This window comes from Emys orbicularis, chromosome 19, assembly GCF_028017835.1.
Source record: "Emys orbicularis isolate rEmyOrb1 chromosome 19, rEmyOrb1.hap1, whole genome shotgun sequence".
Lineage (NCBI taxonomy): Eukaryota > Metazoa > Chordata > Testudines > Emydidae > Emys > Emys orbicularis.
Window position 1 is genome coordinate 5,653,343 of NC_088701.1, and position 68,673 is coordinate 5,722,015.

The 68,673-nt window shown below is 56.8% G+C and overlaps 4 protein-coding genes and 1 pseudogene across 4 annotated transcripts in view; 2 read left to right on the forward strand and 3 right to left on the reverse strand.

Moving 5' to 3' along the window:
- LOC135891949 (hepatic lectin-like) overlaps positions 1 to 4,333 on the reverse strand; it is a 19,879-nt gene extending 15,546 nt beyond the window's left edge. Inside the window, exons 1-3 of the mRNA XM_065419634.1 lie at positions 4,258 to 4,333; positions 2,999 to 3,127; positions 2,668 to 2,721 (exon numbers count right to left, since the gene is read on the reverse strand). Of these exons, the coding sequence (XP_065275706.1) occupies positions 2,668 to 2,721; positions 2,999 to 3,127; positions 4,258 to 4,333 (259 nt within the window). The remainder of the gene's footprint in view (positions 1 to 2,667; positions 2,722 to 2,998; positions 3,128 to 4,257) is intronic.
- Positions 4,334 to 27,573: 23,240 nt separating this feature from the next.
- On the reverse strand, positions 27,574 to 37,246 carry LOC135891624 (C-type lectin domain family 17, member A-like). Its single transcript, XM_065419234.1, has 9 exons — positions 37,156 to 37,246; positions 33,939 to 34,064; positions 32,580 to 32,642; positions 31,515 to 31,577; positions 31,239 to 31,301; positions 30,178 to 30,267; positions 29,270 to 29,415; positions 29,048 to 29,154; positions 27,574 to 27,721 (listed from the first exon to the last, which is right to left on the reverse strand). Exons 1-9 carry the CDS (start codon positions 37,244 to 37,246, stop codon positions 27,574 to 27,576), a joined length of 897 nt encoding a protein of 298 aa, XP_065275306.1.
- A 4,546-nt stretch (positions 37,247 to 41,792) lies between these two features.
- LOC135891950 (patatin-like phospholipase domain-containing protein 6) lies at positions 41,793 to 49,385 on the forward strand. The gene is made up of 8 exons (XM_065419635.1): positions 41,793 to 41,801; positions 45,275 to 45,387; positions 45,657 to 45,794; positions 47,673 to 47,832; positions 48,216 to 48,296; positions 48,881 to 49,009; positions 49,101 to 49,198; positions 49,376 to 49,385. The coding sequence occupies exons 1-8, from the start codon at positions 41,793 to 41,795 to the stop codon at positions 49,383 to 49,385; spliced, it is 738 nt and encodes a 245-aa protein (XP_065275707.1).
- A 48-nt stretch (positions 49,386 to 49,433) lies between these two features.
- On the forward strand, positions 49,434 to 54,854 carry LOC135891951 (patatin-like phospholipase domain-containing protein 6; annotated as a pseudogene).
- Positions 54,855 to 58,533: 3,679 nt separating this feature from the next.
- Positions 58,534 to 60,637, reverse strand: LOC135891952 (zinc finger protein 501-like). Its single transcript, XM_065419637.1, has 3 exons — positions 60,559 to 60,637; positions 59,541 to 59,918; positions 58,534 to 59,510 (listed from the first exon to the last, which is right to left on the reverse strand). Exons 1-3 carry the CDS (start codon positions 60,635 to 60,637, stop codon positions 58,534 to 58,536), a joined length of 1,434 nt encoding a protein of 477 aa, XP_065275709.1.
- Between the last annotated feature and the right edge of the window lie 8,036 nt (positions 60,638 to 68,673).

Here is a 68,673-nt window from a genome sequence, read left to right on the forward strand (position 1 = left end):
GGCAATGAGCCTTTTCAGAACATTTTGCCAGTAAAGAGACTCTGATGCAATCTTCTCTTGATGCTGATCATCTATGTTGGCCTTTAACCTTAGTCTCCTCTCAAGCTCTTTCCACCTGTGGAATGCTCTCTGGTGATTTGCTGCCTTCTCATGGCATGCCAGATTTCTAGCCAAATTTTTCCAGTCCTTTGTTCCCGTAGAACCCAATGTGGCTGGAACATTAGACTGGAAGAGTTTGCAACAAAAACAGTATGCAGCACTCTGGGTTTTTCAGTACATAAGCCATGGCCTCTCCACTTTGTCACCATTGGGGATTTCACGCCAGTAATGTGTTGGATGGAAACTTCTATTTTCATTGTCTTTGGGGAACATGAAGTTTTTCACTTGCTGTGGCCCATGCAGTACAAGGAAGTCTCTCAGGCTACTGCTCAAGTGGGTCCACAGTCCTGGATCATCTAGACCAGGGGTCGGCAACCTTTCAGAAGTGGTGTGCCAAGTCTTCATTTATTCATTCTAATTTAAGGTTTCGCGTGCCAGTAATACATTTTAACTTTTTTAGAAGGTCTCTTTCTATAAGTCTATAATATATAACTAAACTATTGTTGTATGTAAAGTAAATAAGGTTTTTAAAATATTTAAGAAGCTTCATTTAAAATTAAATTAAAATGCAGAGCCCCCCGGACCGGTGGCCAGGACCCGGGCAGTGTGAGTGCCACTGAAAATCAGCTCACGTCCAGGGATAGGCAACCTACGTGTGCCATAGGTTGCCTACCCCTGGACTAGACTTAAGGAACTAAACTCAGCAGCAGCTGTTTCTTGCGCCTCCACCACACTCTTCTCTGAGCTACACTTTTCTTCAGGAATGTGCATGGTTACATCCATTTGAGATGGAGATATGGATGCTGCAGTAGCTGCCAGGGCACCTGCACTCTGACTAACTGGAAGATGAGGCATCTCCTCACCACTCACATCCTCCCTGGGGCCGGAAGGCTCACCGTGAACATTTGTGTCTATGTATCTCAGGAGAGCTCCTTCCTGCTTAGATAGAAAAGCTTCCTTTGCTTTCTTTCTTTCTGAATGCTGCCCCAGCGGGGCGTTTTCTTCTTTCACTCATGACTGCTGTTCTGTGCCTGCTATAGTGGCTCTCAACATTCAGTTGAAGGGGACAAATAAGCAGGCTGGTAGCAGGACCTGAGGGAGGGAAGATGTCAGCGTCTTAAGGGCCTAACTGGCTCCTACTAATTCAGCTGACAGCCTGTTCTCCTCAAAAAGAACAGGAGTAGTTGTGGCACCTTAGAGACTAACAAATTTATTAGAGCATAAGCTTTCGTGGGCTACAGCCCACTTCTTCGGATGCTGCTACTCTGAAACCTGTTCTCCTCAAGTGGGTTCAGGGAAGCAGCAGGAAACAGGAAGCTCCCTGAGAAGCTGGTGTTAATCAGTCCAGGCTCCTGGGGGTGCTGGAGAGGTACATAAGAGGCTTCTCCTCTCTCTCTCCCTGCAGCTCCTGCTGCTTTCTGTTCTTCCCTCTCATCTTTTCTCCGGCCTGCCTGTTATATCTCTTGTGCTCTCCTTCCTCCAGCACAGCCCTCCACCATCTCTGCATCTAGAGCAGAGAGAATACAGATGCACCAGCAGCAGACACAATTTTCTACACTCTGGGTCCTAATGCCCCCCTCCCCCCACTCAGTCTGGCACCTGAGACAGCCACCTCAGTTCGCCTCATGGTAAGGCCAGCCCTGGTTATAGCAAAGGACTCTCCCTCCAGTGGGTGCCTGGGAAATGTCGGCAGGAGCTACCTGCTGGTACAAATGGGGTTATGGAAAGGAGAGGTTTATGGGGCATCCCACCAGATAGCCGGGTAACTCCACAGAGAGCACCTCCATTTGGCAAGAGCAAGAAGCCGAATCCCCAGGTCCCTCTGCCCAGCTGTGTCCATACAGGGATCGCTTCTCCCAGCACTTCAATGCAGCCCCCTCTGGGGTGGAGTGCTGCGGCCATTGGAGAGTTGAGTAGCATACGGCCCAGCTGGAAGGAGAGTTCCCTGGGCAGTTGACAGGGCAGGGGGAATCCAGGGAAAGGAAATGGAATTCCCCCGCAATGGGCAGGACACTGGGGTGAGCACCCCGACTCTCCCCAAAACTGCCCCAGAAGCTTTGCTAATTGGCTGTGTTCAGGCGTAATCGTCTGATTGTATGGGGCCTTGCCTAAAAGAGAGCACAGCGCCCCCTATGGAACTGGAGCCAGCACTGACTGTGGGGAGAGAGCCCTCTAGCGCTGCACTGTGGCATTGGGGGTCAGCATTGACAGTGAGGGGAGAGCGCCCCCTACTGAGCCCCCTGTCCCACTCCCTGCAGCATAGCGCCCCCTAGTGCCGCACTGGAGTCAGCACTGACTGTGAGGGAAGAGAGCCCGCAACAGAGCCCCCACCCTGCTCCCTGCAGCACAGCGCCCCCTAGTGCCGCATTGGGGTCAGCGCTGACTGGGAGGGAAGAGAGCCCCTTACTGAGCCCCCAACCCAGGAGCAACCTGAATTTTCCTTCACTCTCCCCTGCAAGTCCAGACCCGGGCTGGCTCTCTGCAGCTTCAGGCTCCTGTCACACGCACCCTGTGCCCCGAGCCAGGGTAGCATGAGGGCGGCCCCCGGCCCTGGCAGACTCTACTCACCTCCTCTCGGGGGCTGGAAGGCAGCTGCCACGGCTGCGGACGACAGGTCCAGCCCTGGGCGTAGGGGACAAAGGAAGCAACCGGGCCCCAAGGGATCAACTAGCTGGGATTGATAGCCCCGGGGAACAGACTGGAGGGACGGGTACTGCTCTGGGCTGGGGTGGGGGGAGCAGGGGGCGTTCTGCCACACGCCGAGCAGAGCTCCGAGTCCTCACCGAGCTTGGAAGGCCTAAGGACCGGGTCCCCCGAGATCACTGAAATGGCCAGGTCTGAAAGGAAACTGGAGGGATTATACAGAGATTATAGCAGGGCAGCTGGGGCTCCCTGGTACCTGCTCCTCCTTCGTCCTTCCGGTTCGGTGCGGCCGCCTTCATATTGTTGCTGCATGGCAGGGGCATGGGACAGTTCTCCATGGACACGTTCTCGTAGTCGACCTCATTGTCGGACTCAGAAGCCATGCCTGTAGATTACAGAGCCACTCAGGGACACATCCCCCTCGGTCTCACCAGGACAGGCTGGGCCAGCATGGCGGGAACGGGAGAGCTCCATGGGAGGGAGCTAGCCATGGGAAGAGAGGCTGGCTGGTCACAAACCTTCCCTTGGGTGGGAAGGAAGAGGGAGGGTGGGGGCTCTTTTTGGGCAGCAGATGAGCTGGCTCAGCCGGAGGAGGGGGCTGCTTCACCCAGGGAGGGAGCATGCCCACACACACACTGATACAGTCTCTTGACTCTCCCTTTCATCCCAAGGCACTTCATGGGCTCTGGGTGTATTTCTATTGATCTATCACCTCACCCATGCCTGAGATGCAGCCACCTCTGGGGTGGGACACAGGGCTGTTTATACAAGGCTCTCTCACCCAGAGCTGAGATGATGCTGCCTCTGGGGCATGGCATAAAGACTGTTAATACAGGGATCCTTCAACCTGAGATGCAGTCGTCTCTGGGGCGGGGTATAGGGCTGTTTACACACGGAGATCCTTCACCCAGCACTGAGATGCAGCCACATCTGGGGTGGGACTCAGGGGCTGTTAATACAGGGATTCTTCACCCAGCACTGAGCTGCAGCCATCTTTAGGGTGGGGGCACTGGGGGCTATTTAACAGCTATGCAGGGTGGGAAGGATGAATCCAGTTCTCCGTTGAAACCACAATGGGGATTTGGGGGGGACTGTCGGAATTGCCTGGGCTGGAATTTGGCCAGGACACAACGGGTAACACCCTGACTCTTATGGAAGGGGGCAGAGGATCTTTAACAACCACACGTGGTCAAGACTTTGGGGGTACAACTTGTGGGAAAGGCAGCCCTGCACCCTCTAGCACCACGCTGGGGCATTGGGGCCAGCCCTGACGGGGTGGGCGAGCACCCACCCTGCAACACAGCATCACCTAGCACTATGCCGGGACATCGGAGTAGCACAGACTAGCAGGGGAGAGAGCCCCTACTAATTTCCCCACCATCCTCCCGGCAGCAGCCTGGGTTTTCCTCTGAGGCCTCCCATCCGATCTAAGTAGCTAGCATGTGAGATCTGTCAAGCCGACAGCCCCCGGAAGGCCTGGTAGCCAGGCCCCCACTCAGATCACTGGCCATTTACCTCTGCGCTCCGCTGGCTTCTTACCCTTTGACTGCAAATGACCCATCCCGTTCCCATAGTCGCTCAGGTGAGCCATGCCAATCTCCCGTGGATGGACTTGAAGGATGTCTGTGGGGACCAGTGACAGCCTGGATCTGTCAGGAGCTCTGTGGTTTTCGCATGCATGTAACTTCCTTCCTCCTCCAGCCCCGCCTCCGGTCACTGCCCACATTACCATACGTACCCACAGCCTTGCCCTTTAGGTGCCAGAAAACAGAGTGACTGAAAGTGAGTCCCACTCTGTGATGCTTGAGCTGCAGGGATTTCAGCATCATGAGCCTTCCGAAGACATCTGACATGACAAACTTTGCATTGGATACCACACAATTATTTTACAAGGATGAACATGGGAGTTCTGGGGGTTTCTCCAAGGTACAGAGCGTCACACCCCTGCCACAGAATCTGTCCCTAGGTTAGTTTTTAGTTGTAGAGTCATGGCTCCATAATCCATTGAGTTTGTCCCGTGTACCTGAAGAGACTACAAGGCTCCAGCTTCCCATGGAGGCTCAGGGCCTATCAGAAGAGGATGAGTTTTGGAATTCTGAGCCTTGCAGCAACCTTGTTAGTGAAAAATTAAAAAGGAAACCAAGCAGATAAGGGGCCCTGTTGTGTCATAAGCTCCCATCAGCTGGAACTGAAAACAGGAAAAGGCTTTCTTCTCAGAATACCATGCGTCTTCTGCTTTATCTTGACACCAACTTCTTCCTTTCTCACGGGACCTCACAGCCTCCTCTGTCCTGAGAAACGGAACCTGAAATCCTCTGTCAAAATTGCACATCTAGGCACAGCCATGATCAAGAGATAATGTGTTGGCTGCATAGCAACAGGAGTAGCCGTGAGGGGTATCTTGCTTCAGTGACGCATCTCCGTCCTGAACTGTTAGGAACTTGACATTTTGTTCCTTGCTCCTGGACATCTGGGACAACTTCATCATGTGGGGCTGTGACGCTCTGTACCTCGGGGAAACACCCTACACCCCCATGTTCATCTTTATTAAATGATTGTGTGGTATCCAATACAAAGTTTGTCTTGTTGGGTGTTTTCAGAAGGCTGCTAATGCACTGAGCACTGTTGTTATAGAGATGTTATCGTAATTGTTACAGTGATGTTATAGTAAGGTTATAGGTTATAATTTCATGTTTATAGTTATGAGGCTGGAAATGTATCCTCATGGCTTAAAGCAAGCCCATACAAAAACTCTCCAAGACCAGAGAGGCAGTTCACACCTCATCAGGGCAGGTATGGGACAAACCCAGCCCAGACTCACAGGAACAATGGACACTGGCTTAGGCAGCAACAAAATAATCTGTTAGACCCTGGAGGGGTCACCCCCCTCCTTTGGGCAGTTTGGGACTGCGATGAGGTAATGCTCACCTGACTCTGAAGGGGGGCGCAAAGCCAAGAGGAAAGAAAGGACATGATTAAAGGGAGAGACGTTTTGCTAGGCTCTCTCTCTTCCACCTACATCTACAGACACCACCACCACCAAGCAACTGAACCACTGATCAAAGGGGAGAGCCTGGCTGAAGGGCAACCAGCCAGCCTGTGGTGAGAAGCATCTAAGTTTGTAAGGACATTGAAAGCGTTAAGATCAGCTTAGAATGTGTTTTGCTTTTATACGCAGGGCCGCCGAGAGCGGGTTCGGGCCCCGGTGAAATTTTTTTTTCGGGTCCCCCCTCATATGGAAGCTGTTCCATACCCCTAATCATTTTTGTAACCCTTTTCTATACCTTTTCCAATTCCAATATATCTTTTTTGAGATGGGACGACCACATCTGCATGCAATATTCAAGATGTGGGCATACTATCGATTTATATAAAGGCAATATGATATTTTCTATCTTATTATTATCTATCTCTTTCTTAAGGATTCCCAACATTCTATTAGTTTTTGATTGCCGCTGCACATTGAGTGGATGTTTTCAGAGAACTATCCATGATGACGCCAAGATCGCTTTCTTGAGTGCTAACAGCTAATTTAGATCCCATCATTGTACATGTATAGTTGGATTCTGTTTTGTGCATTACTTTGCATTTATCAACATTGAATTTCATCTGCTATTTTGTTGCCCGGTCAACAGTTTTGTGAGATCCCTTTGTAACTCTTCGCAGTCTGCTTTGGACTTAATTATCTTGAGTTGTTTTGTATCATCTTCAAATTTTGCCACCTCACTGTTTACCCCTTTTTCCAGATCATTTATGAATATGTTGAATAGGACTGGGCCCAGTACAGATCCCGGGGAGAGACCACTATTTACCTCTCTCCATTCTGAGAACTGACCATTTATTCCTACCCTTTGCTTTCTGTCTTTTAACCAGTTACTGATCCAGGAGAGGATCTTCCCTCCTATTCCTCTGATACAGCCTGGCCAGAGGGCAGCAGGAGAGAGATCCTATTGGGATCCAGGAAGTGGGCGGGCAGAGCCTAAGGGGAGGATCCATGGGACCTGGAAGCCAAGTGATTCCGGGGGACAACTGATGAGATAGCAGGGTCAGGAGTGCAGTCAAAGGGTCAAATGAAAGGAACCTGACGGGGACACCGAGCAGAGAACCCCGGACAGCGCTCACTGCTCCTCGAAGGCATCAAGGGACGCCGTCCAGAGGAACTCTGCCAGGAGGCGTGAACGGACGGAGGATCGGAAATAGGCCCCACAGTCACAGGAGACCCCGTCGGCCAACCTCCTCTCCCTGGTTTTATAGATGTCCATTTTAGCCAGGGCCAGGAGGAGGTTGACCAGGAGATCCCGTGACTTTGTGGGGTCACGGATAGGGAGGGCATAGATGAGAAGGTGAGGGGAAAAGTGCAACCAAAAACGTAACAGGATGTCCAAGAGGAGCCGGAATAGGGGCTGCAACCTGGCACACTCTAGGTAAACCTGCGCCAGGGTCTCCCTCACGCCGCAGAAGGGGCACGTGTCCAGGACAGGGGTGAACTGTGTCAAGTACACGCCCATGCTCATGGCCCCGTGAAGGAGCTGCCAACTGATATCCCCAGTGGGCCTCGGGACCAGGGTGGAATATAGCCTGGCCCACTGGGGTTCCTCAGCCTCCAGAGATGGCAGGAGGTCCCGCCACTTTGTGTCGGGGCGGGACGTGAGGGTGAGGAAGTGAAGGGTGTGGAGCATGAGTGTGTATAGATGTTTCCTTGGTGCGGTCTGGAAACGAACCAGCTGCAAATCGTGCAGCCGGCTCACGGTGAAGGGGCCGGTGGGGTCCACGGGGCAGGACGTGCCCTCTCGCAGGACTGGTCAAGGTAGCCCCGAGCAGCGGGCAGTAAAGCAGCCCTCACCCCCTGAAGTATGGTGCCGGGATCAGGGTTTGAGCCAGTAACAGAGCATAGACAGGACTAGTTGATTGAGTACCGGTGCCCTCCCTCAAAGGGAGAGGCACCGGAGTAGTCCTGTCCATTTCCAGAGCTGATCTGTCACCCTGCTCTCTAAACCGTGCCAGTTCTCCAGCGGAGATGTACGCATGGTAGAAAGGTGGCCTGAAGCGCAGGTGGGAGGGAGCTCGCCTGCCACCCGTCCCCGACCACCAGGCCAGAGCTCTTGACCCAATTGGCCCGGGCGGAGGAGGCTGCCAAGTAGATGGCCTGACAAGCCTCCACCTGCACCAGGTCGCCTGGGTCCTGGACCACGAGGAGCACGTTGTCGGCGTACGCCGACAGGACCAGCCGCAGCTCCAGCTCTCACAGCACCAACCCCGTCAACTTCCTGCAGAGGAGACAGAGGAAGGGCTCGATCGCCAGAGCGTACAGCTGGCCCAAGAGGGGGAACCGCACCGTACTCCTCACCCGAAGCTGACCGGTTCGGTCAGGGTCCAGTTGAGCCTGACCAGACATTCTATGAAGGCGTACACCACATGGAGAAAACCCACAAATTGGGGTCCGAAGCCGAACGCCCGCAGAATGCTCAGGAGATACCCATGGTCCACCCTGTCGAACGCCTTCTCCTGGTCCAGGGACAGGAGGGCGGCCGGCACTGCTCTCGCAGCGTATGGGGGGGCAGGGTCACTGTCTCTGGCTTGCCTCCGGTGGGGCCCCTGTCAAAGCCCCATGGCCCACCGAGACGGGCAGGCAGGGGGCGGACCCCTGATGTGGCACCCGATGGGCCGGTGCCAAGTAGCCCGCCTCAAACCCCTGATCAATGGGGGGCGGCAGAGGAAAGATAGCAGCCCCTAGTGGATCGGGACAGGGAACACGAAGGCCGCTCTCTAGGTGTCATCCTCCGGGAAGGGGAAGGACATGGCCCCAAGGGCAGCAATAGCTGCACGGGAGGTGGAGAGGATAGGGGCAGGGGCGGGGTCGGCATCGGGGCAGAGCTGGGGTCAGGGGTAGGGGCAGGGCAGGGGTCAGGAGTAAGGGCAGGGAGAGGGGCAATAGTGGGATCGGAGACCCCAGCAGCCGAGCCACTGGGGGGTGGCACCTTTCGGCTGGGTTCAGAGGTCTGTGGGATGGGAGAGGGGCCCTCAGCGATGCCGGGCTCATGCTCTAAGGCAGGTGCTGTGGCCACAGCATCCTTAGGTGGTGAATCAGCGATGGGGCCTCCACCCTGGAAGGAGGTTGGCTGCCCCGCAGCCACGAGGGATTCCCCTGGAGACCCAGATCCCGGCCGCATGGCACTGGCCGTCGCCTCAAGAGGCTCGGCGGCCGTTTGCGGGGTGCCACCTGCAGCCGGGCTGGTGGAAGAGTCCAGGGGCTCCTCGGAGGCAGGAGTGGAAGCAGCAGTTAGGGGGACGGAGCACGGGGAAAGAGGGGCTGGGGTGAGCTCGCCCAAATCGAGGCCCAGTGGCAGAGGGTCGTCCTCCCCCTGGGTGACTGGAGTCAGACCCAGGGCCTCGATCTCCTCGTAGATGGAATGGAGATCGTCTTCCCCCACACCAGGGTTCTCCCCGCCAGTGCCCGAAGCGACGCTCGCCTCAGGGCTCGCAGGGGTTTCAGATGGTAAGGGGGCAGGAGGGGCTCCATCGGGGGCCTCCATGGGAAGGGACTCCAATGGAGAGGCGGCGCTTCTCTCCGGTGCTGCCACGTCTTCCCCAGCTGGCACTATTGGATGGGATACACCAGGGGGCAAGGCGGAAGGCTCGGTGTCGGTGCTCCCCTTTCTGGTCTTCCGGGGGGCCTCTGCATCCGACGGCAGGAGCGGAGCTCGAGCCTTCCGCTTGCTCCACTTCCCCTGGACTAAGGCCCAGCCCTCCATGGCATCCCCTGTGGGCTGGCTAGCAGGGGTTGGGTCGGGAAGCAAGGGCAATGGCTCAGGGAGGTAACGGTGGGGCGACACGAGGGAGGGAAGATTCCCCCTGCGGGCCCTCTCCCATGTCCAGCGGTGCCCTCACCACACCCTCCTCCATGGGCCCCGCCAGACTGCACGCAGCCAAGGCGGGGCTCTTCCTCTCTTCTGGCCGCGCTGGGGGAGGTGCCCCCAGCGTGGAACGCAGCCGGAGCCGTGGGGCTCTCTCCCCACCTCCGCCATGAGGAGCCCTCCGGCCCCCCCGAAGGCTGTGCCTGCTGCTCCGCTGGGGGGAGCCGCCAGCCCCAGCTAGCCCTCGCCGCCAGCCCGCTCTGCCTGAGCCCCTGCTGGGGAGGAGGGACGGTGAGCCCGGCACTTGCTCCCAGCCCAGGAGGAGACGAGCTGGAAGCTCCCTGCCCGAGCCACGGGGACAGACTCCGTTCCCCGTGGGGAGCCGGCTCCTAGGTCGCGCCGGACTCAGCGGGAACCAGCAGGAGCTGGGCGCCCTGGCGCTGTGGGGAGGAGGAGGTCGCTCATCAGAGGCACCTGGGTAGCCAGGTATGCGCATACCTAATGAGCCAATGAGCGGGGTTTCTGGGGGGGGGGGGTCAGGGACCGACTGTCCGCTCCCCGCGCACATCACGTCCGAGACTCCAACCCGCCTGGAGCTTCCCACGCGCCTCTCCCCTCCCCCTCCCACGGCGGTCGCCCGGTGCGGTGTCATGGCTTCCTCCAAGGTCGCTCGGCAGCTAGTGAGTCCTGCCTGGGGGCGCGTGAAACTTTCTCGCCTCTTCTCCCCGCCTCCGACCGCACCCTATAAAGTTCCTCGCCCGGGCTGGGCTGGGCTGGGCCGGGCCATGCCCGGACCCCTCCCTCCGGACCGAGCCCCTCCAAGGGGTGGGGGACGCAGCGCAGCCGGAGAAGCCAGCGGGGGGGGGGGGGGCGCGGAGCAGCCGGAGGAGGAGCCAAGGGGGGCATCTTTTTTTATGTTTGCTACCCCTGCACTTAGAACCTGGCTACGCCACTGCTGAGGGCAGGGCAGTAGAGTTCAAAGTGATGACCAGAGTGGCTAGAACAGGCATTGTGGGACACTTCTGGAGGCCGATCAGAGCGCATGAACAGGACATGTCCACACTGGCGCTGCGGTGCTCCAGCGGGGATGCAGCAAACATTATTCCACTCGCCGAGGTGGAGTACGAGCAGCGCTGTAACTGTGGACTCAGAGCGCTCTACGTGCCTGGCCAGTGTGGACGGGGAGTGAGCTAGTGTGCCCGGAGCTCCTTTATTGCGCACTAACTCGCAAGTGTAGCCAAGCCCATATTCATCAATGATCTGCAAAAGGCAGTAAACAGTAGGGTGGCAAAGTTTGCAGGTGATACAAAATTACTCAAGCTAGTAAAATCCAAAACAGACTGCAAAGAGTTACAAAGGGATCTCACAAAACTGGGTGACGTGGCAACAAAATGACAAATAAAATTCCATGTTAAATGCAAAGTAATGCACATGGCAAAATATAATCCCAACTATACATACAAAATGATGCTGCCTAAATTAGCTGTTACCCATCAAGAAATAGATCTTGGAGTCACTGGCAGTACTCTGGAAGCGCTATGTTTCCAGAGTACTGCAAATTGAATCCTTCTCACTGGGCCTGTATCATCCTGAACTCATCTCCAGCTACAGAAGACTTAAAAATTATCTCCAGTCATCAATGGGACAGACGTAACTGAGTAATGTAGCTGTCTTTAACATGCATCAAGCCAATACCAGGGAACTAGATGTAAATAAGATTGCTGACAGTTTCATCCAGAAAGCTACAGTGAAACATTATGTCTTTAAACTGGGACATTAGTGAAGACAGCTTGTAGGTGATTGCAATGATTTTAATATACTGTAATTCATGATCATGTAATTATGTAGTTCATAACAACTGAATCATTATTAAAATAGTAAAGATACCAATGATAGACACATTCAATAACTGGAATATGAAAGAAGTGTATAAATATGCTGAAAACAGCCTCCCTTCAAAACTGGCAGAGTGCCCCCCCAACACACAGACCTCTTCAAAAGCACCCACTGGCAAAAACAAAAGTCAGCGCCTATGGCAGGGGGGCTGGGAGTCAGGACCCCTAGGTTCTGTTCTGGGATGGGAGTGGGGTCTAGTGGTTAGAGCAGGGGGAGCTGGGAGTCAGGACTCCTGGGTTCTGTTTTGGGATGGGAGTGAGGTCTAATGGTTAGAGTGGGGGGGGGGAAGCTGAGAGTCAGGATTTCTGGGTTCTGTTCTCTGTTCTGGGAGGGGAGTGGGGTCTAGTGGTTAGAGGAGGGGGGCCTGGGTTCTGTTCCTAGCTCTGTGTGGCACGTCATCTCTTTATACCTCAGTTTATCCTGCTGAAAAATGCAAATGATAATATCTACTTCACACGTGGGCTGGGCGCCCAGGTTAATGGCCTTTGAGATGCTCGTGTGATAATTGTGATGTAAGTGGAAAGCGCCCTCACTGCTACAGGGCCTTTTTTGGCTTATAGCTGAATTGGACTCAGAAGTTATGCCCATGTGAATCACAGAAATGCAGGGCTGGAAGGGACCTCGCTAGGTCATCTAGTCCAGTCCCCTTCACTGAGGCAGGACTAAGTATTATCTAGGGGACTGGGACACTTGTCCTGCTGTTTAGCAATTGGGAGGCAGAGGCCCCCTGGGACCCACACAAGGGCACCTGCCGTGAGGGCCTGAGGCCTCTCTGAGCAAGGCCAGGCAGGCAGGAGGGGGTAACGACTCTGGGCTTCTTGCTAGTAACACCATTTAGCAAGTGACTAGGTGTAGGCAGGAGGGTGGGTCACAGGCAGAGTGTGGGCACAGGCACAGCACAGGCCGAGGGGCTGTAGGTACAGACCAGGGGTACAGGCAGAGGGGCTGCAGGCAGAGGGGAACTGGAGGGGCTACAGGCAGAGGTCATAGGGCCAGGTGGAGGGGCACTGGAGGGCTATGGCATAGCGGTTACAGGCACAGAGCACAGGCCAAACCACAGCAGGTTTGGGTGCTCCACAGGAAACCTAAGCCACACGTGAAAGCAGAAACTACAGGCGGAGACATTGGGCACAGGCAGCCCCTCCATCCATCCTTATGGGCTCTGCTCCCACAGGGTGAGTGGCAGGGCCCCATTCGCAGGTCCCAGCCCCCACCCCCTGCACTAAAGGGAGATTCCGCAGCCCCACATCCCAACTAGGGGGACCCCCTACCCCAGCTAGAATGTGACACAGCGTTCAGGGGCGTCCTTAGGATTTATGGGGCCCTACACAGTATTTTTAAGCTGGTGCCCCTCGCAGCCCGGGCGGGGGAGGGATGAGGCAGCAAAGGATACCGAGCCGCTCAGCCTGCCTCACGGCGCTGGAGAGTCACAGTTCCTCGCAGAGACCCCCGTACCCTGTCCCTCACGCAGAATGCGCCGCGCCGGCACATTCGGCTCTGTGAATATGGCCCCTGCCTAAGGACACTGCAGCGCTCTGGGTGTGTGGGACCCGACCCGCTCTTACCTGCTGTCATGGGCAAGGCCGGCTTTAGGCAGATTCAGCCGATTCGGCTGAATTGGGCCCCGCGCCTAAAAGGGCCCCGCAGCTGTCCATCACTTCCCCCTTTTCCCCTCCCCTGAACGCTCCACCCCCCTGCTCCGCCCCCTCCCCTGCTTCCCGCGAATCAGATGTTCGCGGGAAGTCTGAAAACAAGCAAGGGCAGGCGGGCAGCAGGAGGTAAGCTGGGGTGGAGGAGAACGCCAGGAGGAGGGCTCCGGGGAGGCGCGTCGCGGCCCAGTCCGGCCCTGGCCGAGCGGCTCCCTCCGGCCCCGGCCCGGCCAAGCAGCTCCGGCCCCGGCCCCAGCAGCTCCGGCCTGGCTCGGGCCCCGGGGCGCCGGCCCTGGTTCAGGCCGAGCGCACCGGCCCTGGCCCCAGCTTTGCCCCAGGCCCCACCCCCACTCTGCCCAGGTCCCGCCCTCTCCCCACTGTTTCCCTCCTCTCTTCCCTCCCGCTCCCTGATCAACCGCTTCCAGCCAAATCCCTGAACCCAAATGAAGGAAATGACATTTGAAAAAATCACTTTTCTGCAATTTCTTTCTAAAGAAAATGGAGCATGTTTTCCACTGCATGCCAGATGGTGAAGACTGGACATGCAGAAGGTACCTAATTAAAAGCACTAAACTTGGGAATAAAAAATGTCAGTCATGGGTTTTTTGATATGCCCTGAAGTTTGAGATTTAACTGCAAAACCTTTGTAGTCAGGGCAAGTCATCTGTCCTGCTGAATACAACATTAAATATTATGGAATATATGTGGCAGCTCTTCTCTGTTTTACATTTTCTTATTCAATATTTCTAAGCTGATTTTATATTTTAAATGTACTCTTAAGCCTTCATAAAGTAACCATTCCAGATTACTACATATTTAACTCACTGAAACAAAGACATTATTTTAAATTAACCAGTCACAGAGGTTTAGTGTGTTCATAACAATGTTCATTGCTTTTAGAAACAAGGAACACTAATTTACTTTGTGTGATCTCCATAACAGACATGTTTATGAAATTTCACCAGCTTTAAAAAATGTGTTTCCAGAGATTTTAGGCATAACAAAGGATTTTATAGCTTACTAAGGTACTGATTTTGCTAGAGGGTTCTCTTAAAACTAGTTCATCAAATAGTTAGAAGTAAAGAAAGGGAAACTCATTTGTCTAGCTATCTGGCAGGAAAGGGGTATTGTCCCTTTAAGGGCTGTCTTCAACATGGGGGTGAAGGGAGAAAGGGATGGACAGAAAGGACAGGAAGACTTCGGAAGCAAGTTTTTTATTCTATAGTCATTAAAATTAAAATGTGTATTTTAGATAAGGGGAGGTCCTTTGAAGGATTTATTTAAAAAATATATGTCTGAAGATCCAAGCGTTTAAGGCTAATGATGAATACACAGATTGTGCATCTAAAAATCTATGCAAGGATTTTTTAGAGATGTGATTTTATCATCAGCAACACACTAATGAAATATTTTTAAAGCAAATTTTAAACTAAGGTCCTTTAGATTAACATGTTCTGAGTAAATATTACAGTTTTTCACTTTTAAGTTACTAGATCCCCTCTGGAGGAAGACTCACCAGGCTGTGGTGGGAGCCTGCAGGAAGGCTCAGAACAGGGATAAGAAGAGCTGGGGTATGTGTGTGGACACTATGATCCAGGGGTGCCCCAAATTTTCGGGTGCCGTACGCAGTTGCATATGCTGCATATGCCTAAGGACAGCCCTGACTGCATTTAGATTCTTCCATCTCTGCTCTTACCTGCTGTGCTCCCCTTGGTTGTGGGGCCAGGGTCTCCTGGCTTGGTGGGAGAAGGGGCGGCCTGCGATAGGATGCATGTCCCCTTTATGCACATTTTGTCAGCGGAGCGCATCCTCACTAGCAGGGCTTGCATATACTCATGGAGCGATGCACTGTGGGATAGCTACCCACAGTACATGGAGCCGATTGGAATGTTGGGTTGGGCTTGTAGTGCCTCATGGGATGAAAACATTTGTGCAGGTGGTTATGGGAACATGGCATCAGCCTCCCATGATGCACTTACCTCCCTTCCTCCCTCCCACTCTAAAATCAACAGCAAACAAACCAAGCCTTTTTCGTGCCTTTTTTCCTAAGTCAGGGTTACCCGTGCAGATGCCATAGCACGGCAAGCATGGACCCCACTCAGCCGTACACTGTTCTTGTGAGCATTGAAAACACCTCACACCTTAACCTGCGGTATTTGCAGAGCCAAAGAAGGAGCTGCCATGTGGAACAATGTGACACGCATCACCTCGACACTGTGGAGCACCGCTTCTGGGCCCAGGAAACAAGCACAGACTGGTGGGACCACATCGTTATGCAGCTATGGGATGACAAGCAGGGGCTGCAGAACTTTCAGATGTGTAAGGACACTTTCATGGAACTGTGTGAAGAACTTTCCCCAGCCCTGAAGCGCAGCAATACCAAAATGAGACCTGCTCTGACAGTGGAGAAGCGAGTGGCGATAGTTCTGTGGAAGCTTGCAACGCAAGACTGCTACCGGTCAGTGGGGAATCAATTTGGAGTGGGTAAATCTACTGTGGGGTCTGCTGTGATCCAAGTTGCCAGGGCAATCAATAGACTTCTGCTAAGAATGGTAGTGACTCTGGGAAACATGCAGGATATAGTGGATGGTTTTGCTGCGATGGGGTTCCCTAACTGCGATGGGGCGATAGACGGAACGCATATCCCTATCTTGGCATCAGACCACCTTGCCAAAGAGAACGTAAACCGAAAGGGATACTTCTCAAAGGTGTTGCTAGTGCTGGTGGATCACAAGGTCTGTTTCACCGACATCAATGTGGAATGGTCAGGAAAGGTACATGACACCCACATCTTTAGGAACTCCAGTCTCTTCAGAAAGCTGCAAGCAGGAACTTTCTTTCAAGACTGCAAAATAACCATTGTTGATGTTGAAATGCCAATTGTTGTCCTTGGAGACCCAGGCTACCCCTTGCTCCCATGGCTCATGAAGCCATACACAGGCAGCCTGGACAGCAGTAAGGAGCAGTTCAACCATAGGCTGAGCAAGTGCAGAATGGTGGTGGAATGTGTCTTTGAACATTTAAAAGCCCGCTGACGTAGTTTGCTTACTAGGTTAGACCTCAGCGAAAGCAATATTCCCATTGTTGTTGCTGCTTGTGGTGTGCTCCATAATATCTGTGAAACAAAGGGAGAAAAGTTTCCGGCGCATTGGGGGTGGAGGCAGATTGCCTGGCAGCCAGACACCAGGGCAATAAGAAGAGCACATCGAGGCGCACTGCGTCTCCATGAGGCTTTAAAACTAGTTTCATCCATGACCCACAGGGATGTGAACCTTATGATGCATCTGAAGAAGTGAGGTTTTTTACCCACAAAAGCTTATGCCCAAATAAATCTGTTAGTCTTTAAGGTGCCACCGGACTCCTTGTTGGTTTTATGTGTGTTGTTCCTTATCACGCTGCCCCCTTCATTGCATGTCCCCCCCTGTAAACTACACCTCCACTCACCACAGTGTGCTGAGCGAATAAAGAGCCTTTTCTCCTCAATCCATTAATTTTTATTATGCTCACAAGCACTGATGAGAGACAGCAAAGAAAAGTAAAGATAAACTGGGGCTGATAACACTGCGGGGTGGGGGAGAAACAAGGACAGGTTGCTTACAATTTGTACTGCAATAACAATCAAAGTTGGGGGAATGGACACCTTCTGTTCCTTGTACCTTCCTCTGGAGTTGAGTACAAGGGATACTGGAGCTTCCCCTCTCTCCCCGCACCTCCCCCATACCAGGAAGTCTGGGAGAGAAGGATGTAGGACTTGGCAACAAGGGCAGCAGGTTCAGCATAGGGTGTAGCGGGACTCTAGCATCCAGCTGCCTTTCTTGAACCGCAACCAGATGCCTCAACTTGTCTGTTTGCTCCCTCATAATCTGCACCATCTCGTCCTGCGTATCACGCTCGTGTTCCCTGCATGGTCTCCTGTCCTCACAGCCATTGTGCATGTTCTCCAACAGTGCAATCCTCCATGCACTGAGCTGGGTCTTGTCACTCTCGGAGGCACGTATTAACTCATTGAACATGTCCTCCCGAGTCTTCTTTTTCCACCTTCTAGTCTGGGAAAGTCACTGTCCCGGTGTGGAGGATGCGACCACGGACAAGGTTTCAGCTGCAAAGAACGCAAAGCACAAGGGTAGCATTGACAGTGCAGACATTGTTTGAGGTGCAAGGTTAAATCTTTTCATAAAAGAAACAGCCCTCAATGCACTGCCCTGCAAGCCACAACATAAGCAGAACCGCTGGCTACTGCAAGAGTCGCATGCAGTTGCTCATAGAAGCGACTTGTCTGTGGCTGAGAACCAGAGCAACTGTTCACCTCCCTTGTCTTCTGGTACTGCTCAGTGTAACTAAAATAAGTGCTCAAGTGTGCCTGCTGGGAACTCGCTGCTTCACTTAAATGCATCCTCACAGAGTGTGTGTGTGCATAGGCACCAACTCCATGGGTGTTCAGCGCCCCCTGGGAGCCCTGTGGATCAGCACCTCCCTCTCTCTCCCAGCGCCTCCCATGCACTGCCATCAGCTGTTCAGTGGCATGCAGGAGGCGCTGGGGGAGGGGCAGAGAGGGGTGGGAAGGGGCAGAGTGGGAGCGGGAAGAGGTGCAGTGAGCATTTGGGGGAAGAGGTGGAATGGGGGCGGGTCCTGGGGCAGAGCCGGGGCGGGAAGAGGTGGGGTGGGGGTGGGCGTTTGGGGGAAGGGGTAGCGTGGAGGTCGAGCACCCTACCAAGAACTGAGGAAGTTGGCGCCTGTGTGTATGTGAGTGTGCATGACTTCCCATGGGGGGGGAAGGAAGGGGGTGGTATTGTATGGGGAAGGGAAACCCACTGACTAAAACAGAAAGTAAGTGGTACAGGATAGCACAGGCTGTGAGCTAGAAATTCAAGGCAGAGTAGGGAAAGATTCCATCCCATAATATTCTGGAAAACTCTGGAAACTCTAAAGACCACTTTCCTACACCCCCCTCCTCCTGCCCCAGACAGATGGGGCAGGGTCGTGGGCCCCCCTTTCCAACCCCCAGGAGCAGCAGCAGCAGCGTCCCTTTTCTCCCACAGAGCTGGCAGTGGGGCCCTCCCCCTATTTACCTCGGCAGCCTGGGTGTCTCTGGGGGTATGGGAGGGGCAGGCATGCTGGGCTCTTACCCTCCTGCCCCCACCCCAGAAAACCCCCTGCCGGGGAGGGCTGGCAGAGCCCCTGCTGCAGGGCTCAGAGTTAATGCCCCAGTGAGAGGCACCGTGCAGCTCCCTCCTCTCTGAGCAATTGTCTCACAGCCTGGACGAAGGGTGGCTGCCACATGCACTGATGTCAATAATGTCTGGAGCAGGCCAGAGCACCCTCATCCCTGGGCAGGGCCCACCACGATCCCCCCACCACGATCCTCTCCCCCCCAGGCAGGGTCCACCATGACACCCTCCCTCCCCTCTCCTTTCCTCTCCGGGAAGACCAAGCACCTCCCCCTCTCTCCCTGGGCCCACCACAATGCCAAGCCCTTCCCCTCCTCCATGCACCGCCCGGCCCGGTTCCCCGAAGGATCCTTGGGAAAACACAAGGGACTCCCAGGAAATGGGGTTCTCTTACTGCTAGGGCAACAGGAGTGATGGAAGCCCGAGACGGTGGATGGACTCTAGATATCCTGGAGATAGAGAGATTAGATAGAACTGGGATGGCTGGATGGAAATACACAAAATCATGTTCCAATTCCTTCTTGACGTCCCTCCCAACCTCTGGGTGTGAATTGCCCTGCAGTGCCCAGAGGTGCCTGACCCCAGAGGCGCGTCCATCACTCTGAGTTAGTGACAGCTAATAACAGTGACTGCTGATTTCCCTAGTGCCTTCCCCATGGGGCAGGGATTCGTGCTCTAACCGCCCCGTCTCTGCTGCTCCCTTCCAGGGAGTGCCTGGCTGCAGTTTCCTAGGGGCCCAAAGGGGGCAGCAAAGTCCATATTAACCCTTTATGCCCTGCATGCCGTTTATGCTGTGGGCCGTGCTCCTCGCCGTGGCGATTGCAAAGTGTAAGTATCCCGGAGAGCGTTTGGGACCATGACAGAGGAACAGGCCCTATGGAAAAGCCCAGGGGTGCAATCCTGGCTCCATTACGTCAATGGTCAAACTCTCATTGGCTTCAACAAGGCAAAGATATCACCCCACATGTCCCTCCGAGCCCGAGCCGTGTCTCTGTCAATGGCCAGCGTGGGATGTTGCAGGGGTTGGGGTATAATCCCCCATAATGCACTTTGCTGTGCCCTAATACTGCTAATTGTAAGACAAAACTCATTAAGTCAGGTCACCTGACCTCCAGCTCACAGCAGTGGGGCCGATAGGCGCCGACTCCGTGGGTGCTCCGGGGCTGGAGCACCCATGGAAAAAAAATAGTGGTTGCTCAGAACCCACCAGCAGTCCCGCCAATCAGGTCCTCCCCATCCCTCCCAGCGTCTTCTGCCTGCCATGACCAGCTGTTCAGCGGCCTGCAGGAGGCACTGGGGGGAGGGGGAGGAGTGGGGGCAGGAAGGGGTGGGGTGGGGGTGGGAAGAGGTGAGGCAGGGCCTTGGTGAAAGGGGTGGAGTGAGGCCCACACTTTGAGCAGGGACACACTGGGGTTTGATGCTTGCATGTATCCCCATGCGCAACAAGCTAGTACAGTGCGTGTTGGGACCCCCTCTGGCAGCTGCTCCACATAGGATGACAGCCCAACTACTGCTGCTGGCTAACAGAGTTACTCCTTTAGCTCAAGTGGTTAGAGGTCTTTGCTGCAGGGGTCAGCTATTCAAACCCTGCTGATGACCCCTGGTGGGAGATTACACACAGCTGCAGCATTGCCAACTCTAGGTGGTTGAATTAAAGCCCCAGCTCCTGGAGTCATGTGATTAGGTGAGACTCTCAGCTTTCATTTAAAAAATTGAGACAGTTTCTAGTTGCAAAGAAAAGCCTGAGAAAGTGACGTGACAGCTCAGGAACCACAAGGCAAAGAAAAGAGATCCAACATTTTTTGTTTTTTACAAAGCTCATGATTTTTAAGCCAATATCATGGGTTTTTTAAACATTTGGGGTTGGCCAGACTGCGCCAGGGTGGGGGTGGCTCACAGAGGACTGGGAGATTGTCTCCCCCAGACACAAGTGAGCAGCGGGAAGCTGGGAAATAGAAATGCAGCATTCCTCCCTGGGCCGTGACTCCAAACTGAAAACCTATCCCTACTCTGAGTCCCCCAAACCATATAAACAACAGCTGACGTCAGCCCCTCTTTCTAGACGCAGAGATGTCCGAGGAGCTGCAGCAGATGCGGACTGATCAATCCGTGCTCAGAGCCAATGGTAACAATTCAGCTTACTCCCAGGTGTCCGTTTGTTGGTATTACTGTTCTTACGCTTTTGGCCCAAGGCAAAATCTGAGGCCTTGCCGGGTTTGTTCCCGTTAGGGGGAGCAAACGCTGCTCCCAGGCAGGTCTGTTCTCGCTGTGATCTTGTTTAGTTACCCAGGGTCCTGTTCCACTGAGCAGGGCAGGAACTAACAGCAGCAGCTAGGTTCCTTGCTCAGAAATCCCCACAGCTTCCCCTTCAGTGAGCTCTGTGCCCGGGGAGCTCTGTCTCCGCTTCCTCCCAGGATCCCACTCACAGCTCCTTCAGAAGTGAGGGCAGGCCGGGGTGTGCAGCAGGGCTCTGATGGAGGAAGGAGGGGGGAGGAGAACAGCAGCAGGAAGCTGAGATGGGGCTGGAGAATTCCAGCCCTGGGTGGCCATGGCAACCTGGGAGCTCCCTCCCCGCCGCCCTCCACCGGATCCAGCCTGAGCGAGCGACATTTGTGATTTGTTCCCTGAGATGGAGGCACCGAGGCAGGAAACCCAGGGCCAAGCCCCACCCTTGCGGACCCCAGCGGGGACGCTGCCAGTACCCCCGGAGCCTGCGCTCAGGGCTCTGTGTGCACCAGGGGCCCCATTCTGAATGGGGGGAAGCCGATTAACCCTTTAGTGCCGGGGATTCTCACCCCAGTGTGTTCCCAGTCTGGCCTTCAGGGAACAGTCTCGGCTGGGCTGGTATTGACCACTAATGTGGACTGGTGAGAGTTTCAGGAGTCTGTTCCTATAAAGGAAGTTGAATCCCCCATTGAAATGCAATGTTTAGGTACAATACCAAAATGCAATTTAGGATACTGCCTGACCCTGATCTTACCCATTAGGCTCCTCTCGGGTGTGGGGCTGGGGACCACCGGTGTAAGTGAGCAGACCCCCCGTGTCAGCCTCGGAGATGTCACTGCTGATGTGACACGCTTCGACAAGCAGCACCTCAGTTTGGTCCATTATTGTTGTTGCTGTAGTTGGGATTGGGGCAGGAATCCCATTGTGTGTGGGGGGGGGGCTCTCCATGACCCATCTGGGCTCTAGACAAGGGGGGGGGGGCTCTTGCTTCCTTGGGGCAGGAAAGAACAGGATTTGGGGAGGAGGGGATGTCACCTCAGATCCCTGCACCCCATAATAATCTCTAGCTTTTCAGATCACGTTGCAAAGGCGGCCTGGTCTCATGAAGTCCTCAGCCCTTCACCAGAACATCTCGAGATCCTGGCTCATGCTGGACCCTCACGGACGAGGAGGCCCAGGACTGTTGGATGCAATTTGGTGGCCATGATGACCAGGGTGAGGCTCACAGGTGGCCAGTTCATGAGTGGGGGGGATCAGGGAAGGGGGGAAATGGCTCTGATAACCCTGTCCTGGCCACACCCTGGCTCTTAACCCCAACCCCCCAGCACTGAGCGGGATGACTTTGGATCAAGCCTGACAATAATTAAAGGGGCAGGGATCGGTGTGTAGCAGCTTTAGCTAAAAGAGCTTTTCTCCCCACTGTGTCTCAGGCATTTGAGTTAAATGGGCATCCGCAAAAATGAAAAGGATGAAGCTAAAGGGCCAAACTCTGCTCCCAGTTACACCCGTGTAAATCTAGAGTGAAGGCAACAGTGTGACTCAGGATTTACACGGGTGTAACTGGGAGCAGATATTGGATCAAATAGGTTCAAAAATGTTGTCGGCAAATAATCATGTCCCCTGCCAGGCAGTGAGGTTTCCCCTGCACAGGGTGTGATGCTGTCAGTCCTGCCAGCTCCCAGTCACCCCCAGGGCTTCCAGGGATGGCAGGGTAGGTGAGACCCCCATTTCTGATCTGTTTTTGAAAAGAGGAAAAACCAAAACTGCTTTTTGAGCTTTCCCCCAGCACCACGAAGGAGCAAAAAGGGAAGGAACCCGACTGCCACCCCCAGAGAATGAGCACCACACGGAGCAGCAGGTTCCTCATCAGCCAGCAAAGGAGCTGACTTGTCGCGCCGCAGGGAGGGGACAGACCCCAGCCCGTGTTCCTGGATCCTCCTTGTCAGTAGCATAGCTAGTGGGGTGCAGGGGAAGCAGCTGCTTCCCCTCACACATTTTTCAAAAGCGGCGCCTGAGCAGGGCTGGCCACGCCTAAAAGGGCCCCGCAGCTGTCCACCCCTCCCCTAGCTCACTCCCCCTCCTCCCCTCCCCTGAACGCTCCACCCCCCTGCTCCTCCCCCTCCCCTGCTTCCCGCGAAACAGATGTTCGCGGGAAGTCTGAAAACAAGCAGGGGCAGGCCGGCAGCAGGAGGTAAGCTGGGGTGGGGGGGGACGCGAGGAGGAGGGCTCCGGGGAGGCGCGGCGCGGCCCACTCCGGCCCTGGCCGAGCGGCTCCCTCCAGCCCCGGCCAAGCGGCTCCGGCCCCGGCCGGCCCCAGCTCAGCTCAGGCCCCGGCCCCGGGGTGCCGGCCCCGGTTCCAGCCGAGCGCGCCAGCCCGATCCTGGCCCCAGCCCCGTCCAAGCGGCACCGGCCGAGCACCCCTGGCCCGGCTCGGCGCCAGCCCCAGCCCCAGCAGCTCCAGCTCGGCTCGGGCCCCGGGGCGCGGGCCCCGGTTCCGGCCAAGCGTGCCGGCCCGGTCCCGGCCCTGGCCGAGCGGCGCCAGCCGAGCACCCCCGGCCCTGGTGGCTCTGGCCCCAGCGGCTCTGGCCCGGCTTGGCTCGGGCCCCGGCCCTGGCCGAGCGGTGCTGGCCGAGCATCCCCGGCCCCAGCGGCTCCGGCCCGGCTCGGGCCCCAGGGCGGCGGCCCCGGTTCCTGGAACGCGGCCGGAGCCGTGCGGCTCTCCCCCCACCTCTGCCATGAGGAGCCCTCCGGCCTCCCCGAAGGCTGTGCCTGCTGCTCCGCAGGGGGGAGCCGCCAGCCCCAGCTAGCCCTCGCCGCCAGCCCGCTCTGCCTGAGCCCCTGCTGGGGAGGAGGAACGGCGAGCCCAGCACTTGCTCCCAGTCCAGGAGGAGACGAGCTGGAAGGAAGCTCCCTGCCTGAGCCATGGGGATAGACTCCGTTCCCCATGGGGAGGCAGCTCCTAGGTCGCGCCGGACTCAGCGGGAACCCGCAGGGCTGGGCCGCACCCGGCCCCCTCCCCCTGGACCGAGCCCCTCCAAGGGGGGGGCACAGCATGGCCACAGCGTGGCTGAAGGAGCCAAGGGGGGGCGCGGCACGGCTGGAGGAGCCAGCGGGGGGGGGGCGCAGAGCGGCCGGAGGAGGAGCCAAGGGGGGCGTGGCCAGAGGAGGAGCCAAAGGGGGGTGCCTTTTTTATGGTTGCTCCCCCTGCACTTAGGACCTGGCTATGCCACTGCTCCTTGTCCCACTGAGCATCTCCAGGCAGGTTGGGCATCTGCTCTGGGAACCCTCAGATCTCTCAGTCGTGCAGGCGTCTTCCTGTCTAAAGCCAAGGGTAGCGGGCTGGGTGGGTGCCCCATGTGCTCTGTTGTTAGCTCCCACTGGGCTTCCTGCCCCATAAGGGGGTGTCTTATACATGCGGTGACTCAGGTGCCCCCGTGGTGCAGCCTGCGTGGGCAATGTCAGGGCACTGCCCCATCACCCTGCCTCCTGCGCCGGGCGGTGGTGACCCTGAGTGAGTCACAGTGTCAAAGAGGGAACAGCTCCGCTAGGTCCCCTCTGGTCCATTGTCCCAGAGCAGGACTGTTCTCCCCAGGCTAGTTTTAAGTATAGCATAACCGGGTCGGTTGTCGGGATCAGGGATTGAACCCTGGACCTCTGGGATGAGCTGCTACCACCTGAGCTAAAAGAGCCACTCCAGTAGCAGGCTCATAAACATCTCTCTGGGGTCCCACCACTGCAGGGAGACAGGGTCTGGCCACAGGGGTTAGGTAAATGTCCCTAGCCATGCAGCTCCCAGTCTGCCCCGAGGGAAGTGACTCCCAGCTGGCACCATCACAGAGTATTTCCTGGTGTGCGAATAGGGGGTGAACAGTGAGGTGGCAAAATTTGAAGACAATACAAAACTACTCAAGATAGTTAAGGCCAAAGCTGACTGCAAAGAGATACAAAAGGGTCTCAGGAAACTGGGTGACTGGGCAACAAGATGGCAGATGACATTCAGTGGTGACAAGTGCAGAGTAATGCACATTGGCAAACATAATCCCAGCTACACACACAAACTGGTGGGGTCTAAACTAGCTGTTACTGCACAAGAAAGGGATCTTGGAGTCATCGTGGAGAGTTCTCTGAAAATATCCGCTCAATGTGCAGCGGCTGTCGAAAAAGCCAATAGCGTGTTAGAAACCACTAGGAAAGGGCGAGATAATGAAACAGAAAATATCATTATGCCTCTCTATAGAGCCAGGGTATGGCCGCACCTTGAATACGGCATGCAATTCTGGGTGCCCAATCTCTAAAAGGATATATTAGAATTGGAAAAGATGCAGAGAAGGGCAATGAAAATGATTAGGGAGCTGGAACAGCTTCCATATGAGGACAGATTACAAAGACTTGGACTGTTCCGCTTGGAAAAGAGACACTTAGGGGGGCTATGATAGAGGGCTGTGACATCATGGGAAAGTGACTAGGGAAGTGTTATTTACCCCTTCACACATTGCAACAACCAGGGGTTATCCAAGGAAATTATTAGGCACCAGGTTTAAAACTCACAAAGGGAATTGTGAAGGCGAAAAGCATAACAGGGTTCAAAAAAGAATGAGATAAGTTCCTGGAAGATAGGTCCTGCAATGGCTACTAGCCAAGATGCTCAGGGACGCAACCCCATGCTCTGGGTGTCCCTAAACCTCCACCTGCCAGAAGCATCGGACACTGACCACTGTCAGAGACATGACACTGGGCCATTGGTCTGACCCAATGTGGCTGTTGGCCTGTTCCTCCTAATCCTCCCCCTATATGAGGCCCATGGCAGGATGAAGGCCTAGGTGCTACAAACCCCTGGCTAGGGCCTCAGCTCCTGGAATCATGTCGGGGTGGAGGGATTTAGACCGTGATCCCTTCTCACCCCTGGGCAGGGCCCAGCATGAGAACTAGGCACCATTTTTATTCCATTTCAGCCCAATGTGAGCCCCAGTGGCCCCAGCAGATCATGGGGTCGCCACCAGCCTCTGGCTGCAGATGAGAACAGACCTCCTGTGGTCCCAGCACTGTGTGTGTGTGTGTGTGTGTGTGTGTGTGTGTGTGTGTGTGTGTGTGTGTGTGTGTGTGTGTGTGTGTACACGCACACCTCAGCCCTCTGGTCAGTGCACACCCAGAATTACACAAAGAAACGAGTCAGTTTACACCGGCACACGTTGTGAGTCCAAGGCAGCTGTATTCCACACAAGGTCGCCCTCCGCATCCCGTGTAGCACTGAGGGCCCTCTCCACTTACACGGCCACAAGCATCTCAAGGTGCGTCTAAAGCCTCCATTCGCCAGGCCGCCCGGCCCACCGCTGGAGGAGACATTCTCAGCCCCATTTCACAGCAGGGTCGGCAGAGCACAGCGGGGAGCAGCATCACCTGGAGCTGAGACCTGACTCCCAGCCCCCTGTTTTAACCACTGCCCCCCGCTGCCTCCTCCCCCATAGGGCACCAAAACCGGCACCGCTGGGTTCACACAGCGATGGGGGTTCAGAGCGGGTGGGAGACACGGGGGCCCGATGCAGGTGGCGGGGATCGCAAGGGAGAAGGCGCTCGCACTGCGAACAGCAAGTTTATAAACATGAAGCAGTGGTGGGCAGGGTGGCACTAGCAGAGCGTGGAGCATCTCCACCGCAGGAGAAATTTGCCCCTGTGTGAAGAGGGAGCACACGAGCCCTCTGGGCTGTAGGGTTGCCACGTGTCCCGTTTTCGACTGGAACGCACGGTCGAAAAGGGACCCTGGCGGCTCCAGTCAGCACCACTGACCGGGCCGCTAAAAGTCCAGTCTGTGGCACAGTGGGGCAAAGGCTGGCTCCCTGCCTGCCCTGGCTCCACGTGGCTCCTGGAAGCGGCCGGCATATCCGGCTCCTAGGCGTAGGGGCACTGCCCCCGTCCCGAGCACCAGCTCCACAGGTCCCATTTGCCAGGAACTGTGGCCAATGGGAGCTGCGAGGGTGGTGCCCACGTGTGCAGGCAGCATGCCGAGACCCTTTGCCTCTTTGCCTAGGGACCAGACATACCGGCCACTTCTGGAAGCTGCCTGAGGCAAGCACTGCTTGGCTGAAGCTTGCACACCACACTTCCTCCAACAGCCTGCACCACTTCCTGCACCCCAGCTCCCTGTCCTAGCCCTGACCCCCCTCCCGCACCCCAAATCACTCATCCCCAGCCCCACCCCAGAGTCCGCTCCTCCAACCGAAGCCTCCACCCACTCCCACACCCCAACCCCCTCGGCCACAGCCTGGAGCTTGCACCCCCACCCGGAGCCTGCACCCCCATCCGCACTCCAACCCCCTGCTCCAGCCCTGAGCCCCTTCCTGCATTCTGAATACCTCAGCCCCAGCCTGGAGCCCGCACCCTCAGCCGCAGCCCTCACCCCCTCCGCACCCCAGCCCCCTGCCCCAGCCTGGAGCCCGCACCCTCGGCCAGAGCCCTCACCCCCTCCGCACCCCAGCCCCTTGCCCTAGCCTGGAGCCCGCACCCTCAGCCGCAGCCCTCACCCCCTCCGCACCCCAGCCCCCTGCCCCAGCCTGGAGCCCGCACCCTCGGCCAGAGCCCTCACCTCCTCCTGCACCCCAGCCCCCTGCCCCAGCCTGGAGCTGGCACCCTCAGCCAGAGCCCTCACCCCCTCCTGCACCCCAGCCTGGAGCCCGCACCCTCGGCCAGAGCCCTCACCCCCTCCTGCACCCCAGCCTGGAGCCCGCACCCTCGGCCAGAGCCCTCACCCCCTCCTGCACCCCAGCCCCCTGCCCCAGCCTGGAGCTGGCACCCTCAGCCAGAGCCCTCACCCCCTCCACACCCCAGCCTGGTGAAAGTGAGTGAACATGTGGGAGAGCGAGCAATGGAGGTGGGGGTTGTGTGAGTGGGGCCTCAGGGCTGGGGCAGGGCAAGGGTGTTCAGTTTGTGCTGTTAGAAAGCTGGCAGCCCTGATGGACCGGTGTGGGGCTGGAACGGTTCACAGGCCTCGTGGGCCGGGTACATTTCAGCCGGTGCTCAGAGCAAGGGCGGGACTCCGGCCATTTAGACAGAAGCAGCTTTTTCGCAGATCCACCTGAAGGGCAAATTGCAGGACACGTCATTCCACTGGCCGTTCTCGTTCAGATGGGCGCAGTCCTCATCTCTGCTTTCAGAACTGTACATGTTATTGGGCTCCCCTGTGGCCCAAAACCTGAAAGGGAAGGAAGAGAAGAGCCCTCAAGCCACTGGGCCACCGGTTCCGGCTGAGATGCTCCCATCTATGTGCTGCCTGGTAACCGGGTCCCCCCTCAGCATAACCTAGAGCAGCCTCAGGGTTGGTCTAACTTACGCTCAGGCCCCTGCGGCGTTGTGGGCAGCCAAAAATAGCCAAAGCCCAGCCATGCTCCAGCCCCACCCCTACGTATGGGGCTTTTCTGCTCTTCTCCAGGCCCTTGAGCCTGGGCAAGTGTGCGTGTGGGAGATTACGTTCCCTTTATGGCCCCTTGATGGGACCGGAGCTGCATAAAGGGGGCCTCGGGAAAAGGAGTGAACAACATGGCCTCCAAGGAAGGCAGGCTGCCCTCTCCCTGAAAGGGGGTTTGTGGCATTTTCACCCCAAAACTCAAGGGTTTATTATATCCCCCCCCCCCCCCCCCAAACAGACAGATGTTTTTATTTTGAATTATCCAAATCAACACAGGGCTGGGGAAAGTGTCACCTGCTAGCAGAGCAGGCCTCGTCACTGGGCCACTAGAGGATAACAACCTACTACCGGTTAATGGAGCTGCTCCTTTGGCTCAATAATGCCTCGCTTGGAGATAGTACCTTCCATCAGGGGAGAGAAAAGCACTTTACAAAGCATTATTTGGCCATTTTGTAGAAGAGGAAACTGAGGCACAGAGTGGGGCAGTGACTTGACCAAGGCCACCCAGCAGGCCAGCAGCACAGCTGGGAATGGAAGCCAGCACTACTGAGTCCCAGAGCAGGGCTCTAACCACTGGTCCAGGATGTTACTGTTACAGGCCCTCAGTTCACATCGATGCAGTGGAGGATGTCACGTTATCAGTGGTAGAAGCTGCCACCTACACGGGCTATGGCAGCACAAACTTCTCCTTGCCATGGTGTTTCAGACCTGCCCTGCCTTGGAGAGACCCCTCTGTAGGCTGAGAAGGGCGCTCCATCTCCTTGGCCCATTCAGTCCTCGGCCCCTCGGCTGTGATGGCCGACAAGCCCCCAGTGCAATCTGTGGATGCTTTCCCCACTGGGAACTGGGCTGAGACCCACCAAGGTCATTTCATACAGAGGGTACCCAGCAGCAATGCCATGTAGTCGCTACAGACCTGGACCAGATTCGAACCAGTGACCTGCGGGGGACTGATAAAGGCTCGAGTCGGTCAGTCATCAGGGCATGAAATAAAACCTGTGTGGTGCTGTCCCAGGCCTCGAGCTATTGAGATGGAAAGCGCTTGCAGGAGCAGGGGCATCTGGGGAAGGCCCGGGGCAGGAAGGGGAGAGCAGAGGATTTCCCCGTGCTTACGTAAATGCTGCAGGAGTATTGTCCACCCAGTGCCAGATGCCTTCAGTCCCTTGGTCTGTGAAGCCGATCCAGTGACGAACAGAATCAGCTTTAGTGGCCAAGTAATTCTAGAGCGGATGACACAGAGGATTGGGTGATTAGAACTGGAGCATAAGCTAGGCCTCGTGGCGGCCCTCTGCATGGGTGCATTTTACCCAATGGGGGGCGGTTGGGGGGTCGTACCTGCTCCGTTTGATCGTTGATCACCACCAGGTCGGCAGTCTGGCTCAAACAGGAGCTTCTGGCCACTGGCCAGCCCTGGGCAGACGAGGAGAAAAGGTAGCACCTCCCTCGGTACTGCTCCCAGCCAGGCTGGCACCGGGAAGTGCCTGTCGGAGAGAACACAGCAGAGCCAGCGTGTGACTAGGGAGGTATGGGCAGGAGGGGCTCCCCACCCTGGATAAACCCAGCGAATGCCTTCAGCAGCTGCCAGGTACCGCGGGAGCTTCCTTCAAGCAGGCCCTGCCCCTGGAAAGCATTTCAGCAAGGGCTCAGCTGAAAGGTCACTGGGAGAATGTTATTCACCCACTTTATGCTTCCTCTAAATGTGGAGGAAATTCGGAGTCATTTCCCAATGGAACAAATCACTATTTACTCTGAGCTTGCCAGCAGGGTTTTAAACACTTAGCTAATGAGAAGAGAGAGATGGATGGGTAGATACGATAGAGACTTTGCTTAATACGCAGCTGGAAACATTAAACGGACTCTTACAGCACAATCCTTCATATAACTCTGAGGGAAGAGCACCCCCTAGGATCGCGCTGGGGGATTGCGGTCAGCACTGACTGTGAGGAAAGAGTGCCCCCTACAGACCCCCCACTCCCTGCAGCACAGCGCCTCCCCCCCCCCCCCCCCGCCCAGTGCCATGGGGAGAGCATGGTGTCACAGGCGATAGCATCTCTGAGATAATGGCTTCAATGAATATGAAGGCCCTTAATGTTCGCGAGGGGCTGAGAATTACTCAGTGTTATTATCTCTATTGCCATAGCCCCCCCTAAATCTGGCCCCATTGTGCCAGGCGCTGTACAGATGCAGAACAGAAAATGGTCCCCCTGCCGCGAAGAGAGAGCTGAGGCTGGCGTGTATCTCACCATTCCCTTTCTGTGCGGCATCCAGGATTTTGTAGGTCTCTGCCCTGATGTCATCTCTGTCATGTTTCACTTTGGCCAGATCCCTGGACACTGGAAACACAACACGCCGTCGTGTATGGGAACGGGGTCCCATCCCTTTAAATAGTTTGGGAGCCTCGAGTGCCGCTCACCATGTTCTGTGCATCCAAAGCTGCCAGAAGTTAGCCAGAGCCGTGGGTGTGTGCACCTCGGCCTGGCGTGTCTGTGTACAGACTGTAAACACCGGGCTTTGGGGCCTGGCTGTGACACTGAAACAGGGCCCCTTTCTCAGCAGCGGGAGGCACCGAGCTTGTTACAGTCGGTCCAATACAGTCATTAGGGACTGGAGACCCGGCCGAACACTCGGGCAGGACCCCAACCTTTACCAGGGTCAAATTTATTCAGCTCAAACCTGCCCCCCTCTCTCCCTAAACCCCAGCAGGAGCCCTGCCCCTCCCCCCACTGCCCTGCCCCCCAGTTCCCTACCCCTGGCTCCCCAACACCCTGAGCTTATTACACCTGGTCCTCCTCTTTCTGCCATGCCCTTGAATCTACCTGCCTCCCCTCGGCCCCTAATGGGTCCCTGTCCCCCATCCCCTCCCAGCTTTTCCCCAAATGATTCTGGGGAGCAAGAAACAGCCTCTCTGTAGCAGCCCAGCCCAGACTGTTCCCTGAAGGCCAGACTGGGAACACACTGGGGTGAGAATCCCCGGCACTAAAGGGTTAATCGGCTTCCCCCCATTCAGAATGGGGCCCCTGGTGCACACAGAGCCTTGAACGCAGGCTCCGGGGGTACTGGCTGCATCCCCGCTGGGGTCCACAAGGGTGGGGCTTGGCCCTGGGTTTCCTGCCCTGATGCCTCCATCTCAGGGAACGAATCACAAATGCTGCTCGCTCAGGCTGGATCCGGTGTGGGGGGGATCCCAGATTGCCATGGCCACCCAGGGCTGCGATTCTCCAGCCCCATCTCAGCTTCCTGCTGCTGTTCTCCTCCCCCGCCTTCCTCCGCCTGAGCCCTGCTCCACACCCCCGCCTGCCCTCACCTTCCGCTCTCAGCGAGGCCTGGTCTGACTGCAGCCTCTTCAGCTCCTTGGCCAGCTCCTCCCCTGAGAGACAGAAACAGAGCCCATCACACTCCTGGGGAGTCTCGGGGACCGGGGCTGAGCGGGAGCGGGGAGGGGTGGAGATTGGTCAGGAAATGGGGTAGGGAGGGGCTTGTGAGGAGGAGGAGGGAGGAAGGCCAAAGGGGTGAGATGAGAGGTGCAGGGGAGTCATAGAGGGGACGTCGGGCTGTGGATCGTGAGGACTCGGGTACGTACCAGTGCTGCGCATGGTGGATTGATTGAAATGAAGCATCCCCAGTTGCTTCGCCATCTCAGAGCCTGGTGAGCTGGGAACCCTCTGTCTCCCCCACACTTGTCTCGTGGGGAAGGGCCGCGTTCCCCAGCAGAGCGGGTCTACGAGGGCCACCCAGGGCTGGTTTCCTTCCCTGGAGGAGGCTGCATGCGAGTGGATTTGCTTTAACCCCCCAGGCCCTGATGGTCATTAAGGCTCCAGATAGGAGTGAATTGCCCCAGGCCAGGCAGTGAGGCAAGGTTAGAACTCAGGACCCCTTGATTCCCTGCCCTGTGCTCATTCCCCCAGACCCACGGCTGTCGGCCAGCCCTGCCTAGGGGAGAGCCAGCTAGTGGGATTAGTTAGGGTCCCCCCTAGACTAGTGAGTAATGGGGCACCTCATCAAGAATGTCCTTTGCTGAAAAATCGAGAGACTTTGAGTCTGGGCTGTGAGTCTAGCTGCTACCGTAATACACCTAATAGTGTTATGCTGGAGTGTGCTCTTGACTGCCCTCATGTGGGATCCACAGACAATGACAGACCTCGTTAAAGCCAATGGGTACCAAGTGCGGGAGGAGCAATCAAGCCACTGTAGGCCTGAAATAGATGCAGACAGTGGAGGTGACTGCCCAACCAGGTTTCATGGCAGGTCAGAGCTCAGGTGGGCTGGTCTGAGGGTGACGCAGGGTTGCAGCTCCAGTTGCTAGGAAACCGGCTGCCAGCCGCATGGGTGGAAGGCCGAAGGAGCTGTGAGTGGGACCCTGGGAGGAAGTGGAGACAGAGCTCCTTGGGCACAGAGCTCACTGAAGGGGCAGCTGTGGGGATTTCTGAGCAAGGAACCTAGCTGCTGCTGTTAGTTCCTGCCCTGTTCAGTGGAACAGGACCCCGAGTAATTAAACAAGTCACAGCGAGAACAGACCTGCCTGGGAGCAGCGTTTGCTCCCCCTAACGGGAACAAACCCGGCAAGGCCTCCGATTTTGTCTTGGGCCAAAAGGGTAACAACAGTAATACCAACAAACGGACGCCTGGGAGTAAGCTGAATTCTTACCGTTGGCTCTGAGCACGGATTGATCAGTCCGCATCTGCTCCAGCTCCTTGGACATCTCTGCGTCTAGAAAGAGGGGCTGACGTCAGCTGTTGTTTATATGGTTTGGGGGACTCCGAGTAGGGATGGGTTTTCAGTTTGGAGTCACGGCCCAGGGAGGAATGCTGCATTTCTATTTCCCAGCTTCCCACTGCTCACTTGTGTCTGGGGGAGACAATCTCCCAGTCCTCTCTGAGCCACCCCCACCCTGGAGCAGTCTGGCCAACCCCAAATGTTAAAAAACCTATGATATTGGGTTAAAAATCATGAGCTTTGTAAAAAATAATAAATTTTGGATCTCTTTTCTTTGCCTTCTGGTTCCTGAGCTGTCATGTCACTTTCTCAGGCTTTTCTTTGCAACTAGAAACTGTCTCAATTTTTTAAATGAAAGCTGAGAGTCTCACCTATTCACATGACTCCAGGAGCTGGGGCTTTAATTCAACCACCTAGAGTTGGCAATGCTGCAGCTGTGTGTAATCTCCCACCAGGGGTCATCAGCAGGGTTTGAATAGCTGACCCCTGCAGCAAAGACCTCTAACCACTTGAGCTAAAGGAGTAACTCTGTTAGCCGGCAGCAGTAGTTGGTCTGTCATCCAATGTGGAGCAGCTGCCAGAGGGGGTCCCAACACACACTGTACTAGCTTCTCGAACATGGGGATAGATTCAAGCATCACACTCCAGTGTGTCCCTGCTCAGATTGCGGGTCCTAGGAAGGGGTCCTGCCAGAGGTGCAGACAATGTGATTTCCCTGGGGCTGCTGGACCTCCTCTCTGACCCAGGCCCCACCCTTACTCCACCCCTTTCATTGAGGTCCCGCCCCACCTCTTCCTGCCCCCACTCCTCCCCCTCCCCCCAGTGCCTCCTGCAGGCCGCTGAACAGCTGATCATGGCAGGCAGGAGGCGCTGGGAGGGATGGGGAGAAGCTGATTGGCGGGGCTGCTGGTGGGTGCTGAGCACCCACGCTATTTTTTTTCCATGGGCGCTCCAGCCCCAGAGCACCCACGGAGTCGGCGCCTATTGGCCCCACTGCTGTGAGCTGGAGGTCGGGTGGCCTGACTTAATGAGCCTTGTCTTACAATTAGCAGTACTAGGGCACAGTGAAGTGCATTATGGGGGATTATACCCCAACCCCTGCAACACCCCACGCTGGCCATTGACAGAGACACGGCTCGGGCTGGGAGGGACATGTGGGGTGATTTCTTGGCCTCCTTGAAGCCAATGAGAGTTTGACCATTGACTTAATGGAGCCAGGATTGCACCCCTGGACTTTTCCTCTGGGCCGGTTCCTCTGTCATGGTCCAAAATGCTTTCCGGGATACTTACACTTTGCAATCGCCACAGCGAGGAGCACGGCCCACAGCACGAACGACAAGGCATGCAGGGCATAAAGTGTTAATATGGACTTTGCTGCCCCCTTCAGGCCCCTAGGAAACTGCAGCCAGGCACTCCCTGGAAGGGAGCAGCAGAGACGGGGCGGTTAGAGCACGAATCCCTGCCCCATGGGGAAGGCACTAGGGAAATCAGCAGTCACTGTTATTAGCCTTCACTAACACATAGTGATGGATGCGCCTCTGGAGTCAGGCACCTCTGGGCACTGCAGGGCAAATCACACCCAGAGGTTGGGAGGGACGTCAAGTAGGAATTGGAACATGATTTTGTGTATTTCCATCCAGCCATCCCCGTTCTATCTAATCTCTCTATTTCTAGGATATCTAGAGTCCATTCACTGTCTCAGGCTTCCATCACTCCTGTTGCCCTAGCAGTAAGAGAACCCCATTTCCTGGGAGTCCCCTGTGTTTTCCCAAGTGAAGGGTTAAAATCCATGTGCATTTTATATAACAACCTGGTATATGGATTGTGCCAGCTCTTTTTCAGACCCAAAGTCCAGAGTTTGGTCTAGAGACCAGAGGCCTAGCAAATAGTGATCAGCTAAGAGAAAGCTGGGGTAAACAAAATAACATTGCCTTTGCTAAGATATGCTTGGTCAGTAGAAATACCAGATGTTGAAGCAATAACTGAATAATTATGTTTCATCCAATGTTTCAGATTGAACAAGGGATCCCTGTTGCTATTGTGTCAGTCTCTTCTGTAGGGAAACAGTCTTCCCACAGATCCAACCTTGAGTTTATGAAAAGTTGGCACATGTCAGTATAAAGATATGGCATCCTTCCACCTCCTTTCCCAGGGACCAATTCCCTGCCTTAAGACATAAAGGAGACAATCTCTATTGCCATATGCTTTCACTGTTTCTTTGCTTTAACCCCTAGGAATGTACCTGTTGGACAATCAAAGGAGTTGCTCCATTCTTATGGACCCCAAATCAGAATTCAACATATATATTTTATACTAATAACATTTTATCAAAGTATTAATTAAATGTTAACTTGCTAACTTGAGACCATGGGCGGAGACATTATGTAACCTTTTAACCATTGGCTAATGTGCTTTCTTGTCTTGCTGTAAAACCTATCCCATGGTGTGGAACTGCCTACCCCGTCACTTTCCCCCGCCCATGGAAAATCTATATATTCCATTGTAATCAATTGATTGACAGTGTCTCTGAGCCTAATAAGCCAGGTGACACTCCGCCAGCGCTGTGTGTAATAAACTCCTATGCTTGACCTCTAAACGGTGTGGATTTATGTCCTTCACCAAGGATCCTTTGGGGAACCGGGCCGGGCGGTGCATGGCTCCATGGCTCAGGTCTCTGCATACATCTTCCCCTGCCCAACCCCATCCCCTGCTCGACCTGTGATCCCCTCTTGATGGCTGCCTGTACCCCAGCCCTGGCCTCCTCTCCCAGTGCCCTGAGCTTCCCCGGCACTGTCCCCCAAGAGTCTTCCCCATCGTGCCAAAGACTCATGTGCCATGAAGACCCCCAGCCAGGGAGGCTGCCCCCAGCTCCGTGCTGCTGTCCCCTCTGCTGTAGCCTCAGAAGTTTGTTCCCTGCACAGTGCCCTGAAACGCGTCAGGCAGGACATGTACCTCTGGGCCTAGGAAAGCCACTGGGGACAAGGCTGCTGATGGCACGACCTGGGATGTGTATGGGAGCCCTGCATGGGACTATTTTTTAATCCCGCTCTAGTCCTGCTCTGCAATACACAGGCCCACCTACTCCCACATTGTTACTTGTGTTTTTATCCCACTCCCACCCGTAAAAACCTTAGATTCCGCAAATTCCGCAAGAGAAACAGATCCCCCCATGCTAATAAAAATAAAAACAAAATGATAACAGTCAGGTAATATATATATATATATAAATGAAGTTCAGATACAATTTTAGCACTAAAAGAATCAAACAAACCTGGCTTAAACCATGTAAAAATACTTTAACGCCTGTTATTTCTAGCCCTCGCTTAAATTTCACTATTAAAACCTTTAGTTAAAAAACCCAACTTGCTTTCCATTCCTGACATTCTATTCATTGCAAACCGACAAGAGAGTTCGTGTTTTCCTGCAAATTCCCGCAGGCTGGTTTTTTTACCCGCCCAATCCCGCCCGCAACACAGTACATTACCCGCTCCTGCTATTATGGCAGTGGTTCCTGTGGGATCCCAGCCCCTCTGCAGGGCTTTAATGTGTATAACGGGCTCCATTGCCCGGCAACTTGTGCATCAGCAGCAGTAGTGCTGAGGGCAGGGTGGGTGCCAAATCTTCTCTCTCTCCTTAGCCATCCCCAGTCACCTTCCCTCTCCTTCCAACACACCCCATCTCTCTACCTATTTATTTTTTTCTTTTCATTAAAATTAAATCACACCAGCCCCTGTAATTCTGGGAGGAGAGATTCAGTGTCCCTTGGAATTGGGGGGAGGGAAGCATGTTAGGAAAAGGAAGGAAGGAATCAGCGAGAGAGAGAGAAATGAGGAGGCGAAAGTGTGCTGGGGGAAAAAAGAAAGGAATGAATCAGGCTGAGAGTGGAGGAGGAGGATCCTGAAAAACAACTCCCCCCGACACCTGTAGCTGTGCCCACCCCAGCCAACACCTGCAGCCAGACAGCCAGACTGCATGGTGATTAGAGTGAAGTATTGGACACTCTGTTTACCTTCCCCAGACCTGAAGACGAGCCCAGTGAAGCTCAAAAGCTTGTCCCTTGCATCAAGAGAAGTGGGTCCAAGAAAAGATATTACCTCACCTGCCTTGTCTCTCACACATCCTGGGACCAATACAGTTACAAGACTCTCTCTCTCTCTCTCTCTCTCTCTCTCCTTTTAGATCCCTCATGGCTGTACTACATAAGCACCAAACACCAAACACGTGACAAAATGCTGCTGAACCAAGTTGGGAAGTCTCAGCCTGGTTCTGTCCAGCGCCCTCCAGCTGCGATGTCTGAAAAGCCACATGCCAGAGTAGAAACCTGCTCAGTTCCCACCCCATCCCCTTCCAGAGAACAGGGGCCCAATTCCACAGAGCTCACTCAAACTGCCCAGCCCTCGGCTTCAGTGCTGTGTGAGGTCTGTGGGATCGGGGCCTGTTATTAAGGAGTCAGCTGATTGGGAGGAAGCGATGGTGGGATCTCCCACTATTGCAGCCCTGGTGTTACCTGCTCTTCCAGACACCATTTCTGCCTCTTGTTCCTTGAGCTCCACTCGGTCGGACTCTTCACACTTCTGGTAAATGCTGTCTAAAGCCATCGCTCTGAGCTTCTCCCTCTCCCAACTCTGCGCCGCTGGGTTTTATAGCCGCTGAGCCTCTGAGCAGCTTTCCTTGAAAAGGAAACACATGCACCCAGTCACCCTTCCTCTCTTCAGAACTGCAGAGATCTGTGTCCCTGTCACGTCTCCCCCAGCGGCTGGGAACCTTTGTACAATCACCGTTCCAGGAAAAATGTGAGGGGGTACAACCACCCTCGCCCCCCGCTCTAGTGACTTAGTGCCTATTTTGCTTCAGTCTTCACGTTAATGGTTAACAGAGACCAGATACTCAGCACAATTAATATTAACAACCAGGGGGGAAGGAACACAAGCCAAACTAGGAAATGATCAGGTTAAGGAATAGTTCGATAAATTAGATTATTCAAGATGCCAGGGCCCAATGCAATTCGTCCTACTTAAGGAACTAGCTGCTGAAGCAATCTCACAAAGGAATGGTCTCTGTTGCTTCTTGACTGCATACTTCTGGTTCCAAATGAGGTGTGTGGTTAACCGCCCTGAGGTTCTACTGTAGTGAAAACAAGAATAAGTTTATCATCAAACAGAGATTCCCATACTCGAGAGTGAGAATATTGGAGACAAATGGTCACTGTCAGGCTGTCTGGAGCGGCCCACAACCCTGAGTGCCAACCTCAGGGCAGAGACTTCAAACTGGTGGTATGGTCTCTGATTAGCTTTCACTAACCCAGTAACAAGAGTGAATTCCTGAAGCATTATAACAGTCTTACCGCGGAGTCACAGTCCCTGTGGGCATTCCAGTCTATCTTGCCAGGCAAGCTGGACCTTAGATCACACACCAAAGACAACGCTTGTAGCCAATCCTGTAATAAACTAACTAAAGGTTTATTAACTAGGCAAATGAAATAAGAGAGTTAAAGCAGGCAGCTGCATACGCAAATGAGTTACACTCTGTCCGTCCAAAAGTTGACAGAGTTGTAGCAACCTGTCAGCACTGAATGTCTTTTAGGGCTAACCCAGGTTGACCCAGGGGATCTCAGCTCCTGTTTCCTAGCTCCAGCCCTGTGAGAGTCCAAACAGCAGAGAGAGAGAGAGAGAGATGAAAAAGTTTCTTGTCATCTTGTTTTATTTCCTTCTTGCACAATTCAAGCTGATGAGTCGAGCCCTTTTGCAGGGAGCCTCTCCAGAGGTGTGATGGGGTCATTAACAAAGCCTTTGTGTTGTGATGTCCCACAATGGCCCATTTGGATTCAATAGTCCTTCCTGATGGGCAGGAGATAACACCTTCTGTAAGGATTCAGCATTTTACATTAGGTGAAGCTTTTTCCCTGGTTGGTGAGTTATTCAGAACATTACCTTGTAGCATGGCATAGGGACAGAAATAGGATTAATCCATGCAGCAATTTACAGGCATTTCATAAAGCCTAAACACTAAACACATTGTCATAAGTCCAGTACCCATCTAGAACCATGCTAACACATAGGTAAGTGGGACTGGTTGTTAGCAGTGAATTTGTCAGTGCTCGGCTGAGGCCTAAAGCCTGGCAGGGCTGACAGCTGGTTTGCCAGCGTCACAGTCACACACAGAGAACAAAATCCTAGCACACTTTCTAGAGCCTAAGCTTAACTACCAAGCCATTCCCCTGGCTCCTACAAGATAGCTTAGCCCGAGGGCTTTTCCTGGCCCTTTCAACCAGTGAGGCAGAGATCTTTTCTCATACGATCAAGCCTGCTGGTGACTTGTCCACACAGATTGAAGGAGTCACTGGGGGTTCATCCACACCCCAGATATAGCTCCAAACATTCATTCTCTGACTCCTAAACAGGATAACCCCTTTGGCTTTGGTATTTCCTGCAACCTCAGAAGCTGGGAATGGGCGACAGGGCATGGATCATTTGATGATTACCTGATCTGTTCATTCCCTCTGGGGCACTTGGCATTGGCCACTGTCGGAAGACAGGACACTGGGCTAGATGGACCTTTGGTCTGACCCAGTCTGGCCGTTCTTATGTTCTCATGTTCTCTGCAGGCTAACGATTAGCATTGCGCTCAGACTGTAAATGGGTGCCCGTTGTGAACCATCCAGTCCTTCATTCAAACATGACAAACCCAATTAATTTAAGTATCTTTCCCCGCATCCCATACCTGGAGTACGTGGATTATCGTTTGGTGTCCTGCCTTAACTCACAGCCCTAGAGACGATAATTGCCAGGATCTGTACATACCTGTTCTCCTATTTGCCACACAGACGTCACAGACAGTGACCAGTGTGACACAGGCTTTCTTACTACCCTCACGTGTCATGCTTCGATGGACTAGTATGTCCAAGGGGATCCCTGTAACCCCGATGTCCCCAGTGCCCTCTATCAGTTGGCATCAGCAGGGACTTAGGTCACAGTTAGATTTCTGGATTACATGGCAACCTGCCAGGAATAATTTTTTTCCCTTTCCCTATCTCGCTGTGCGTAGGCTGTGAGCAGAACATCGTGTACAGGGCTGAGGGGTCAGTGGAGAGTGGGGGAGGAGGGGGCTTGTGCTGGCTCCTGCCTGGTGTGAGAAATCAGGGAGGGGCTTAATTTGGCAGCCTTGGGCTTGGCCGTCCCGCCTGGAGGAGGGGAAGGGCTTGGCCTTGTGGTGAGCCCAGGGAGGGATGGGGAGGCACTTGGTCTTGTGGTGGGCCCTGCCTGGGGGGGAGAGGATCGGCAAGGGAGGGGATCGTGGTGGGCCCTGCCCAGGAGGGAGGGAGTCATGGTGGGCCCTACCCGGGGTGAGGGTGCTCTGGCCTGCGCCAGACATTGTTGACATTGGTGCGTGTGGCAGCCACCCTTTGTCCAGGCTGTGAGACAATCGCTCAGAGAGGGGGGAGCTGCACTGTGCCTCTCACTGGGGCATTAACTCTGAGCCCTGCAGCAGGGGCTCTGCCAGCCCTCCCCGGCAGGGGGTTTTGTGGGGTGGGGGCAGGAGGGTAAGAGCTCAGCCCCTCCGCCCCGAGACACCCAGGCTGCCGAGGTAAATATGGGGAGGGCCCCACTGCCAGCTCTGTGGGAGAAAAGGGACGCTGCTGCTGCTGCTCCTGGAGGCGGGAAAGAGGGGCCCACGACTCTTCCCCATCGCTCTGGGGCAGGAGGAGGGGGTGTAGTAAAGTGGTCTTGGCAGAGTTGCCCATAATATTCTGGGATACTCTGGGATATTCTGGGATACTCTGCCTTGGATTGCTAGCTCACAGCATGCGCTATCCTGTGCCACTTACTTCCTGTTTTAGTCAGTGGGATCCCCGCCCCCACCACACACACACACACAATACCACACTACCACCCCCCTGTTGGAATTCACACACACACACAGGTGCCAACTTCCTCAGCCCCCACTCCACCCTTTCCCCCAAACACCCAGCCCACGGCAGCTCTGCTGCCAAATAGTTTTAGCAGGTTCCATAATGGCCCTATTAATTGGTAGGGCTATTTTGGAGGAGGTCGTAGTTTGCAGGATGTCAGTAAGCTCCTGCTGTGTTTCAGGTACCTCCTCCACAGGGCCGGTTCCAGGCACCAGCTTGTCAAGCAGGTGCTTGGGGCGGCCGCTCCAGAGAGAGGCGGCACATCCAGGTATTCGGTGGCAATTCGGCGGACGGTCCCTCACTCCGCCTGGGAGCGAAGGACCTCCCGCCGAATTGCCGCCGCAGATCGCGATCGCGGCTTTTGTTTTGTTTTGGCTGCTTGGGGCGGCCAAAACCCTGGAGCTGGCCCTGCTCCTCCAGGGTAATCTTGAGCTCTTCTGCTACTCTGATAAACAAGTCTTGAAAGTGAGTGAGCTCATGAGTAGCGGGAGGTGGTGGGGGTACCATGGCATCTTGTGGTGTTATCCCTATAGAAGAGGTGTGTGGGGCAGTGTCCTCTGTGGGTGTGGCAGCCACTTCAGGTCTTATCTGGGTTTCAGTGTAAGCAGGCAGTGCGGAGGGTCTGACAGCTTTCCTCCGGGCAGCCCGCAGAAGACCTGAGTGTGGTGTAGATCCATGGACCCCAGTGTGGCCATTGCCCCGTGGGGGGTATAGGTGGTCCCATCCAGGGATTGCCATACCAGTGTGGATAGCTTTGAGGACATGGAGATCATGCTGTAATGTGTCTCCCAGTTGTGAGAGGTATCCAGGGACTGGTTGGGAAGGGCATAAAGCTCCTGGGGTTCTTTGGGGGCAGCCCAGCTTCCAGGGGCTGGAGTGGGGGGGGGCAGGTAGAACTCTGCCATCTGTACCCCCAAGGCCTCTGCACCACTCCCTGGGCTGGGAGGTGGGTTGCAATGAGGAGCGCAAGCAGGGAGTCAGATTGGTGGGGAAGGGGACAGGCTCCAACCCTTGCTGGGGTGGGGCCCTGGGGGCCCTGCACTGGTAACCTTTCATGTCTCCCTCTCTCTCTCACTGAGGTTCAGGCTCAGGAGACGCCCAAGTATCGATTGTGCAAGCGGGACAAAGTGCTGTTCTACGGGCGCAAGGTCATAGTCATAGACTATCAGGGTTGGAAGGGACTTCAGGAGGTATCTAGTCCCACCCCCTGCTCCACACAGGACCAATCTCCAATCATGCGCAAGGTCTGGGGCTGGGGCAGAGCACCGTGCGCTGGCCCAGGCTGGGGAGTCCGTGGGTGCTGGCAGTGAAAGCGCTGATGGCTCTGCCAGCTCCGGTGTAGTGCTCCAATCCCTGTCCTCTCCCTACCCCGCTGAAGGGCGTCTCTGGGGGTAGTTCAATTTCGCAGTTAGACACTGGTGTTGGACAGGGTGGTGGCTCCCGGCCAGTGCAGCCAGGGGCTCCGAGCTGCAGAGATTGTCCTGCCCCAGGGTGTTCAGCCCTGGCCGTGGCCTGTGCCCCTGTGACCTGGCCCCATGGCACCTCCCCCAACCCATGCTCCTCATCTGCCCCTGCAGCTGAGGAGTAAGAGCTCTGGCAGGTGAATCATTGCAGGTGGGCCTGATCTCCTGGTCATCCTCCCTGTCACAGAGCCACAGGGTCTAGCCTATGCCTCCCCCCCCCCACCCCCCCCGGAACCAGTCCCTTGGGAGTGCCCCCTTCAGTGTGATGGGTCTCAAGGACGACACAGTTACACATGGTAGGCCCAAAACTTGGTCCTTGGCAGCCAGCCCTGCCTGTCTCTCTGCAGCAAATTTGGCTGAGCCAGTGTGACGGGTTGGATCACAGAAGCCCCCTTGGGGTTGCCAACTGATGTGCCAAGACTACTTCTGCCCCTGCTTTCCTGCCCTGGCAGCTTGGGACTTCAGTGCCCTGTCTGGTTTGAGCCAGACCCAGTAGCCTGCTGCAAACCCAACCCAGGTCTGAACCACAGCCCCTAACAGCTGTAGGCTCAATTGAAAACAGGTTAGGAAGTGTTCCTGTCTTGAACACTCAGATGCTCAACTCCCAGTGGGGTCCAAACCCCAAATAAATCCGTTTTACCCTGTATAAAGCTTATACAGGATAAACTCAGAAATTGTTCACCCTCTATAACACAGATAGAGAGATATGCACAGCTGTTTGCCCCTCCCCCTCCCCAGGTACTAATACATACTCTGGGTTAATTAATAAGTAAAAAGTGATTTTATTAAATACAGAAAGTAGGATTTAAATGGTTCCAAGTAGTAACAGACAGAACAAAGTAAATTACCAAGTAAAATAAAATAAAACACGCAAATCTATTTCTAATACAGTAATGCAACTGAATACAGATAAAATCTCACCCTCAGGGATGTTTCAATATGTTTCTTTCACAGACTGGAGCCTTCCTAGTCTGGGCACAACCCTTTCCCCTGGTACAGCCCTTGTTCCAGCTCAGGTGGTAGCTAGGGGATTCCTCATGATTGCAGCCCCCTTTTTCTGTTCCACCCCCTTATATGGCTTTGGCACAAGGCGGGAATCTTTTGTCTCTCTGGGTCCCCACCCCGACCCCCCAAATGGAAAAGCACCAGGTTTCAGATGGATTCCAGTACCAGGTGACATGGTCACATTTCCTGTGAGACCCCAAGCCTTCATTCCTCCCAGCCTGACTCACAGGAAGGCTGCCTGCAAACAGAGCCATCCACAGTCAGTTGTCCTGGTTGATGGGAGCCATCAAGATTCCAGACAACCATTAATGGCCCACACTTTGCATAATTACAATAGGCCTCAGAGTGATATTTCATATTTCTAGTTTCAGATAAAAGAGTGATACATTTATACACATAGGATGACCACACTCGGTAGATTGTAAGCTTTGTAATGATACCTTCCAAGAGACCTTTTGCATGAAGCATATTCCAGTTACATTATATTCACTCATTAGCATATTTTCATAAAATCATGTCTAGCACAAGGTCCCAGCCAGACTCCTGGGGGAGGCCTGTGCTGTGCCCTTAGGGCACTATGCTTGGTGAGGCAGGGAGCCTGTTCAAGCCAAGGGGACAGTTTATTACCCAGTTGGCACACAGGCTCCGAGAGATCCTAGCTTGGTACAGAGAAGAAAAAGTGAAGAGCGAGTTCAGGCTGACCAGCGCCAGGCCTCCCTTGAGCCAAGCTGTTCCTTTGTCTGCCCCAGGTCATCTCTGTGTCTCTGGGGACACGTCTGCACTGCAATGAAAAACCCACAGCTGCGAGGCTGGGCCCGGGCCAATTGACTTGGACTCACAGGGATAAAAATCACAGGGTATGTGTTTGGGCCCAGGCTGGAGCCTGGGCTCTGAAACCCCACGAGGGGGGAGGGCCCCAGAGCACAGACTCCAGCCCGAAACGTCTACACTGCAATTTTTAGCCCCGCAGTTTGAGTCAGCTGACCTGGGTCAGCTGGGGTTGGGCCATAGGTCTTTTATTGCAGTGTAGACATAGGCTCTCCCCCCAGCCACCTGGTTTTGTTCTCCGGACCCAGCCATGCTGTGCTCACCTGCCTCGGAACCAGGTGTCGGTCTCTGGGCACTGAGGATCTGCTGCTCAGAAATGTTGATTCCAGCCCAGAAAGTCCTAGCAACTCTGCTCAGATCCCTGGCCAGCTCTCCCATGGCCTAGGGAGAGAATGAATTCTTTCCCCCAATGGGCAGTGGTGCCAGGGTGCTAGGTGCAGAATGATGCAGACAGCTCATAAACACCGTACAGAGCTTTGTCACACTAAGCAACAGCAGTGGGGTTAGCAGACAGGGCAGGGCGTGTGGCTGTCTGCCCCGGCAGCCAGGAGCTGGGCCCTGCCTGGAGGGAGGGAAAGGCTCAGCATGCGAGGCCCCCAGGAGCCTGCCCCGAGGGAACAGTCTGGCTGATAACAGGGACCTATCCAGGCCCATGCTCCAAAGGTGGGGAAAGTGTTTTCAAAGCACTAACATCCCCAGCCTCTGCCAGCCCCTCTTCTCCCTGCTCCCCCCACCCACTTGGCCCTGCCTGGGGGCAAAGGGGGACAACGCTGGCCCAGACACGGAGAGGGGGGTGTTCATGGGTCAGTTTGGGATGCAGGAGCAAGTCTCTTGGTGCTGGTTATCTCTTCAGGAAGCAGTGAGGGGGAGCTGGGGCAGAGCTGGGGAGGAGGTGAACTCCAGCTGGGAGCAGTGGCGGGAGATGGGTTCCTGTGCGGGGCATGCTGCAGCCCAGCTGGGTCATGTTGCCAGGAACTGGGGCACAGCAGCAGATAGCTCTGCCAGAGCCTGGACCTGGGGAGGGTCCGGTGGGGTGACTAATCCCAGAGATGTGAGCGGGACCCCGTCCCCACCACTGGGAGTCCTGTCCAGCAGCCCCCCACTGAGCTGCTTACTGAGCGGCTCGGGGCGAGGCAGCCTGCTGGGCTTTCCCAAGGCCTCTGGCCCAGGCCCATCATCTGACTGCCTGTGAGGATTCAGGGGGGCAGGGAACCGGGCACCAGGAGCTGGGAGGGCTGGCACTGAAGCGGGGTGACCTGCAGGAGAAGGCCAGTTCCATGAGGACTCCCCTACTGTGTCTCCTGCCTGGCTCGCTGGCAGCACATGGTTGGCTGAGTGCCGACTCTCCTCACCCAGGCCGCTGGCTCCAGCGGGCGCTGTCCGCGGGAGTGGCTGGTGGCTTACCTGGACTGTCTCTGCAGGTGTCCCAATCCACCTCCTCCCTTGTGGACACAACCATCTCCAGCACCTCCCGGCCCCAAGCCATTAGCACTAACTCTGACCTCCCCTTGCTCTGCAAAGCAGCTGCACCCCAGCCTGGACACCAGCCTGGAGAACCCACCCCCAGAGCAGTTGACCGGCACCGGACCAGCCTGCGGCATGGTGCTGCTCAGCTCCCTGGGTGGGGCCCTTGGGCCTCAGGCCCCTGGCATGAGTGAGTGCCATGGCTCAGGAACAAGTCCTGCCTCCTTGATGCATGATGCAGATTCTCTTCTTCCCTGGGTGTGTGTGGGGGAATCTGCCCCTGCAGGCAACTCTCTGGTTGGCCCCGTCTATCCCCTCCCCGTCTGTCCCTGTGCCCAGGATCCTGCGCATCAAGGAGCTGCCCATCCTGCAGCTGAAGGAGCCGCCGCCCTCAGTGCTGGAAGCGGATCTGACTGAGTTTGACGTGGCCAACTCCCACTTGCCGTCCGAGGTGCTGTACATGCTGAAGAACGTCCGGTGAGTGCCCCCATGCAGCGGGGCCCAGAGCCCAGCTGCAGCCACGTTTCCCCCTCCCCGCAAGCAAGCTTGAGCTAGGGTGGGCCCCTCTGAGGTATGAAATCCAGGAGAGCCGGGATGATCCTGAGCCCATGACCTGGCCAGCTGGCTGTGTGTAATGGAGCGCTCTGTCCGACCGATTTCCCAGCATGGTCCTGGGAAAACCTGGACACCGTGTGAGCCTGTCAGAGCATCTAGTCCAGTGGGTCTCAACCTTTCTTCATTTGCGGATCCCTCTGGACATTTTGAATGGAGGTGCAGACCCCTTGGGAAATCTGTCTGTATATACAGCTGAATTCTGTTCAGTTTGTTTTTAACCTGTCCTTTGCGGACCCCTTAGGCATAGTCTGTGGACCCCAAGGGTCTGCGGACCACAGGTTGAGAACCACTGGTCTAAGCTGTGCAGGCTTCAGCCCAGTCGGACCATAGGTGGGAGAGCTGCCAGGAATGCTCTGGAGCAGCAGGAATTGTGGCCCTGGTTCTCCAGTAGGGGGCACTCTTCCCTCTTGGCTGATAGAGAGCTAGTGCTCCCCAGGGCAGGGCAGCTGGAGGCAGCCTCTGTCGGGTAAGAGCAAATGCTGGGTGCTGGTCCTTGCGGGCTCGTGGTGGGAACCAGCACAGCGTTAGTCCTGGCTGAGTCCCGGCAGTGTTGCTGTGGGGCTATTGCATCAGACAGACTCTTCCCCAGAAGTGGCTGTGTTTGGGGTCAGGGGTGACAGCTTGTGGGCACTGGGATCCTGGAGCAGGGTAGTGTCACTGGAGGCTTGACCCTCTGGGGCAGCTCTGTCACGGACTCACAGACCGTGCCCACTCTTGGCCCCGTGAGGTCCGTGGGGGGTGCCCCTTTCAGTGCGACAGCCCTTCTCGGGGGTCCACTCTCTCTCGGGGTTAAGCCCCTCCACCTCCTGGAGCCGCACCTATCTGAGCCTTAGCACGTCTGTCTCTGCCGTGGGCCCCCTCAGGGAGTCCACTTGCTCTGGACCCCTGGGCCTCTAGCCCCGAAGGGGTTGATGCAACCCTGTTCTCTAGACCGGAGTGACTCTCAGCCAGCATAAAACAGGAGGATTTATTGAGAGTTGAACAAAGCACAGGAAACTCTCAGGGCCTCAGGCCTGGCCTCCCTCAGCCCAGCACATCCCAGTCTCCCTGCATCCAGGTGGGCTCTGCCTGCTCCCCCTCTCCAGCCCAGAGCCCCCCTGCTCCCAGCTGGGCATCTGAGATCACCGGCCCCAGGCCCCGCCTCTGTCCATTGTCTTCTCTCCAGGTAAACAGGGTCGTAAACCGGGGCCTCCTCTCCTCGCTTCTGTCCTCTGGCTGGAACCGGCTGGTTAGGTCACTGGGTCCTCACTCTGCAGCCCATTGTCCGCCCACTGGCCAGAACCGGCTGCGTCTCCTCAGCTGGGCCTCCGGGTCACCAGGTCGCCAGATCACCGGTCGCTGGGGTATCCATCCTCCCGGCCATCGGCAGGGTCCCCAAGTCCTCTCTCCAGTCCTCTGCAAAACACCCCCCCTCTCCCCTCACCTTGTTAAACCAGTAACACCCAGGGAAACTGAGTCCCACCCCCTCCACATGCAAACCATTGAAACTCCACAGAGAACAAGAAAACCCCCCACTTCGTCACAAGCTCCCACTCCCCCATTCATTGAGATGCGGGGCGGGGGGATGACTGACAGAGCCCGCCTAGTCCGCTGGGCTCTGGGTGGGTGCTCTGGCCCATGTGATGCAGGAGCTTGGGCTGGGCCCCAAGGCCCCCTCATGACATGAGCCCCAACTCCCTGCCATGAGTTGCTGAAGGCTTTGCTCCCCTGCTGCCCACTGTGACCCGCCCTTCCTTGCAGGGTGCTGGGCCATTTTGAGAAGCCGCTGTTCCTGGAGCTCTGTAAGCACATGATCTTCCAGCAGTTCCAACAGGGCGAGTACGTCTTCCGGCCTGGCCAGCCCGACACCAGCATCTACGTGGTGCAGGATGGCAAGCTGGAGCTCTTCTTGACCCAGCAGGTGAGGGGGGCATGTCCCAGCCCACCCTGCCGTGTCCATCTGCTGGAGGCACTTGTCTGCCCAGCCACCAGCGACCCCTCCTGCCACAAGCCACCTGTGGCCCCAGTGCTCTGCACCCCTTGGCTGGGTGGTCCCCTGCACCTGGGGACACCTTGGGGCAGAGGGGCATACGGGACACAATGGCTGAGGCCAGCTGCCAAGCAGCCCTGCCCTTCGGGATCACTGTGGCTGTAGGCATGGAGGCTCCCCTGGGGCTGCCTCCCTTCCAGGGAGGGGCTCATGGAGCAGGCCTCCACAGAGCCTGGTGCCAAGCGAGTTCTGGTGGCAGGGATGGCGAGGGTGGGTGATGGGGGCCCCCTAAGGAGGGTGTTGCTGTGTTGCAGGACGGGAAGGAGACCCTGGTGAAGGAGGTGTTCCCCGGGGACAGTGTGCACAGCCTGCTCAGCATTCTTGACGTCATCACGGTACCAGCCCTGCCCCTCCACCTCCTGTTGGCCTGCTGGCCCCGTCCACCCATCCCACTCCCCCGCCCCTCTGGTGCTGGAGTGAATAGTCCAGCTCATTGAGTGACTGGCAACCATGGGCTCCCCCCAGTTCTGCTCATGCCCCTCAATCCCGATCCGCAACCCCCTGCTCTCCTAACCCTGGGTCCCTATCAAAAGGCTAAATCCGGGTAGGCCCTGTGGGATGTGTGTGCTAAGCCCACCTGACCCCCCGCATCCCGTGATGGGTTTGCAGCCTGGGTCCCAGGTGGTGACATGCCACCATCACCCTGCCCCGTGCTTGCCACCTTGCCCCACGCGAGGTCTAGAGGAGATGAACCTTTCCTCCTCAGGGCCTGGGTCTCAGCCTTGGCTGGCTGCTGGGCTCGGGTGAATGTGGCTGTAGGCTACTCTCTGGACCTTTTGGCCTGAAGCCGTGGGGTACCCCCCAGATCCCTAGCTGTCTTTGGCAGTGCCCCCCACTGGTAGGCTGCTCTACCCAAAGGAGGAGGCAGGGGCACCCCAGCCTTGGTGCAGGGACCCATGGGCACTCGGTTCTCACACAGGGGCACCAGTGGCCGTACCGGACAGTGTCTGCGCAGGTGGGCGAGGACTCCACAATGCTGCGGCTGCCGGTCGAGACCTTCTCTGCCGTCTTCGAGAAGTACCCCGAGAACCTGGTGCGGGTGGTGCAGGTGAGTGCGGCCTCGGCTCCCATCCCACGTGCTGACGCCCTCCCCTCCCCCGCATTGTGCCTCACGCTCAGACTCTCCCCTTCCCTTCCAGATCATCGTGGTGCGTCTGCAGCGGGTCACCTTCCTGGCCCTGCACAATTACCTGGGGCTGACCAATGAACTCTTCAGCCCTGGAGCTGGGCAGTGCTGGTGGGAAGGGGTCCCTGGACTCCCTGGTGCAGCGGAGCCACCCCCACCTACCCCGCCTGCTCTCCTGCTGCTCATGCCTCCCACGCAAATGGGGAGGAGGGGAGAAAAGTGGTTGCTGCAAACCTGGCTTTGCTCCCCACCTCCTGCTTGTGGCTGGGGTTCTGCCCTGCTCCCCAGCTGTGTTTGAGGGTTGGGGCCTCGGCGGGGAGCTGCCCTAATGGCAGCAGGCAGGAGCATGGGGAGCCGGCAGTGCGACTGTCTGCCGGGCTGCCGCCCCAACGCGCTCTCTCTGACACTAGCGGACATTGCCCGGAACATGGGCGCCAAGACAGTGGTCACCATCGACGTGGGCAGCCAGGACGAGACGGACCTCTGCGACTACGGGGACAGCCTCTCAGGCCGGTGGCTGCTGTGGAAACGCCTCAGTCCCTGGGCCCAGAAGGTTAAGGTGAGCCCTGCCCTGCCCTGGGGGCTTCCGTGCCCGAGAGCCCCCTCCAAGGGAAACCTGCCCCATCTCTCCTGCTGCCTCCGGGCACGTCACCCCGGCCACCTGTGTAGAACTGATAAATGAAATTGTTTTTAATTGTTCACTTTTTCAATGTAACTTCATAAGTCAAGTTTTATGAATGAATCCACATTCATTTTATATCAATGTAACTTCATAAGTCAAGTTTTAAGAATGAAACCACATTCATTTTTGAATGAACCACATTCATTCATATAACCGGTTACCCCAATAACTGGCTAATTGATTTTGAAGCCGCTTGGTGAGCTCCCGCGGTTAAGTCCGCTGCTGCTTAGCTCAATTAAGCTGCTTGTTAAGAGCTACAGTTGTTCAGCCAGCTGCCTTTGTAAGTTTCAATATCAATCCGATTCCTGTTTAAGTCACTGAGACTTGCACTGTTTCAGTATCTCAGTATTGTAACTTCTGTTCACCATTCATTACACTTGCCTACATTCAGGGCCGACTCTAACTTTTTTGCCGCCCCAGGCAAAAAAGAAGAGCGCCGCCCTGCCGTAACACCCTCCCCCCCGAGCACTGGGCCACCGAAACCCCCGCCCCCCCCAGTGCCGCGCCGGGCCGCCCAACCCCCCCGCCACCTCCAGCGCCGCGCCACGCCGCCCAACCCCCCCCCCCAGCGCCGCACCGCCCAACCCCTCCCCCCAGCGCCGCACCGCCCAAATCCCCCCCCCAGCGCCGCGCCGGGCCGCCCAAATCCCCGCCCCTCCGGAGCGCCGGGCTGGGCTGCCCAAACCCCCGGAGTGCTGGGTCGGGCCGAGCTGCCCCCCCACCCAGTGCCTCGCTGCGCCGGGCCGCCCAAACCCCCAAGCGCCGCGCCAGGCCACCCAAACCCCCACCCCCGCCAGCGCTGCGCCGCCGAAGCCCCCCGCCCCAGCACCACGCCGCCGAAACACCCCCGCGTTGCCTGGCTGAAACAAAAACAAAAACAAAAAAAAACCCTCGAGCGCCTCCCGCCACCCCAACATTGGCCGCCCCTTCTGAGGTGCCGCCCCAAGCACGTGCTTGGTCGGCTGGTGCCTAGAGCCGGCCCTGCCTACATTGTAACTTCTGTTCACTGTTTGCCAGATTGTCATTCAAACCCCATTTTAAAAGGCTTACTCCATTTTGTAAAAAGCTTGCTGCTGCACCCGTCCCATGCTGCAGGCCAGGGAGCCATGTGAGGGGAGGCAGGCGGGCCCCACCCACCCAGGGCTGGGGCTCTTCACCATCCCTCTCCCCTGCCCTTCCTCTGCCCCCTACCCCAAGGGCAGCGACAGCCCTAGGTGCAGGCAGGGTCCCTTCCGCCACAGCCCCTGCCTCCCAGGGCTGCTCCTGCCTGAGCATGCGGGCCTGCCTTGGCAGCCAGTGGCTTCCCTCAGGCTGGCTGGGCACAGTCACTCCTGATGCCCCAGTGGCAGTTGCTGGGATCCGGCTCCGGCCACTCAGCTGGACTGAGCCAGCTGGGGGGGGGAGGGGGTCAGACCTGCAGAAAGTAGGAGGGACTGTCCCTTGCAGCCCCCTGCCCCAGGATGCTGTCCCAGGTGGGGCTGATCCACCCCCTTGCAGGACACTCCTGTTTTTCCCCACACACATACAGGTGCCCGACATGGCGGAGATCCAGTCGCGTCTGGCCTATGTGTCGTGTGTGCGCCAGCTGGAGGTGGTAAAGTCGAGCTCCTACTGCGAATACGTTTGCCTGCCCATCGACCGCTTCAAAACCATGGACTTTGGCAAGTTCGACGAGATCTACGTGAGTCCAGATGGCCTGGGCCATGGGGGTGGGGAATGTGGGAGGCCTTGATTAGGGGGTGGGGGGAGTGTCTGTGCTCGGCTGGGGACGGGGAGGTGGGAGGCCCTGATCTGGGCCCTGGGCTGCACTGGGCTGGGGGTGAGAGGCCGTGATCTGGAGGGGGAGAGGAGTCTGTGCTTGGGCAGCGGTGGGTGGGGTGGGAGGCCCCGATCTGGGGGGGCCGAGGGAGGGTCTGTGCTCAGACGGGGGTGGGGTGGGTGGGAGGCCCTGATCTTGGGGGGGGGGGGGTCAGTGCTCAGCAGGGTGTGGGAGACTGGGAGCTGCGCTTGGCCGGGGGTGGGGAGGGTGGGAGGCCCTGATCTGGGCCACTGGCTGTGCCCAGGTTGGGGAGGGAGAGGCCCTGCTTGAGGGGATGGGTTGGAATCTGATGGCCACCCTTGTGGGGAGCAGCCCCCCAGCTGCGTTGGAGCACCCAGGGCAAATCCATGTCTTGCTCTGCAGCGGGCGCAGCCTGGCCTGGCCAGTCCCCCTGCAGCTGGCTGGTAGGAATGGGTGTCTCATCCTGCCCATCCATCTCATGCAGGACGTGGGCTACCAGCACGGCAAGGTGATGTCCAACGGCTGGAGCTGCGGCGACATCATTGAGAAGATGGTGAAGGACCGGCGCTCGGCCGACTTCTACGAGAGCAAGCGCATGGATGTGAGTGAGGGGGCAGTAGTGGGGCATGGGCCAGCAGGGGATGGGTAGCTACAGTGTGTGCCTCGTCACACTCCAGCCACTTAGCTCCCTTTTGTGCCAAGTTGACGTTCCTACAGGGTCCTGGCTGTAGCAGCCCCATGGCGCAGCGCCAGTGCCTGAGGCAGGGGGAACAACCACCTCAGCCCTGGCGCTCCAAGTGGTAGGGCTGGGGGCTCCAAGGGGAGTGGGGTGGCTTGGCAAGGAAGTGCCCTCCCTCATCAGTGCAGACCCCAGTTCCAGCAGGGGCCGCCGTGTGGCTCTGGTCCCTTTGTCCTTAGGCCGAGCCCCTTGGCGAAGTGGGGGATCCCCTCGGGGCTGGACTCAGAGCCACCTGCATGGGGTGAGAGCCTGACCCACACCCTTTGCCACAATGCCCCCCACTCCTTGTCCTCACCCACTGGAGCCCTCCTGAACCACCCGCTCTCTAGCTCAGCCCACATAGCACTTCCTCCCTGTGTCCCAGCCCCCCCAGGCTACCTGACGGGGGCATCTCTAGCCTGGCTCTCACCCCCCAGGTGCTGACTTGCCCCAGCGCGGGGTTCACTGATCTGGCTGAGATTGTGTCTCGCATCGAGCCGGCCAAGAGCTACCTGTCCGATGGCTACGCTGATGGTGAGTGGGGGCAGGGGGCGCGATGCAGGGCTCTCTGCCCATGTCACTCCAGTAGGATTCTGGGGCCCCAGCAAGGCTGGAAGAGGGGGGCTAGGGCTGGGATAGAAGTGGGGGCTGCGGGTCGGGATTGAGGGGCACCAGGGCCAGGCCAGGAGCAACTGCCAGCCCCATGTGTGCTCCCATCCCAGGTGAGGAATCTGACTACCTGACGGAGTATGAGGAGGAAGGGCTGGACCCTGCGCGGGGAGAGGAGGAGCTGTTAGCTCCGGCTGAGTGGACCCACACTGAGGTATTTGAGACTGTAAGCTCTGGCCTCTGCTCCCTGGGGATGGCGTGTGCTGGGTCCAGCTGCTTCTCCTGGGGCCCTCTCCAGATGGGGGAGCTGGCCGAGGTGGGGCTCCGTCTGTGTCACTGTTCTGGCAGCTGTAGGGAGCGCTGGTCCCCGATGCTGCTGCCCATGCTCCAGGGAGCAAGGGTGGGCCTGGATTCCCCAGCCCCTGGGACCATGCCCCCCTTCCCTGCACAAACACTGCAGGCTCCCCACGGGGTGCTCTCCACACTCCCCCACTCCTCGGGGGGGGGGGGGTCCCGTTCACACTCTCCATGCCAGCTCCTGGGCTCCTTGCTCTCAGGCTGTGTCACGGAGTGTGGGGGGACACAGGGCCCGGCACCCCCGGCTTCCTGCGATTCACCATGACTCTCAGCCAGCCAGTAAAGCAGAAGGTTTATTTAGACAACAGGGACACAGTCCAAGACAGGTCTTTCAGGCACAGACAACAGGACCCCCTCAGTTAGGTCCATCTTGGGGTCCCAGGGCACCCCAGCCCCCTTGGGAGGTCAGAGCCCCGTCTGCCTCCCAGCCATTCCACCAGCTAGCTCTGAAACTCTCCCCCCACCCTTTGTTCAGTTTCCCGGGCAAAGGTGTCACCTGGCCTCTAACCCCTTCCTGGGTTCTCATGTTACATGCTCAGGTATCTTCCCTCGGCCAGTCTCCCATCCCCCCATGCAGACCATCCTAGCCACACTCCCCTGCCTTCCCAGCCAACACTCCCCACTCAGCATTCAAAGACCACATTAAGAACAGTCCCAGTTCATCACAGGCTGGCATTGCCCAACTCCGGAGCCCAGAGAGGCCAGATCCTGGGGGTGGGGCTAAGAGTCGTGTGGGAGAGGGTGGGAAATGGACCTTCCCCTCTTGAGGGGGGGAACCAGCACCACCCACCACAACATGGGGCTTGTCTGGACCCAGATGTTGCCCTAGATCAGTGGTTCTCAAACTTTTTGTATTGGTGACCCCTTTCGAACACCAAGCCTCTGAGTGCGACCCCCCTTAGAAATTAAAAGCACATTTTTGATATTTAACACTATGTTAAATACTAATTTTAAACCCTATTGCTTAAAATGAATTGATCTTTGTTGCTTCTTCTCTGTGTTTGAAAAAATCCATGTTTCAATTTTTATGCTCAGGTTGTTTAGTTTCAAGATGTCACTGCAGTTTGCATGGTTGCATTGATTCAGCAGACACAACTTAACAGCAAATGACACATTGTGGTTTTTCAATACCAGAGGTGATGATTTTGGTAAAGCCAAGTTTAATGTAAGACTCGAGATCCTTTCGTTTTTTAGCGGTTTTAGCAGTACAAGTGGCCATTATTTTCAGGAAAAAGTTTGCACTTATGTCTCTGACTGTTAATGAATAAAGTACTTGTTCAGCTGCGAATCAAGCCCTCTAATGTTGTCTCAGTACCAGGGCCAGCCATAGGAAAAAGGGCGCCCTGGGCAAACTTCTATTTGGCACCCTTTCTTTGGAGGCGGAGCAGCGCTGGAGGTGGAGTGGAGTGGAGTTGGGGGTGGAGCTGGGCTGGAGGAGTTTGGGCTGGCAGCCCGGCGCAGGGGTCGGGGTTGGAGCTTGCAACCCCCCACATAACCGGGTTGTGACCCCCTGAGGGGTTGCAACCACCAGTTTGAGAACCAATGCCCTAGATGACCCTGGTGTGCTCGGGAGGAGGGGGGCTCCTGGCCACGTGGCTCGTCCTTACCCAGCTCTCACTAAACAGGCCTGAATCGTCCCTGCCTCGGCCTGGGAAGAGGCAGGGCGATTGCCCAGGGGGCAGCTCTCTTGGGGCGCGGGGGTCTCACTCTGGACTGGATGGAGGGACGGGGTGTGTGTTCTCCACTCAGCCACTGACTGGACTCTAGTCTGAGTTCACACTCATCCTGCTGGTCCTTCCTGGCCCTGAGCTCTCTGGCCTGGGGGCAAGGGCCCATCATGACAGCAGCACTGCTGCCCCCTCCTGCCGCTTGGTGGCTGGCCGAGGGCTGGGTCTGTGCCATCACACAGTGTCTTCTCCTTCCAGGATGAGGAGAAGAGTCTGCGGCACCGCAACTCCCCGCCCCTGGAGTGAGCCCAGCCGCCTGCTCCCGGACTGGGACAGATGGAGCCTGCAGGCCCAGGGCTGGCACTAGGAGACTGCAGCCTGCATGTTGCTGGGGCACTGGAGCCCATCCTGCGCTGGAGCCCCCGGCCTGCATCTGCTGCTGGAGTCCTGAGGCCAGCCTGGTTCCACTCGGTTAATGGCCAGGGTTCTGCTGGGGTCAGCAGCCCTTCTACACCTCCCAGTGTGCAGTGAAGCCTGGCCCGGGCTCACCTGAGGGTGCAGTGGCGGCCACTGGGCCCAGCACTCTCCATCAGCCAGTACTTGACCCAGGCCAGTGCTGCTGCAGGTCCCGGGGCACCCACAGCTACCCACTGTATCAGCTACAGGCCACTGCTGCTCACTCCAAGGCCCTGCATTGCTCCAGGGACAGCAGGGCCCAGTCCAGCAGCCTCCGCTGGTAGGGGGTGGGGATGAGGGCAGGATACTGGGGCAGGACTACCCCAGCCCCCTCCCCGCCACACACACGAGGGCCCATGGCCCTTCCTTGCTGCTCCCTTCGCTTGCCCTCTGCCTGCCTCATGGAGGGCCACGGGGCGCAGCTGGCAGGCAGGGTCCTGCTCCCTTCCCCCATGGCCCTATGCCTGCACGCTCCTTGCTGTGTGCCAGGGCTCAGCTCCTGGCCAGGTGCTGCTGCATGACCCACTCAGGTGACAGTCACTTTCGGCCAACTCTCTGATCAGCCCCCGGGGCCCCTGGGGCAGCCCCCGGCTCAGCCTCCTCCAGGGGACGTGTTTGGGAATAACAAGCGTGGGCCTGTGGCTCCACTGGCCCCAGCTCAGCCCAGGCTGGCTCCTGCCGGAGAAAGCAAGGTGCGCAGGAGCTGCTGCCCCTGCTCTGGGCAGCCTGTGGAGCCGCTGCTGCTGGGGCAGGGGTTGGCTTGTTTTCCCTCAGACCATGAGTCGTGTCCCACCAAAGGATTCGCATCATCTGTGCCCCGAGCCCAGCTCTGCATGGCTCAGTTGGGAATTCGCAACTGAGCCATGCACGGTTCCCTTCCCCTCGTGGGCTCCAGCATGTAGGAAACGGGGGTTGGGCCTGGCCCCCCAACTCACTGCAGGGGGGTGCCTGGCAGGTCAGAGGAGGCTCCAACTCCATCCTCTGTGCTGCACTGGGGCCTAGCTCCTGTGCTCGGCAGGCTCTGTGCCTGCTCATGCCCTTCTCCCTCCTCCCCCGCCATGTGGTGCAGGATCAGCTCCCAGCAGATCCATGCTGTGTGGGACTCTTTCCCTTCCGCTGTGCCCACCTGGCTGCATCCCCCATGGGCCCCGCAGCCTGCATCCAGCAGCTGGGAAGGTGAATCTACCCCCCTCCTGTCAGCTACTCCCCCGTTACTGCCCTTGGATCACTGCACTGGTGGCCTCCCGCCTTTGCAGCGGCACCTCCCACCTGCTCTAAGGGCTTCCCTCTGGCCCGGACCCCTGCACCAGTGACTCCAGCCACCCAGGAAATGCGGCCCAGTCTGGCTCCCAGCAGGGGCCAGCGGGAGTCCAGGAGCTGCCCCCCGGCTTTGCTCTAGGAAGCCTCCACTATATGGCAAAGCTCAGGCCTGCCCAGAGACCCAAACTGCAGGCCCCCCCCCCTTACTGCAACCCCCAAGAGCTCCCTCCCCCAGGCACCAGCCCCCTAGCAGAGAGACACCCCTCAGCTGGGCACCCGTGATGCTTACACTAAATCCAGGGCCAAGGCACCATGCAGCATGCAGGCCCCATTACCGGGAATCGATGCTCCAGGGGTTAACGGCCAGGGCGCCGGCTGCCAGTGACCAGGCCCACAGTAGCATGCAGCAGAGCTGGTGCCCCTCAGCCTGCTGCCTAGCAGGGAGTGTTCAGGTCTAGGGAGCTGGGGCTCCTAGGAAAGCCAAGACCCAGTCGCTGCCCCTCTCCACCAGACCCGGGCATAGATCCCCTGGCCTGAAGCCGTCTCCCCTCTGCTCATTGTCGGCCCGCATTGCTGACACCAGGCTGTATCTGCCCCTCAGCACTGGCTGCCTGGCCATGCTGCCTGGCCATGTCCCACCCCACAGGGGGAAGATGCGGCGTAAAGCTGAGCTGGAGCTCTGGGCCCATAAGCAAGGCCCTGAGTACCCAGGCCTGCTGCAGGCCATTCGGCAGCAGCTGTAGACACTTCCAGGCAGAGGAAATGCAGAGCCTGCTCAGGGCCACAGCGTGCTAGTGATTTCCAGAGGCAGCTGACGATGGTGTCCTCATGCAGGCTGGTCTCGCAGCACAGCAGGATTGTGACCAGAGCCAGCCTAGCCCCGTCCCACCTGGCGGCCGGAGAAACTGGGCTGGAAGAGAGGGCACGCTTTGGGACTGCACGCTGAACAGAAACCTCCAGCTGCGGTGCTGAGAGGCTGGGAAGTGAAACAGTTACTGACAGTGCAAAGGATCGTGCCCCGCTGAGATGAGGGAGGCAGCTGGCTCCTCTCAGAGTGACTGGCGCAGACCAGGGAGGTGGCACTGCCCATGTTCACACACAATGTGATGGCAACAAAAGCCCCCAAAGAGACATGTCTCCAAAATGGAGCCAGGATGCCGCGGCACAAATGAAGCCATAGCAACACCGGGTGCCTGTGCCCAGCTGGCATTCCCCTCCGGGGCGCTTGGTGCAGTCAGGCCATGGGGCCCAGTGCCTGCCCACTGCAGACACGACAGCGCCCGCCCACTGCAGACACGACAGCGCCTGCCCACTGCAGACACGACACAGCGCCCCTGGGAAGGTCACAGGTTTATTTTCACTTTGTAACAAAACATTTTAGAAAATTCATTAGAAGCTGCTCCCGCAGCCCAGGCCCCCATCCCTCCACCCAGCCCCTCCCGTTTCCCACAAGCCTGCATTGAGTACTGGCATCCCCCTGCTTCTGTTCCCCCGCCCCGCACACATCTGGGCAGCTGCAGGGCGGGTTTTGGCTTGGCTGGGCCACACGGCAGGGCCCAGGGTGTTGGAGCGGCAGCACCAGCCAGCAAAAGGGGAGAAAAACAGGGTCTGGCACTGCCTGGGCACAGCCCCCATTCCCTGAGCCCCACCCCTGAGCAGGGCCCCACCCTGCAGGAAGCTCTGCCCCCATGTTTGCTACCTGGGGCTGGAGAAACCATGACTGGTGGCAGCAGCTTCACTCACACTCAGTACCTGGCCAGGCAACACAGGCCTGGCCCAGCCACCCCCATTCCTGGGCAGTGGGCGGGGGAGTGGCCATGCAACAGTGTGGTCTCTGGTCAGGGCCAGGCCAGGACCATCCCAGCATGAGGGGTGTGGGAGTCACCGGATGCCGGTGATGTCCTGGGGGCTGGGATGTCACTCAGCAGCATGCACCCTCTGGTGCAGCAGGAGGTTGGAGCTGTGGGGGTAGCCACGACCGCACTGCCCGCAGCGGAAGGGGCGCTCCCCAGCATGGGAGCGCTGGTGGCGAAGCAGGGCTGAGCGGTGGCGGAAGCGGCGCCCACAGTGGGGGCACTGGTGAGGTTTCTCACCCGTGTGCCGCCGGCGGTGCTCCACCAGACTGGCAAGCTGGGCAAAGGGGCACCCAGACTGGGTACAGGGGTAGGGGCGCTGCCCACTGTGTGCGCGCTGCTGCACAGCCAGGGCTGAGCGGTGCCCAAAGGCTTGGCCACACCGGCTGCAGCAGAATGGCTGCTCCCCGCTGTGTGTGCGCCCGTGCTCCCGTAGGTGTGCCAGCTGGGCAAAGCACCGCCCACACTCAGCACAGGTGTGGGGTCGGGCGCCTGTGTGGCCCCGCTGGTGCCGCAGGAGGTTGGCACGGTCGCAGTCAGGGCAGGTGTGGGGGCGCTGGCCAGCGTGGGCACTGCGCTGGTGCTGGCGCAGGTAGGAGCTCTGTGTATAGCTGCGCCCACACTCCCCACAGCGGTAGGGGCGCTCGCCCATGTGCACCAGCTGGTGCCGCAGCAACGTGGCACTCAGGGCAAAGGCTTTGCCGCAGACCGGGCAGGGGAAGGGACGTTCACCTGTGTGCGCTAGCCGGTGCCGGAGCAGGTGGGCTCGCTGGCGGAAGCGGCGGGGGCAGTCAGGGCAGGCGTGGGGGCGTTCGACACTGTGTGTCTGCAAGTGCCGTGCCAGCGTGGAGCGCAGCCCAAAGCTCTTGCCGCAGTGAGCGCAGGCGTGGGGGCGCTGGCTGGCGTGGGCGCCCTGCTGGTGCTGTGCCAGGTGGGCACTCTGCCGGAAGCTCTGCCCGCACTCCCCACAGCGGTAGGGACGCTCACCGGTGTGCACTCGCTGATGCACCAGCAGCGCCGAGCTGCCAGCAAAGGCCTTGCCTCACGCCAGGCAGGGGAAGGGGCACTCACCTGTGTGTGCCCGCTGGTGCGTGGCCAGCGCCGCGTAGTCGCAAAAGCCTTTGCTGCAGGTGGTGCAGATGTAGGGCCTCTCGCTCGCATGGAGGAGCTGGTGCCTTGTCAGCGTGGCACTCTGCCGGAAGCTCTTCCCACGCTCACTGCATTTAAAGGGCCACCTGACGGTGGGGCCTCTGTGCCGCGCCGGCTCTGCATCAGCGCTACCTCCTGGTACAGCCTCCTCCACCCTGGCACTGCCTCCTCGCACAGCTTCCTCTGCCCCCGCAGCAGGGTCTTTGTGCCACACTCTCCCCACCAGCTCCACATCAGTGCTGGTGCCGCCTCTTCCCGGTGCAGCATCCTCTGCCCCAGCCACGCTCGCCAGCCTCTCACCTGCAGGAACAAATGGGCAATCAGGCATGAGCCGTCCCCACAGGAGGCCGGCTAGGCCAGGGCCCCAACTACGGCAGTCAGAGCCCGAGGCACCACTCAAGTGGCCCCGCCCCCCCCTGGAGCCGGTTTCCGAGCTGGGATTGAAGGAGGCGGTCACACCTCTTGCAGCTTTTTCAGGCTGCTGCAGACTCAGGCAGGTGTCAGCACCACCCAGCTCAGGTTCACAAGCCTTTCTTTGCCTCTGTGTGGGCTGGAAATATTATTTGCTTTTTCAGTGAGAGCCAAGACATGGCTCTCATATGGTTCTGGGGGCCCTGGCGCAGGTGGTGGGATGGGTGCAGTGGTGCACACAGATCAGGGAGAGGGTGGTGACAACCTCTGAGAGGAGCTGGGCCAGGAGGGCTTGCAGGGGTGGATGTGGGGGCTCCCCGCTGCCCAGGACCAGCGCCAGCTTTTTTGCTGCCCCAGGCGGCAAAAAAGGATGGAAGAGGACAGGAGAGGGGCGGTTCCGCGAGAAGCTACCGCTGAAATGCCGCCCCCACAAATCCTGGCACCCTAGGCGACCGCCTAGGTCGTCTAGTGGTTGCGCTGGCCCTGCCGCTGCCCCCACCCCTCTCAGCTGGGCTTATTTATCCCTCACCTGTTTGGGGGCCCGGCCAGCTCTCATCGTCCTCGCCTTTGCTGAGATCTGGGACGTGCAGCTCTTCCCCTCGCTCCATCCAGTATTGGGATTGGGGCCCTGCTGGGTGAGAACAGAGCAGGTGGGATCCAGGTAAATACCCGCCGAGCTCGGCGTTCATCTGCTACTCGGGGCTGGCATGGACGGGACAGCCAGGAAATGCCCCTGGAAACACAAGAGGCTCAATTCAGACACAAACAATCAGAGTGGAGGGGAGACGACCCCACGGGCTCCCCGAGCCATAGTGCAAGTGTGGCCCCACAGCCGCTCACTAACACAGGGGTATAAAAGCCTCCTGCTGGCTTCAGACTTGAACCAAACTGGCTCCGTGCAGCGCCAGGACTGAGCCTCTGAACGGGACTGGTGGGGAACAGCTGGCCTGGCTAATGCCACCCTGTGTGGTGAACACCAACTCCGTGCAAAGGAGCAAGCCCGGGAAGCGCCAGTTACCACAGCCCACATCCCGTGAGCCAACGGCCCCACCGGGGACCCCACTGCATGGGGCAGAGAGCCAGCGATCCCCTTGGTCACAAGGGGCTGGCAGAGACTCCTGCGCTTTCCAGAGCAGACCGCGTACACAGGCCCTGCAGGGGAAACCGACCACGGCCTTCCGGAAAGAGCCCCAAAGCAGCTCAGAGCGCACAGCCTGGCTATCAGAGCTCTACAGGGAACAGCTCTGTGGTCTTCTGAGCCACAGAGCCCTGAGCGTGCGCCTGCTGGAAACACTTGACAGCATCACCCCACTGGACTCGACCTAGGGAGGAAGCGCCTCACACTAATGAGGAAACCCCCCTCACTCCACAACACGCCCAGGGACCCCTGCCACTGGGACAGCGCCCCAACTCCTTGGCACAAGGAGCGTCTTCGTTCTGTGCTTGTGCAGGGCCCGGCGCCATAAGGCCTGATCTCCAAGTGGCTGTGAGTGCTACCACTGGCCAAAGAGCAATCGCCAGCTGGTGCTGCCATTGCTAACCAGCCCCTCTCCCGACTCCCCCAGTCATAGAATTGGAAGGGACCTCGGGAGGTCGTCTAGCCCAGTCCCCTGCACTCATGGCAGGACTGAGTATTATCTACCACCCCTGACAGGTGTTTGTCCAACCTGTTCTTAAAAACCTCCAATGATGGAGATTCCTCAACCTCCCTAGGCAATTTATTCCAGTGCTTCACCACCCTGACAGGAAGATTTTCCTAATGTCCAACCTAAACCGCCCTTGCTGCAATTTAAGCCCATGGCGTCTTTATCCTCAGAGGTTAAAGAGAACAATTTACCTCCCTCCTCCTGGTAACAGCCTTTTATGTACTCGGAAAATGGTAGCATGTCCCCCCTCAGCCTTTTCTTCTCCAGACTAAACAAACCCAGTTTTTTCAATCGTCCCTCGTAAGTCATGTTTTTTAGACCTTTCATCATTTTTGTTGCTCCTCTCTGGATTTTCTCCAATTTGTCCACATCTTTCCTGAAAGGTGGTGCTCAGAACTGGGCACAATACTCCAGTTGAGGGCATATCAATGTGGGGTAGAGCAGAAGAATTACTTCTTGAGTCTTGCTTACAACACTCCTGCTAATACATCCGGAATGATCTTTGCTTTTTTTGCAACAGTGTTACATTGTTGACTCATATTTAGCTTGTGATCCACTCTGACCCCCAGATCCCTTTCTGCAGTATTCCTTCCTAGGCAGTCATTTCCCAGTTTGTATGTGTGCAACTGATTGTTCCTTCCTAAGTGGAGGACTTTGCATTTGTCCGTATTGAATTTCATCCTATTTACTTCAGACCATTTCTCCAGTTTGTCCAGATCATTTTGAATTTTAATCCGATCCTCCAAAGCACTTGCAACCCCTCCCAGCTTGGTATCGTCCGCAAACTTTATAAGTGTACTCTGTATGCCAATATCTAAATCATTGATGAACATATTGAACAGAACCAGACAGAACCCTAACCCAGAACTGATTCCCCGCCCCCACAAACACCCCCCCCCCTGCACAGACACCGGTCACTCCCCGCCTGCCCACCCCCCCCCCTGCACAGACACCGGTCACTCCCCGCCTGCCCACCCCGCCCCCTGCACAGACACCGGTCACTCCCCGCCTGCCCACACCGCCCCCTGCACAGACACCAGTCACTCCCCGCCTGCCCACACCCCCCCTGCACAGACACCGGTCACTCCCTGCCTGCCCACACACCCCCCTGCACGGACACCGGTCACTCCCCGCCTGCCCACCCCCACCCCCACCCACCCGCACAGACACCGGTCACTCCCCGCCTGCCAACACCCCCCCTGCACAGACACCGGTCACTCCCCGCCTGCCCACACCCCCCCCCCCGCACAGACACCGGTCACTCCCCGCCTGCCCACCCCCCCCCTCCCCCGCACAGACACCGGTCACTCCCCGCCTGCCCACCCCCCCCCCGCACAGACACCGGTCACTCCCCGCCTGCCCACCCCCCCCCCTGCACAGACACCGGTCACTCCCCGCCTGCCCACCCCCCCCCCCCTGCACAGACACCGGTCACTCCCCGCCTGCCCACACCCCCCCCTGCACAGACACCGGTCACTCCCCGCCTGCCCACACCCCCCCCTGCACAGACACCGGTCACTCCCCGCCTGCCCACTCCCACCCCGCTGCACAGACACCGGTCACTCCCCGCCTGCCCACACACACACACACACACAGAGCTCTGCACAGAAAGCAGCCAACCCCCCCCACACACACACCCTTGCACAGGCACAGGCCAACCCTCCCCCCCACGCACACACACAGAGCCCTGCACAGAGAGCAACCAACCCCCCCCGCCACACACACACCCCTGCACAGGTCACTCCTCCCCGCCCCACGCACACAGAGAGCCCTGCACAGATAGCAGCCAACGCCAACGCCACACACACACACACACACACGCCTGCACAGGCACAGGTCAACCCTCCCCCCCACGCACACACACAGATCCCTGCACAGAGAGCAGCCAACCCCCCCCACACACACATACACACCCCTGAATTGGCACCGGTCAACCCTCCCCCCCACGCGCACACACACAGAACCCTGCACAGAGAGCAGCCAACCTCCCCCCCCCGCACACCCACACCCCTGCACAGACCCCGATCACCGCCCCCCCCCCCTCCCGCACACCATCCCAGCTGTCCCGGAGCTGGCTGGGGGGCGGGGCAGATCCGCGGGCTGCAGCTCTGCACCCCCCCCCCCCCGTGTAGCGGCCTGGCTGATGGGGGGCTGCTGCCCGCCCCACACGCTGAGCCAGCCGGGGCCGGGGGAGCGGACCGGGCTGGCTGCACCGTGCCCAGAGCGGCCCTGGAGCAGGCTCGGGGCCGCGGTGCTGCTTTGGGTGTACTGAGCATGCTCACCCGAACTGAGCATGCCCAGTAACCTTCGCTGTAGCCACTGCCCTCTCTCTGCCCTTACTTCTGCTTACGATTCGCTGCCTCCTCTTTGGAGGGGTTTAAAAGGCAGGCGGTAGCAAGTAGCCCAGATGGTCACGTTGCTGGCAGAAACCGCACCCAGTTGCAAAACGGGAGGGTTTCTATACGTGTCGTCACACACACCCGGCTGCAGCCCGCGTCCTCCACCCCGCTCGGCTCCAGCCTGGCCTCGGCTGTTTACCAGGGGCCTCTCCCGCCGCCGGCCGGCGCTCTATGCAGCGCGGGGACGTCTAGCGGCTGCACGAAGCAATGCCGGTGAAGGGCTCCCTGCCTCTAACCGCGGGGCTGGCTTCGCTCAGGCCCTGCCCCGCTCCTGACACCTGCCCCCCCAACCATCCTCCTGTGGAAATCACGGCTAGTTACAGATATCTCAGGGCAAGAGCCCATGTCCAGCAAGGTCACCAGCGCCCCGGGCCGGCCTGTGCTGCAAAGCCAAAGGACTATTAACTGCCTGTTAATGCAATACTCCAATACAGAGCAGCCAGGTGGGAGGTGACAAAGTGCCACCCCACGTAACCCTTCTTGTGTTATGGAGAGAGAAGGCTATGCCACTCCCGGAGCCGAACCTTGATTTCTGGCCTGACAGATGTGTTACCCCATTTTTATTTTGGGTTTACTTTGTCCCTTAACACACAATATGTACGTACAAATCAACAACAAGCAATAGTCCGTGGGTTTCAAATCCAGCAATAACTTTTTCACTCAGTGTAGAGGGGTGCACTCATGTCTCATGAGCACCCCTGGTTGAGTGCGTGCAGTGCCTGCACTTCCTCTCCCTAAAGCTCCTTCTTGGGCTTAGGTCCTTATCCTTAATCAGTCCCATAGTCTAGTAGTGGTTTCAACTCTGACAGCAGGCCTTACTCCAGGGCTTCCCCCTGGAGGCAATGTCCTCAGAGGGCATTTCAGGCCCCAGCTCTCCTACTGGGCCACTAAAGAGTTCAGTTCCCCTTCTGGGGTATCTCAAAATCCAGGCCACTTCCCCCAGTGGCTAATGGCAGGTGAGGAAGACCCTGGTCCGCTCACTACCCCTGCAGATAGCAGTTGTCCGTCGTGCCCCTTTATCTACACCACACCACTGCTCTAACTCCCAGGGCCACTTCCCAGTATCCCCATCCCTTCCTCAGCAGCAACCAGCCCAGAGCTCCTTCTTTCCACCAGCACTGCTCTGTCTGAGGTCCGATAGCTCCCACAGCACTCCCCCAACTCTAGTAAGGAACTGATTTCAGAATGGCCCTGCAGCTCAGCTTATACCCATAGGCGTGTGCACGGGGTGTGCATGGGCACACCCTAATGCACGGGTGGGCAAATGGCTCCATTCTCCCGTCAGCAGCAAGCCGCCGGCCCCTCCCCCGCCTTCCCGGGCCGGGATCGGGGGAGGTCCCGGATGACTGGAAAAAGGCTAATGTAGCGCCCATCTTTAAAAAAGGGAAGAAGGAGGATCCGGGGAACTACAGGCCAGTCAGCCTCACTTCAGTCCTTGGAAAAATCATGGCGCAGGTCCTCAAGGAATCAATTTTGAAGCACTTAGAGGAGAGGAAAGTGATCAGGAACAGTCAGCATGGATTCACCAAGGGCAAGTCATGCCTGAGCAACCAGATTGCCTTCTATGAGGAGATAACTGGGTCTGTGGATGAGGGGAAAGCAGTGGACGTGTTATTCCTTGACTTTAGCAAAGCTTTTGATACGGTCTCCCACAGTATTCTTGCCAGCAAGTTAAAGAAGTATGGGCTGGATGAATGGACTATAAGGTGGATAGATAGCTGGATAGTCGTCGGGCTCAACGGGTAGTGATCAATGGCTCCATGTCTAGTTGGCAGACGGTATCAAGTGGAGTGCCCCAAGGTTGTCTGGGGCCGGTTTTTTTCAATATCTTCCTTAATGATCTGGAGGATGGCGTGGACTGCACCCTCAGCAAGTTTGCAGATGACACTAAACTGGGAGGAGTGGTAGGTATGCTGGAGGGTAGGGATAGGATACAGAGGGACCTAGACAAATTAGAGGATTGGGCCAAAAGAAATCTGATGGGGTTCAACAAGGACAATTGCAGAGTCCTGCACTTATGACGGAAGAATCCTAAGAACTGGTACAGACTAGGGACCGAATGGCTAGGCAGCAGTTCTGCAGAAAAGAACCTGGGGTTACTGTGAACGAGAAGCTGGATATGAGTCAACAGTGTGCCCTTGTTGCCAAGAAGGCTAACGGCATTTTGGGCTGTATAAGTAGGGGCATTGCCAGCAGATCGAGGGACGTGATCATTCCCCTCTATTCAGCATTGGTGAGGCCTCATCTGGAGTACTGTGTCCAGTTTTGGGCCCCACACTACAAGAAGGATGTGGAAAAATTGGAAAGAATCCAGCGGAGGGCAACAAAAATTGATTTGGGGCCTAGAGCACATGAGTTATGAGGAGAGGCTGAGGTAACAGGGATTAATTAGTCTGCAGAAGAGAAGAATGAGGGGGGATTTGATAGCTGCTTTCAACTACCTGGAAAAGGGGGTTCCTAAGAGGATGGAGCTCGGCTGTTCTCAGTGGTAGCAGATGACAGAACAAGGAGTAATGGTCTCAAGTTACAGTGGGGGAGGTTTAGGTTGGATATTAAGAAAAACTGTTTCACTAGGAGGGTGGTGAAGCACTGGAATGGGTTACCTAGGGAGGTGGCGGAATCTCCTTCCTTAGAGGTTTTTAGGGTCAGGCTTGACAAAGCCCTGGCTGGGATGATGTAGTTGGGGATTGGTCCTGCTTTGAGCAGGGGGTTGGACTAGTCGATCTCCTGAGGTCCCTTCCAACCCTGATAGTCTATGATTCTATGGTCCCAACTATGGGATTGTTTCCCTCTGTTCCCGTTTGATGTTCTCCTTCCCTGAGACTTTCATCCTCCTCAGTAACACAGAGGCTATTGGAGCGGGGGTGGGACTGTTCTACCATGTCCCTGGAACCCTCCAGAAGCCTAAGGACCCCACTAAATGGACGGCTGCATACAAACGGCTTAGATGCTTGTCAGACCCGAGTGAGTATTTTCCCGTGGTCAATCGATATGTCTCATCCCATTGCTTTGTTTCCATCCCCCAGTTGCTCGGGAGCCGACGATAGCATTTATCCAGGTTTGAAACATTTCAGGCTGAAATGTAATTCACCAGCTTTGGCCCCCACTCTCTGCTGTGCCCCGTCTGGGAATGGGGCCCTCAGGGAACCTCATTGGCAGGTACTACACCAGCGTGGTTGGGGGCTGGAGGAGCCTGGGGCGGGGGGGCTGATTTAACCCTCAATGGCTGATACTGGTCAGAAGAACATGCTATATGGGATCATCAACAAGGACCATCTGTCGGGAATCAGGGCTTGCAGCAGAGCCAGTCTCCAGGCAACCTCACGAGTGCAGCTGGCCTGTACCAAGCTGCCTGATTGGTGGGAAGAGTCAGCAGACAGGCTCTTAAGCCCAGAAGTAGCAGTTCAGTAGCTGCTCAAAGCTTTTGCCCACAGCTATGATAGCTCCGGCCTTGGTCCAGCCCGGCTCCTGCCTGGCCTCTCTCCAGGTAACCTGGTTCTGACCCTCAGCTCCGATTCCTCATCTCCAGCTTCGGCTCCGACCCCAGTTCTGATCCTGGGTTCCGACTCCTGGCTCCTGCCCCTGGCTCTGACCCTTGGCGCTGGCATTTGGCCCCTGGCTCTGACCCACAGCTCCAGTTCTTGGCTGCCAGGTCCTGCTCTGACCACTAGACCTGACCGCCCACATCCCGCTCTCTGACACCGTCAAGCATGGATAGTCATTAGCTGCCTCTTTCATCTTCTTCCTATGTTAACCCTGTTACTACGGCACCACCTGGACCAGGACTGATGTTCTGTCTGCATCTCCAAGACAACAGCTGCAGACAAGAGCTATGATCACAGCTGAGACTTGGACAACACCATCTCACGCATAGGGAGCCACACTGTGATCTGGATAAAGATCTGTTCTTCTGTTTGTTTTTTGTTAAGAAGAGCTACTGCTCAGAAAATGGCTTAGGCATTACAGCTGCACCACCTTAGATGACTATTTACAGCAAGACTCATTAACAACCCCAGGCCACTGGCATCTCTGATCATTATGATAGCAACCAACCACTCAGTATGGGCACCTCTTAAGTTTTACTGTATACAGGATTTAAAGGGTTAGTTGTGACCAGATACTTCACACCGGTTAGTTTTAACAAGAGGGAAGAAACACTGGCCAGAATAGGGAAATAACAGGTAACGAATATTTAGCTAAGTTAGATCTATGCAACTCAGCAGGGCCTGATGAAATTCACCCTAGAGTACTTAAGAAACTCACTGAAGCAATCTCTGAACCATTAGCGATTATCTTCTGGAACTCATGGAGGATGGGTGAGGTTCATAACAAGGGCAAACTTCAAAAAAAGGTAAAAAAGGAGCTCTTAGGGAAGTCTAGACCAGACAGCCTAACTTCAATACCCAGAAAGATACTGGAACAAATGACTAAACTACCAATTTATTAAAACCTAGAGGATAATAGGTAATAGTAATAGTAATCACCATGGATTTGTCATGAACAAGTCATGCCAAACAAATATAATTTCCTTCTTTGATTGGGTACCCAGTCTAGTGGATGGGGGGGAAGAGGTGGACATGATGTATCTTGAATTTAGGA

Excerpts from the sequence above, each read along its gene's own strand:
- LOC135891624 (XM_065419234.1), bottom strand. The coding sequence starts at position 37,246 with ATGGCTTTAGACAGCATTTACCAGAAGTGTGAAGAGTCCGACCGAGTG. Across the intron at positions 31,578-32,579 it reads ATCCGTGCTCAGAGCCAACG|GCTCTGAGATGGCGAAGCAA; the intron begins GTAAGAATTCAG and ends CCAGCTCACCAG. Across the intron at positions 31,302-31,514 it reads ATCCACCATGCGCAGCACTG|GGGAGGAGCTGGCCAAGGAG; the intron begins GTACGTACCCGA and ends TCTGTCTCTCAG.
- LOC135891950 (XM_065419635.1), top strand. Across the intron at positions 45,388-45,656 it reads TGCAAAGCAGCTGCACCCCA|GATCCTGCGCATCAAGGAGC; the intron begins GCCTGGACACCA and ends CCCTGTGCCCAG. Across the intron at positions 48,297-48,880 it reads GCATTCTTGACGTCATCACG|GGGCACCAGTGGCCGTACCG; the intron begins GTACCAGCCCTG and ends GTTCTCACACAG.
- LOC135891952 (XM_065419637.1), bottom strand. The coding sequence starts at position 60,637 with ATGGAGCGAGGGGAAGAGCTGCACGTCCCAGATCTCAGCAAAGGCGAG. Across the intron at positions 59,919-60,558 it reads CTGGCCGGGCCCCCAAACAG|GTGAGAGGCTGGCGAGCGTG; the intron begins GTGAGGGATAAA and ends TTGTTCCTGCAG. Across the intron at positions 59,511-59,540 it reads GCACCAGCGGGCACACACAG|GCAAGGCCTTTGCTGGCAGC; the intron begins GTGAGTGCCCCT and ends GCCTGGCGTGAG.